General features: G+C 42.4%; 1 protein-coding gene across 2 annotated transcripts; it reads right to left on the reverse strand.

Annotated features, from left to right (window-relative positions):
- Positions 1-13623: 13623 nt before the first annotated feature.
- gtpbp8 (GTP binding protein 8) lies at positions 13624-37140 on the reverse strand. 2 transcript variants are annotated; one of them, XM_034110520.1, is made up of 8 exons: positions 37092-37140; positions 36098-36294; positions 34948-35101; positions 32873-32971; positions 30420-30550; positions 29370-29469; positions 23634-23752; positions 13624-13792 (listed from the first exon to the last, which is right to left on the reverse strand). In XM_034110520.1, exons 2-8 carry the CDS (start codon positions 36265-36267, stop codon positions 13702-13704), a joined length of 864 nt encoding a protein of 287 aa, XP_033966411.1. In that variant the 5' UTR covers positions 36268-36294; positions 37092-37140; the 3' UTR covers positions 13624-13701. The 2 variants fall into 2 exon arrangements, with proteins under 2 accessions (XP_033966411.1, XP_033966412.1); XM_034110521.2 differs by lacking the exon at positions 37092-37140 and adding an exon at positions 36996-37076.
- Positions 37141-72089: the final 34949 nt, after the last annotated feature.

Here is a 72089-nt window from a genome sequence, read left to right on the forward strand (position 1 = left end):
TATATTGTTTTTAGAAATGAAACTGTCTATGCCACTATGTATTTGGAAAATAAAATAGTTAGAGCATTAGGAATCTGTCACATTTTGCATACGCATTTCCAGTCTTACTGTGTTCAAAGAAGAAGACACAAAGAATGTGGTCTGAATGATTGACTGCAGGCCAACCAGGTGAAACTGTGCCAGACAACATTTGGTTCAATTAAGATGTTGCAAGCTGTAGTTAGTGGTACTGTTTAACTTGACACACCCTCATTTCAATGTAACACTTTTTACATTTGTTTTATAGAGAACCGCAGTGATGCGTCCTAAAACCCGGAAGTAAGTTAGCATTTTTAGCACTTCCGGTTCCTTCGTCAAAAAGAAATGCATTTTCTCCATAGGGTTTTGGAAAATAGCTCCAACTAAGGTCTGTGGTTGACACACATTTAAGAGATAAATCACGTTTTGTTCTACGACATTAAATACATCAGCAGTGACCCCACTGGTGATTTTTGAAGAGTTTACGTGTCTGAAAAACGATGGTTGTTACCGAGTGGCTGAATAGTAGTGATGGCAGTTTGACACTGAAGCTTCGAACGGAGCTTCAACCCTGGACTTCCTATTCCATAAAAGCAGTGCTTCGAAGCTTGCTTCAAATCATGTGACATATGACGTCAGAAGCAGCAACTGCTTCAAATCACGTGACATGTGACGTCCGAAGCAGCAACTGCTTCATTTCCAGAATGAATCACTTGACTGGTTCGCGGTCCATTCACGCGATTCAATGCACTGCCTCGTCTCGTTTCTGACAGGTGACAGGTTGAAACAGTTTCAAATTTGAGCGCTTCAACACTTTATGACCGCTCTAAACAATGCGCAATGTGTGGGTTGTTGTCGTAGTTTGCGTTGTTGCTGTTGAGTTGTTGTTGGTATTGCATTTGATATCATTATAGAGCAAGCCAGGAAGAAAGATTGGTCGTTCTGGCTCGGGAAACACTTAGAAACGTGGAGAAGTTGTGAACAAAAAGACAATTATCAGTAATATAAAAACAGTTCAATATTTAAAGGAATAGATAGCCCAGTGAGTACAGCCCGCGGCCCGAATGCGGCGATGTCCTCCGCGCAGCTGGTTCAAAGCCCGGAATGGGTGTATTTTATATATATATATTGCTCGCATAAAATCCCCGGGTTTTTTTGCTTTGTATGTCGGGGGCGGGAGATTCATGTGATTGGTTGTTGGTCGCATTGCTCGCAAAAAATCCCCAAGCTGTCAGACACGCCCAGCTCCAAGATTTTCAAGATTTTTGAAAAGCTGCTGTGTGGACGTACCGTGAGACATACAGTACATAGGCTAAAACAAAAACATTTAAAGATATAACCTTGCACTTTGTCTCGTGAACATTTTCACTATTTTGACATTTTTATAGATGAAAATTGAACTAAATAAATAAATAAATGGTAGATTAATCCATATTGAAAATAGGTGTCAGCTGCTACACTAATTATAATAGTTATATTTCTTAATTAATTAAGATAAGATATTACTGTATTGATCCCAATTTGGGAAATGTTTGTGTTGCAGCAGCATAACAAGAAAAACAAAATATAAGTTATTATATATAGCTACAAAAGTATGTGAGGGATGGAATATTAAATTGAATATAAATGTAAAATGTACATGTTACGTCCAAGAGAAGCTATGGAGCAGAGAGTTCTCTGCCAGCCAGAGGTGATTTGTTATTAGTTCAATATGTCAAACTGATTTCCCTGACTACAATCTTTAGTTACATGGTGAAACGTTATGCTGAGTACTAATTAGACTTATCATATAAGCCACACAGGTTTTAATAGGATGTATTCATTATCTTTACTTATGTTGCGGTCTTTTCAGCAGCGCCATCTCTAAAACGGCGATACAGTCACTACCCATCATTTACATTTCACCGTGACATGGACAAAAATGTAACGTCAGCTTACCTCATAGCACGAATCCAGACTCTCCTTTGGAAAACATTGGCCGGGAAACGATAAAACGAGCACATTTCATGCGAAGACCTGTGGCTGCAACCCGGAGCAAAGCAACGCTAGCTTTAGCTAAAGTTATCTAACGAAACGAACTGCCGAGTAAAATTGGAAAACACTGGTAATTAATTATTCTATAATTTGTAAAACTACGGTGTTAAAAATGACAATTTTAAAAATACTGATTCTAATGGTCAGATATAGATATAAAGATACTAAAGATAGGCAGGCAGGGTCGGCTCTAGAACAAATCGAATGGGGGGGCAATCATTTACAAAGGGGGGGCACACATTGCCGTCAACAACCAACACACAAACACCAACGCAACTTCAAAAAACATGCTGTAAAGTCTATTGTCTTTCACACACATTGCAGGGTGTAGTGCTGTGTAGCGCACCTATGACTTGTGCCAGTGGCGGTTCTAGACCAATTTGACTGGGGGGGCCACTGGGGGGCCAGTTATTTTCTGAGGGGGGCACAATAAATGCAGGACGAAAAAGAGAACTAGACAGTATGAAGTAATTGCGCATAAGAAAACAATGCAATACAGTTATTGGTATTTGTTTCAGTACACTTATTTATTTCAGATAGATCTTATAGTTATTATTGTTAGCTTCAGCTTAAGTTATAGTGCAATGTTTGCACTAACACCATATTTATATAAAAATAAAGGCAATGAACAGTTACATCTCTACTTTACATAAGGGTCTCTGCACAATCTCACATTACAGCAACACAATTCTGCGGTTTTTGGCAAACCGAGAACCAGAAAATATACATTAAAAAAAAAAATAAAAAAAAATTCATTGTTAGGGGGGCCACAGGGGGGTCAGAGGTCAGTGTTAGGGGGGCACTGGCCCACCCTAGAACCGCCCCTGACTTGTGCAAACATGAACGGTTGTGGCACGACCACCAAAACAGAAACATAAGGACATAGGCCACCATATAAAAAGGGTGCAAATGTATTTAGTATCCTATCCATGTGAACATGTTTTAGGTGGGTGTGGACCTAACTTCCTCTAGGAGGGTCTGGGGGCATGCTCCCCCGGGAAGATTATTTAAAAAATATTGAAGTTAAATGCATCAATCTGGTGCCCTTTGAGAGCAACATTAGGAGATCTATGGATAGTCTACATCTCTCAGCATCCATATGAAACAGAACTGTACACAGATTTACTTTTTCTTTATGGATATTTTACTAATCACTCCCCTTTTAAACTGTATTCTTGTGTTACTGTCCTATAGTATTTCATACCCGTTTTTTATTTATTCTCTTATTCTTTAATAACTATAATGATCATATAAAGGTATTCCTCGCAAATACTTGTTTACATAAATGGTGACCAAACCGTTTGAGACCCACTGAGATAAGTTAACTTACACTAAAGTGAACTATCTAAACACTGAGAGAGTCCTTACCTCACTGAGCTGACGTTATAAGATCCTCTCAGTCTGACAGGAGAGGACTCTCCTCCACCACTCACAAAATGCGCTCGTGCCACACACACAGAGAGCCGAGCTTGAATGAAACACATAGACCCAGAAGTAGGCTACTTGTACTGTACTGTATATCATATTATTTTCGATGGCTTTACTGTATAATCAGTGTAACAGATGAACAGATTGCCACTGGGCTTTCATCTAAACACACAGCCACGTAATGATAACAAAACAAAAGTCTAGGGTCATTGGTCAAGCAACACACCAATCAGAGAGCAGCAGTGAGCACACCTCAGGCTGTGTTTTATATTTGTATTCTTTATTTCTGACGTATTTCACACCAAAAAACCTTTAGTGGAAACGTTTTCACTTATATGATTAAAAAAAAAACGGCAAAGTGGCAAGGCTTGCCCACCCTGCGTTGGGGGGGGACAGTGATTCATTTGGGGGGGCATGGCCCGCGAATGACCCCCCATGACGCCGACCCTGTAGGCAGGTACTTGCTTTCAAGCAGAACCCAGCAGAACACAGGGGGAAACAAACTTAGCGGGAGTGTTTACGTGTTAGGCGTAATGACGTACAACGGCCTTGACAATTTCTGTAGTCCTATTCAGTAGTGATGGCAAAATGAAGCTTTGAATGAAGCATCGAACCACTTGGACAATTGTGTCGGAAATAGGTTCATTTCTCGAAGCTTCAGTTACAGCGACCTCTCCTGGCGAAGTGCAAGGCTGCAGTGGGTTTAACGTATCTTTGCCTTGAAAAATATTCGATACACACACACACTAAGACTGAATATCATGTTCTATTTGCAATTAAAGATTGATAATTGTGTGTATTGGGTTATTGAGAAGAGACTAGAGAGTGCTGGACATTTTTTTGGGAGGAGAGGGCCTTTTATCAGTTATTAAAGTTGAAAAGCAATGATTAAAATTAGGGCTGTCAGTCGATTAAAATATTTAATCGCGATTAATCGCATGATTGTCCATAGTTAATCGCGATTAATCGCAAATTAATCGCACATTTTTGATCTGTTCTAAATGTACCTTAGAGGAATATTTTTCAAATTTTTAATACTCTTATCAACATATGAGTAGACAAATATGCTTTATGCCAATGTTTATTATCATTTGAACAATGACAAATATTCTAATGAATATTAAACACAACAACCTCTGAACATTACAAATATTCGCCTCAATTCAACCTGGAACCTCTCATACAATAATACAATACAAATGGTGTGTGTGTTTGTGTGTGTGTGTGATGGATCGTTGGAGCTATGTGCAACTCAAGGCATATGCTCGAACGGGAGCTGCCTGGACGCTGCAATCATGTTGCGCACTATCCGCGCTGAGTGTGCTGACTTCTTCTACAATGTCCCGCTGTCTGGCTTCCTGCATAAAGTCAAGTGCTCTGCGCAGTTGTGGCGAAATGTCGCTCCTCTGTTTTCATTTAAACAGCTCCTTATATCCGTTAGCGCAGCTAGCTAGCACCAGATGCTAACAACAACAATTCACGTAAGGTCTCTCTCTCGCTCGCTCGGGCCACACATACACACACCCTCCTCCGGTCCTTCCGATGGCCAGTCGGTGCCTGCCGGTGAGCGTGGAAGTGTGGTCTGCTGCAAGCGGGCAGCAGGAGCGGGGCTGTCAGCATCAGCTTGTAGATGGTATTTTAAACTCGATGCGCTCTGAAACTACGGGGCGGCCGAGGAAAAAAAATACACATGTGTTAATCGCGTTAAAATAATTAGTGGCGTTAATTTTTTATTAACGCGTTAACTTGACAGCCCTAAAAAATATATTAAAACAACAAATAAACCCAAATTATAGCTCTCAGGCCATCCAGTGATAAGGCAATGAAGAAGAAGGAGTGGGCCTGTTCACACTGCCTTTTTTACATCAAACCCTATGGGAAATTGCCAAAAGGCGGGCACTTTTAAAAAGCTGAATGGGCGCTCTGTGATTCCTCTTTTTGGTTTGTTTTTTTGCTTTTGTGGGTGGGGGGGCAATAGTGGGGAAGGCAAAGGTTCCATCACAGCACATTTGAAACATTTAACCTCAAAACAATATACAACGTAAGTAAAAGTAGCCTGATAATAATAATACTAGCTGAATAATTATTCATAGTTAAAAACTACTATTTTTGCAATATATATGAGATCTAAGCAGTTTATTCACATTACATCTCAAATCTGAATATGGCATCAGATTGCCCATGTAGGAGAACTTACAAAAGCACATTTAATTCAAGTTTGTACCTTGTTTAGTGAAAAAGATATACTTAAAATAGATTTCAGGCTGGTGGTGTGCCATGTTGGATTTCTCAATTTCGAGGCATTTTGGGACATTTTTGAGCTTCATATACAGCTGAGCTGGATTCAGCACCCCTTAATACCCCTAGAAATGTTGTATGGCATAAATAAACACAAAATGCCTTCGGGGTTCTGATTTTGTGAAAATTGACCCTGTCTATAGTGTGTTCTATAGGTTTTAGTGCATGTCAATGGTCTGCAGAGGCTACACTCCCTGTGTTCCCTCCAGAGGGAGTTTCTCTCCCACTCACTCCCCCCCTGCCTGTAACATATAGACATCAAAACACTCACGCTTTTATTGGCTAGCGCTCCAACACATTGTACGTGATAGGCTAAGGGGCAGGACATATCTAAGCTGTTGACCAATCACAACAGAGCTGGCCAGCTGACCAATCAGAGCAGACTGGGCTCTGGTTTGAGACAGAGGGTGAAAAGAGGTGCTGCAGCACAGGCAGTATGAGAAAAATAAAGAGCTTTTTGAACATTAAAGCATGGAGACAGGTCCCAGTAGAGACACTACATACTGATATACACCTGAACATCAGCAGGAGAGTACTCTTTAAAGTAGAGACACTACATACTGATATACACCTGAACATCAGCAGAAGAGGACTCTTTAAAGTAGAGACACTACATACTGATATACACCTGAACACCAATAACTTTTCAATAAATTCTTTATTAACATTTTTGAGGTCCTTTTAGGTTGGCAGTAAACATACGGCTCTCCAAGGTTAGGACAAACGTTTTATTTTGATACAATGTGACCAACCGAGCACAGTGTGAAGAGAGCGAGGCCACAGAGCACACACTTTCTACATCATACAAAGATATATATGTATATAAATTATAGACAAACTCCCCATAAAACGCACGGTATTTCTCTATCTAATAAAAACAGAACATAAGACTTTAATCTAAGTAACAGCATGAGGTCAGTTTCTGTGTCAGAGTTTTGGTTTTTACAATATTGATTTATCGTAAGATAAAATGTACAACCACTTTTTAAATCAGAAAATGAGGCTCATTGAGACAGACCGGATAATAATAAAATGATTAGCTTAAACAAACGTAACATGCAATGTTAGCCTAAGCCACAATGCTCTACTACGGCTTACCTTTCATGTGGCTCGTCAGTGCAAACTCTCCCATCGAGAACAACTGCATTTCTTTTTGGCAACCTTTGCATGGTTTTAGGGTTTTAGCCTTGGCTTGTATTTTTCTTCGGATAGTCAACGCTCGTTAAAACAGCAACCTCCTGGCATACTGTCATCTCTATCACTCTCATCAGAATGCCCAGTTCAGAAAAAAAAAACACTTGCAGGTCGCGCCCATAGCGCGGGAAGGCCGCAGAGGAGCTGTTTTATGTAGAAGCGAAGCAATTCTTTTCTTTTAATCTAAAAAGCGAACTATTCAGTCAGACAGCAATTTATTGTAAAAGTAAAGCATTTACATTTTCAAGCACTTTATCTTAATTTCAAGCACCATTCCCAAAATTCAAGCACTTTCCCAACCTTGAAAACACCACGTCAAATTTCAAGCATTTTGAAGGATTTCAAGCACCCGTACGAACCCTGTTTGAAGTAGAGACACTACATACTGATATACACTTGAACATCAGCAGGTGAGGACTCTTTAAAGTGGAGACACTACATACTGATATACACCTGAACATCAGCAAGAGAGGACTCTTTAAAGTAGAGACACTACATACTGATATACACTTGAACATCAGCAGGTGAGGACTCTTTAAAGTGGAGACACTACATACTGATATACACCTGAACATCAGCAGGAGAGGACTCTTTAAAGTGGAGACACTACACACTGATATGAACCTGCACATAAGCAGGAGAGGACTCTTTAAAGTAGAGACACTACATACTGATATACACCTGAACATCAGCAGGAGAGGACTCTTTAAAGTGGAGACACTACATACTGATATACACCTGAACATCAGCAGGAGAGGACTCTTTAAAGTAGAGACACTACATACTGATATGAACCTGAACATCAGCAGGAGAGGACTCTTTAAAGTAGAGACACTACATACTGATATGAACCTGGAAATGAGCAGAATAGGACACCATTAATCTGCCAACATTAAAAACTAAACATCCTTTAGGAATAATAATATCCATCCATCCATCCATCTTCTCCCGCTTATCCGTGGTCGGGTCTCGGGGGTAGCAGTTCCAGCAGAGAGCCCCAAACTTTCTTTTCCCTGGCGACATCAACCAGCTCTGACTGTGGGGTCCCAAGGCGCTCCCAGGCCAGCGAAGAGATATAATCCCTCCACCTGGTCCTAAGTCTACCCCTTGGTCTCTTCCCAGCTGGACGTGCCTGGAACACCTCCCTAGGGAGGCGCCCAGGTGGCATCCTTACTAGATGCCCAAACCACCTCAACTGGCTCCTTTCGACCCGAAGGAGGAGCGGCTCAACTCCGAGTCCCTCCCTGATGACCGAACTTCTCACCTTATCTCTAAGGGAGACACCAGCCACCCTGCAGAGAAAACCCATCTCGGCCGCTTGTATCCGCGATCTCGTTCTTTCGGTCATGACCCATCCTTCATGACCATAGGTGAGGGTAGGAACGAAAATGGCCCGGTAGACAGAGAGCTTTGCCTTCTGGCTCAGCTCCCTTTTCGTCACAACGGTGCGGTAAAGCGACTGCAGTACCGCTCCCGCTGCTCCGATTCTCCGGCCCATCTCACTCTCCATTGTTCCCTCACTCGGGAACAAGACCCCGAGATACTGGAACTCCTTCACTTGGGGTAAGGACTCATTCCCTACTTGGAGTGGACAGTCCATCGGTTTCCTGCTGAGAACCATGTATATTACAAACAGGATTGGTGACAAAGCGCAGCCCTGGCAGAGGCCAACCCTCACCGGAAATGGGTCCGACTTACTGCCGAGGACCCGGACACAGCTCTCGCTTTGGGAGTACAGAGATTGGATGGCCCTGAGTAGAGACCCCCTCACCCCATACTCCCGCAGCACCTCCCACAGTAACTCCCTGGGAACTCGGTCATACGCCTTCTCCAAGTCCAGAAAACACATGTAGACCGGATAAGCGTACTCCCAGGCCCCCTCCAGGATCCTTGCGAGAGTAAAAAGCTGATCCGTCGTTCCACGACCAGGACGGAATCCGCATTGTTCCTCCTCAATCTGAGGTTCGACAATCGGCATGACCCTCCTTTCGAGTACCTTAGAGTAAACTTTCCCGGGGAGGCTGAGTAGTGTGATGCCTCTGTAATTGGCACACACCCTCTGATCCTCCTTTTTAAAAAGGGGAACCACCACCCCGGTCTGCCACTCCTTCGGTACTGTTTCCGACTTCCACGCAACGTTGATGAAACGTGTCAACCATGACAGTCCCTCAACACCCAGAGCCTTCAGCATTTCCGGGCGGATCTCATCCACCCCCGGGGCTTTGCCACTGTGGAGTTGTTTGACGACCTCAGTGACCTCCCCCCGGGAGATTGGTGTTGATCCCCCGTCATACTCCAGCTCTGCCTCTAACATAGAGGGCGGAGTTGTCGGGTTCAGGAGTTCCTCAAAGTGTTCCTTCCAACGCCCCAACACTCCATCAGTTGAGGTCAACAACGTCCCATCCTTACTGTACACAGCTTGGATGGTTCCCTGCTTCCCCCTCCTGAGGTGTCGGACAGTTTTCCAGAACAACTTTGGTGCCGCCCGAAAGTCTTTCTCCATGTCTTCTCCGAACTTCTCCCACACCCGCTGCTTTGCCTCTGCCACGGATGAGGCTACTGCCCTTCGGGCCTGTCGGTACCTTGCAACTGCCTCGGGAGTCCCCCGGGATAACAAATCCCTGAAGGCCTCCTTCTTCAGTCGGACGGCGTCCCTGACCACCGGTGTCCACCAGGAGGTTCGAGGGTTACCGCCCCTTGAGGCACCTAGGACCTTGAGACCACAGCTCCCCGCCGCGGCTTCGGCAATAGAGGCTTTGAACACCGACCACTCTGGTTCAATGTCCCCAACCTCCACAGGAATGCCTGAAAAGCTCCGCCGGAGGTGTGAGTTGAAGGCCTCCTGAACTTGGGCCTCCTCCAGACGTTCCCAGTTCACCCGAACTACACGTTTGGGCTTACCAGGTCTATCCAGAGGCTTCCCCCGCCACTCGACCCAACTCACCACCAGATGGTGATCAGTTGACAACTCCGCCCCTCTCTTTACCCGAGTGTCCAAAACATACGGCCTCAGGTCCGATGATACGATAACGAAATCGATCATGGACCTTCTGCCTAGGGTGCTCTGGTACCACGTACACTTATGAGCATCCTTATGTTTGAACATGGTGTTTGTTATGGCCAATCCATGACTAGCACAGAAGTCCAGTAACAAACCACCACTCCGGTTCAGATCAGGGGGGCCGTTCCTCCCAATCACGCCCCTCCAAGTGTCTCCATCATTGCCCACATGTGCGTTGAAGTCTCCCAGCAAGATTAAAGAGTCCCCTTCAGGAGCCCCATACAGGACTCTTTCCAGGGTCTCCAAGAAGGCCGTATACTCTGAACTGCTGTTGGGTGCATAAGCACACACAACAGTCAGAGTTTTCCCCCCCATAACCCGCAGGCGGAGGGAGGCGACCCTCTCGTCCACTGGGGTAAACTCCAACAACGAAGCACCTAACCGGGGACTTGTGAGTATCCCCACACCCGCCCGGCGCCTCACACCTTGAGCAACTACGGAGAACAATAATATATATATATAATAATATATGACATACATTTATTTGGGATAGGGACAATTATTCAGAATCTTTTTGGAAAAGGTTGACGTCAAAGGTGTAACGTTGGTGGATGAGGCTCTGCTAACAGATAACACACTAAAGAGTAAGATGGTTACCTGCGGTAGAGGATCCATCATGCTGTTTGTTTCGGCCATGCTTATCTAAGACATCATGAAAACTGTGCAGAAAAAGAAATGTTTCTGTTTACGTAAAAGCCACATTTGTTAAAATAAGTTGCCGCAAAATGTAATTCAAAGATTTAAAGATTCAAATGCTTTAATGTCATATGCGCAATACAGTGTGGTTTTACTGATGAACATCTAAAGTCTCGGGATCCTCAAATAATGCCACATATTCAGAATGGGAAGACATATATTTATTATAAGAAAGAACAACCAAAAAGAAATACTCTGCTTTAAATAGTAAAGTAATGGGGATCTGGGTAATACACTGAATATAAACATTTCAATTGCACTACTCATATTTCCAAAACTTTGATATTATGCGATTTTCCAGATTTCATTTTTTATTTATATTTTGTATTCCTTATTTGTTATGATAATTATTGTATTGATATTTTAAATATATTTTTCATGGCCATATGTTGGGAAGGGTTGTCATGGCAGAGGATGTCGTGAACAAAGCAATAAAGAATGGCATTTATAGTTCAAACCATGCCCACAATCTTATCAGTGTGTCACATTTATCTTACAGTAATATCTCCAAATCACACCCTTCAACTGATTTCAAAGGAGAACCCAAGTCATCCCTTTAAAAGCGTTGTGAGGTGATTCGTACATCTCTCATCAAGTGTGAATGTGTGTGTGGAGTGTTGTTCTACGTCTACATCCTCACGGTGTGGAATGAGGAAGGATCAGAAAAACTTCTAGGTGCACTTCAGAGGAAGTCTTATCACGTCTTTATCTGCCTTTATCTCCTTCTCTCCATCTGACATGTGTCCTTGGTGCAGCACGCAGTAAATGTTAAGTATCCTTTTGTGTGTGAAGCTCCGTGTCACGTTAAGGCCATTATCTCAGGAGATCTGAGAGCAGATAACAATCTAATCAGATGATCTGCTCCACCGTTAAAGAAGGAAATAAAGGTTGGATAAAAAAATGAAGGAGGATAAGATGAAGTTCAGATTGTGACCTTGTCCCTATAACAACGTGATGACTGCATGTCTGCTGATGTGCTGTCCATTGAACTCTGCAGACTGGATCCATCATATTCAAACTAGCTTTAGCTGCTCAGCAGAATTCTTTAAAGCTGTCTGCAAACAAGGGAAAGAGTTATTTAAAAAACAACAGTTGTTTGAGAGGTTGCATATTGAGCTGTTGTGAAACATACATTTGTATGTTTGTCAAGTGCATAATAAAGTGATTAACAACAGGTGAAGAGAAGAACTGTGGAACAAAGACATTTGGATTATACTTTCCTAAATCCGGGCACCAATATAAAGTGGGTTCGAAATTATACATGGCCTCAACTGTCTGTAATTATTGTCAGCTCCATCATTAAACAACCCATTAGTGTTCAACTAGGGAGTCATATTTGGTGCTTCGTAGAAAAAAGACGTGGAAATATGCAAGTTATTTTAACCCTTTGATACTCAAAAATGACCCATGTATGCAAGTGTGATAGAAATGATAAATCAAAACATACTAAAATAATAATTTATATTATCGGTGATTTGGACCAAACAATACATTTAATATTTGAAATCTTTATTTGTCACTTCTTCACACTCACAAATAAACATATATCATCCAAAGGACAACAGTGACATTTCACTGTTTCTGTAGCGTAACTATTGTCCTGTGGTGAATGTATACAATGATTGAATACAAATAAAATAAAACTGATTGCGCACATTTCCACGTCAGTACCTCACAAGTCTGTGCCCTCACACACAGAGCTGCTTCACTTGGAACACCAGCTGCTGGCTTTTCGGTCCTCGCCAGCTGGGCAGATCTTGCAGCTCTGTCTTTGCCCTTGTCCCTCCTGTCTGGTGTCCTCCTGTGGCTGGGTGGTGTGTGCACTCTTGTTAGCCCACATCTTTCCACTGCCCCTGTGATGTGCTCTTGGAGGTGCGGCGTGCCCTCCATGCGCCTCTTCATATGTGGCATGCCCAGCTCATTGATGAAAAGCCGCTGTGCATTGGTCACCCCCCCCCCCCCCCATGTCATCAGGGTGTTGTGCAGTAAAGATGGAGTAGGCATTGAGGGTGGCAACATCAGGACATTGTGCCAGAGCAGCATGGGCCACCTCCCTGTTCTCCGCCTGCACGTGTCAGTGCCAACGATCTGATCCATTGTGTCCACTCCTGACTTGAACAGAAAGTTATCTTTCTGAACAACAGTTATCCCGGAAACTTTGAGAAGACAATAATGATAACAGTATAATAAAAAAAAACACAGAGCAAAGCAAAGCAAGGCCTTGTCATTAACATGAGTTGTTTCCGGAATTAGCTTGGATGATTAACAAAGTGTATTTATACAATTCATGCTCCTCTTAACTGCTGCAGGTTTAAAGACCGTGTGAAACAGGTGTAATATACTTAGTTTGAAGGCTGTGTTAGTTATTATATATTCAGTGCTACTTATCGCACCGCTAGTCTACATAATGTGGGGAATGATTCAGTCAACACTCGGTTGCTGCCAAGCCTTCCTCTCAGTGAGTCAGTCAGGTTACTAATTACCCAGCCATCCATCCAACCAACCATTTAACAGTTATTGTTTAAGATGTCCACTCAGCACACCAAGAAATCTAGATTGTGTAGAAGGCTATGAGGAAATTAGCCTAAACTTCTCACTTGATGTATTACCTCAGTAAACATTTTCCTGATGAGTTAAGGGTATGCTTGGGGCGGGACTTGTGATTGACAGGTCACATCCACAGTGTGGTCCGGTTTGGGTGTTGTCTTATATTACTCCAGGTTCATCTCTTATTCATTAATCCCTGGTCTCTTAAAAGCAGTTATCATCATCATCATCATCATCATCATCATCATCATCATCATCATCATCATCATCATCATCATCATCATCATCATCATCATCATCATGTTCCTGGATCAGGGCCACTTTAGTACAACAAGGTGCTGGACTAGTGAATGTTTTACATTTTATTAGGATATGAAAACAACAGTTAGGCGAGTCCCAGCTCCAGCCAGTCTGCTGGCCTCAGGTCAGCTGAGAGAGGTGTCTGTCAAACTGATGCTCCCCGTGACATGAGCGATGAAGCAGCGCAGCAGGTAGATCCCGCAGAAGTTCAGGGAGCTGTTGCAAAGACAGAGAGAGACTTCTGAATTATGGATGATTACAAAGAGACAGCACATCCTCAGTTATTACTGCAAACAGCTCAATTGATTAACTAAGTTGATCTCTGTCAAAATGATGGATGGATGTTTTTGTTACATATGCTTTTTCCTCTTCTCCTGGAGCCGTTTTACCGATCGTCTTGTTCATCTGGTGAAAGGACAAACAACACAAGGCAGCCCGTCACGGTTCCCTGTGTTCCTGATCTACAGGGATCAACACAGTCGTCTATCCTGCAGTGGAAGCTGGTCAACATGGATGTAAACATTTCTGGATTTTAACTAGTTTAAAAATTTGCTTTGCAAATGTTTTGTGGAACATGACAATTCGAAAGAGCCGTTAACAATAATGTAAGACTGAGTGACAAAACAAACAAATATAGAACCAATTGAGAATAAAAAACAATAATATTTTTTTCAAAAAGAGAAAGACAGACAATGCCGAGAGTATATGTGGAACGAGATTTAGAGGAACCTACCATCTTAACACGTGAGCATGAAATTAATAAATTCACAACCGTCCATAAAACATTCCTAAAACCCACTATGTAACCAACACACTCTCACTCCCTGAACGTCCAGGAGCGACGCTTGGTCAGGGTGACCGTGGCGTGCAGCTGGGACGCGCCGAGGCTCCTTCAGCTTCATAACCGGACGCAAAGAGCTTTCAACTGATTGCAATGTATTCCCATCGGCGGCGGTATTTGGCGCTCATGGAAGCACTGCATCCGTTTATGTCGGCAGATCTTAAAGGCAATATGAGCGTCCACTCCCATTGGATAACGGAGAATTGTACACCGGGAAGTAAGTATTCTCCTTACTGTCGATTGATCTGACAGTGATATCTCCACTACTCATCAACTCAAAAACACCAGATTACCTTTGTTAATTAAACGACATTGATAGGTTTAAATTGTGTGCAATGCTTTTGTGTGTTTCCCCTTCAATTCTGAGAAACAACTTGTTTTCTCTGAAATGTGGAACGCCAAAGAGACTACACTACCCACAATCCCCAGCTATTGTTGTGACGACGCCTGTGCGCTTTGACAAACCTTGTGATTAGTCAACAAGCTCTGTGATTGGATGAAACATAAATTCATACAAAAAAAGTCCAACCCTGTCTCCTAAATATCAGGTTCCCACAGAACTAAACTGCATTCTCAATTACGTTTAGCTAGAAACGTATTTTCTCCCACGCTACGTTTGTTATGAACGTATCTTAAATACGTTTATTTTCTACATATCTTTGCCATTTATTGTCTTGCCTATAATAATGATAATAGTCATTTATAAATATCATTTTAGAGCACACATTTGAATTCGAGAATCGGGCTCGATATATGGTTAAAGTGGACCTATCATGCTATATTTGAAACATATATTGTAGGGCCATACCTATATCAAGTATATAAATATTTTTTTTTTTTCAAAATACCAAACAGATCCTGTATTTTAGCCATGCCTCATTTCGCTCCATTTGCTCTTTCCAGCCATGTTTTTGCAGGGGGCTGATTCTGTGAGCTGCAGCTGACCACGCCCCCCTGCAGGAGAGGGGAGTTGGTAGTTCCTTTGGCATTAGGGCAGGGATATCTAGATACTTTCCAAGGTTTGACATAATGAATTGTGCTACTTTTAAAGCAAGCAACGATGTTTTCAAATCTGTAATCAAAAAGCTCCTCAAAAACACTATCGAAGCAGTTCCTGCCGTTGCTACATTAGTTCAAACAGTAAAAACGGACTATTTTTCTTAGCGGATGCAAGTCAATTTAAATCAAAACAACTATTTTTTAAATCAATAAAATCATTTTCTAAATCCATAAAAGCATTTCAATTAATATTGGGAGTCATGTCGTTACTTTGTCGAGAATGTGGCCATGTAATAAGCGGGATAATGTGCACATTGCATAATGTGCCTTCATGCCGATCTAGATCCCTCCGCTTCGCGTCGGGCTCCTGATCAGCCTGTCGGTGTTCTTTTCCCCATAATGACCACGTTGCTGCACATTATCCCTTACATATGATTATATAGAGTCATTATTCATTTGTTCTAAAGCAGGAGGCGCACACGCTTGCCTCGGGGAGGGAGAAAAAGAGCCACAGCGGAGAATAAACAGAAGGGCAACCATGGAAACCATGCGCGGGAAGTCTTCTTCGCTGCTTTTGTGGCAGACTACAGCGCCACTTACAGGCCTGGCATATGTACTACAGCGTCTCCAGCGCTTTCGAGCGGCAATGGCCGGCCGTGGCCCAACCTCTCATTCCCCTGATAGGTGGAGAATTGACCAATAGCTGTAGCGCCACCGTCCTGACGTCAGGACAGTGTTCAAATCTGGATCAGTCTGTATCAGATCCGTTGCAGCCCCTTTTTTAGAAATTCGGGTATGGAGGAAAATAGAGAAGGTTGTGTTTTCTGACACTTGGTGAGTTCCCTGGAACACCGGGGACACATATTCATGTATAAAAGACGTACAAAAGTGCATTTTGCATGATAGGTCTCCTTTAAATAAAAATCAGTAGGCGAGGCTGTAATTTCGCCAGCTGTTACTCTCATGAGCGAGGCAGAAAATAATAGTTTTAACATGCCAACAAGCTGCTGTGTCGTTTATTGCACCTCAAACATTAAAACAAATGCAGAGTTACGTGTTTCTGTACTTCCTCTAAGAAGAAGATCTCTGTGGCTTCAGGCTTGATCGCCGTTCAAATGACAGCGTTGGTTTCCCCAAAAGTGGGCGGGGCTGTAAAGTGACGTAGATGTTACTCTCATCTATTATTCAAAACCATTCTATTTATTCTAACGTAAATTACATGCCAGTGTTTTATCTTTTTATTAGTTATACGTTTATACTTTATTTGCTATGAGTTATATCTGAAGCAAGTTATGTTTCTGAAGATGTGTAGTCAATTCCACCCTTCAATGTAGCATAAATGTGAACTCTCATTACAGGAACGATACCGGAAACAGGCGTAGGAAAGATCCTCAGCTCGCTGATCGGATGTTTTAGCCACAATGCACGTTTTTAAAGATATTACTGATTTTCTTTGAATATACGAATGTAAATACTGAGTTGAGAGAATAGTCAGGGGATTTGGGTGATGGGAGACACATCTATGGAATCACAATTTCAATAGCTTACCATTAAATGACAGATATACCTTTCTGTCTGTGATGTTTTACAAATCAGATATTAATGTGTAGAAGTAAAACATGAGAAATAGTATAGCAATATCCTGTAAAATTATGTAAAAACATGAATAAAACTGAATATCTTCAGATGTCATACATACATAAGTGTCCTACACTAATAATACAAAGTTATTATTAGTATGCTGTGTGTACCTTGTGTGCACCGCCTAGTGGTTAAAGCACGTCATTGAATTATTTTTGTTGAATAATGTTATTTTTGTTGAATAATGTTATTTGATGAAATAAATATTAAGAGTACATACTTTCATAGGGGGGAAGTAGAAGGTCTGTGATAGAAATATAGAATATAAAAAAATCAAGAAGATACTGTAAGTGATCTCTACAATAAAACAGTTTAGTGCTGGATGTACAAAGATATTAATATGAGGAGCTGCAAAACAGACAAACTAATTAACCTTTATTTACACATTAAAGAATACTTTAATAGGTTAATGTCTTCTTTTAAATAAGAAAAAAGCTTTGGGGGTATCTATCTACAGATAAATATTAAGCCTGACAAAGTACTAATACAGGGGTGCCCAAACTTTTTTGAACCGAGAGCTACTTTTAAAGTTGCCAGTCTGCCGAGATCTACCAGTCCAAATAGAGAGGCGTAGCCATTACTGACAGCCTACTACCAGGTAAATACACACTTCTACTTGTATAAAACTGACCTTTGTACGATTAATACTTCATAAAATACTGCAGATCCTTTATTTTACCTCTTTATAATCTACACACATACAAGTAATTACCCTCTTAAAGAGCCTGTGACACGAGTTTCCCCCATCATTCAAACCCATCAATTTGAGTAAATATTGTCCCCTTGAAAACCGTTACTGAACTGATTTTGGATATTTGTACTTTGATAATGTTGACCATATTCTGGATCTTCTCGGGGATTCTTCAAATCCCGCCAAATTATGTGTGACGTCATTGCGGGCCAAGAGCTCCAGCTGCACCGTTCCGGATCCCAGCATCTGCATGTAAACGCACGATGGCACACACAGCAGCAAGCTCAGACAGCGATGATGACAGTTTAATTTTGAACGTGTCAGAGCTCATATGAGGCTGAAGGATCGGTTTATGTTTTATCTGTCAGAAGTTTAGGAATTAGTTGCGTCAATATGGGCGATAATACGGTCATGTAGCCAGTGGTGGACTGGGACTAAAAATCATCCGGGACTCTCGACCGGCCCACTTTGGTACCGCTAGTAAATTGCAACGGGGGGAGTGGGGGATGTGCTAGTGATTTATCCGACCGGCCCTCTTCGGTACCGGCCCATCGGGATTCGTCACGATGGCCAGTCCGCCACTGCACCCAGCCCAGCCCACGTAAACTGTCAACGGGGAAACTGTTTCCCCGGGAAACGGTGGACCTAGTGTCCCGATCGGAGTGGGAATAATAATAATAATAATAATAATCATAATACGTGCATTTTGTCCATTAATTTCCCCAACATTGTGGTAAAAAAACCACACGTTTAATCCATGTTGGTGTACTACAACTACAAAAAGCATCGGTTTGTTTTCTCATCAGGAAATGCAGACCGGCTCAAACAAACGGTTTTTAATCATCATCCTCACGATCATTTAATGTATCATATGTTCGCCGAATTGACATGAAAACACTAATAAATGTAGTTTCATCCACTTGAGTTTACAACTACAAAAATAATCGATTTGTTTTTATATCACATCTGACGGGAGGAAATTCAGCAGCTCTCACTACCGATTTTAATCCTAATTTAATCATCATCTTCACCACGATCATTTATGTTTATGTTCGCCGAATTGACATGAACGCACTGACAAATATGAATATACTGTAGTCAACTTCATTACAATGTTATTAACTGTCCTAAACTCAGTAATTCACCATTTCTACGCATGACAACACACTTTATCCGTGTTTGGCTCTCTCGCCGCACAGTGAAGCATTCCCGCATTGATGTCACTTCCGGCTTCCCCCAAAACTTCAAAATGAGTCGAAGGATATTCCCCTCGATGTTCGAAATTATTGATACTTATGGAAATGGTATTGCACCTTCTTTTTTAAACTGACGGTTCGAGATTACTAGTAGCCCAATATTTCATTGCACAACAGTTGTTGGGAGGCTGTCACAGGCTTTTTAAGCCCCACGGACCCGGTTCCGGGGCCGAAATCGCGTCATTTGCAGGAAACAACGTGTAAGGAACCTTAATATTTAATAAACTATGAATATTTTATATCCATATAACGGAAAATACTCATTTAACTGATCTTTTTCATTTAAAAAAAAACAAAACACACAATGCTAACAGTGAGCCTCTGAATTAGACCGAGCGAAAAATGCTAACCTATTACTGCACTGAAAATCACTCCTAGCTCCCATATTACTTATCCTAGCTGCACATCCAACACATCGTTTATGATCGAAAAGACACAGAAACTAACGGTGCCCACCTCAACACTGAAAGATACATCAAAACATGTGGCGCTAGGTAGCCTACAACGCTAACATGGCTTACCTTGGTTTTGTCTGGTCAAAACTGGTCTTCAATGGCATAAAACGATAACAACGATGCTGTAGTTAATCCATAGGTTAATATCCAATGTGTCTGTGTCCCCTTTGAAATGTTCTGATAATCTATAAGCAATAAAACTGCAATTCCGTTTTAAAATATCAGAGCAAGCCATTCCTACGCTCTGTAGGAAGATTGAATGAACAAAGACGAACCTTTTTTTTTTAAACATGAGTGTGTGCGGGACGATTTCCCTTGGATTCTATTGGCTCTAACGGTCAGAACGAGATGTCACATGTCAAAATCGAACAAGGGGGTCCAGAGATAAGGAAAATCCACCCAAATGGCCCCAGAAGAGTTTTTTTTTGCTAAATCTGTCTAAAAAGGTAAAATATCACTTGTTTTGCATCAATCTTAATACAGGGTACTTATTATATGTTGTACTTTGGATTCCTAAAGCTTTTAGTCTACTAACCCATCATCCAAGGTTAGTTTTCACTATAAGTACAACATATCTTTTGGACGGACACTATAATTTACAATTTTTTACCATGTTCAATCTGAATTTTGTTTAAAATAAAAAACATCTATATTGATTCTGACTATTCTATATCCAACTCACAGGTTTGTCATTACTTTGAGAAAAAAGATTATTAATTTAATCCTTTTAGAAGGGAAGATATGGTCATTTGTTCTGGGAATGTCATTTTCGAGCCTGAAACCTGAAAAACAGGCTTGGGGCTTAAGAGGTTTAACTAAAGTTACACAACAGTGTTGTTGATACAGAGTTGGAGTTTATTCACACGTCACATACTACAGTGGGTAATCTTTTCAAGAAACATTGAACAGTGCTGCCACATATGATACAGGAAAAAAAGAAAAGATTCTGAACCCTTTCTTTGCCATTAAAATTAGGTTTACTAATAAGACAACTCAGATCTGAAGCTACACAGGAATCTGCTGCCAAAGTGCAATAAAAAAGATTAATAGAATCAAACCCTTTTTTTGTTGCATTTTAGTAGAGTATAAAAAGAAATGCCTTTTAAAATAGGATGCAAGCAACACTAGTTTCTTAACCTGAATTGATAATAGACTATAATCAATTTAAGTTTGCATTCTTATACCATTTTGTACAATAATTATAATGAATACGTTCAAACAAACTAAAACTTACAGCTGATTAATAACGGTATCTAACTTGAGTTTTTATTATATCAAAAACCTGTTGAAATGCTTCTGTTATTTTTACTGTCCCCCAAAAGCGCGTCGCAGCCTCCAGGAAAGCTTCTTTCACAACTTCACCGTCTTTGAAAGACTTCATGTGTTTTGCAAGAACGTGACTGACACGATAAGATGATATGGCAGCAGCCTTGCTCTTGTTGTTGAGCCTGGTGAAAATGGACTGCTGTGCATTTAGCTGTCCTCTCAGGCCCCTCCCCTTCTCGTAGCGTTTGTGCACCGTTTTGAAATGCCGCTCCTAAATTACCCTTCTTCGATAAAGCCAAGCTCGCATTGCAGATGAGACAGATGGACTTTGAATTGGAATAGATACAAAAATAATCATCCTCCCACTCGGAGTGAAAATTATATATTTTGGGCTTTTTTGCTTCTTCCATAATTGTGGTCTTGTGTGTGTGCGGACTGTCACTCCTGTTCTCACGGACAACGTCAGCGAAATAGTGCCCACTGCCCACCAGCCACGCCCCCACACATGGGGTCACGCCGCCCAATCACAAAGCTTTGGTGCGTTCAAGTGCATTATTCTGGCACGGGAAGATTATGTTATAGGACATTAACGATAAAACAGAATATTGTTGTTCTATATTTAGACACATCTCGCGATCGACTGGGAATCTCCTCTCTCCTCTTGCTTTCCAGTAATGTTAACTATGTTGAAGCACTTATTTTAACTGATATTATACACATTAATTATACTCTTATGTATGTAGATAGTATAAGAAATGTGCAGAATATGACAGTTTAATGGTGGAGGTACACACATATTGATAGATGTCTTGTAATGCACTGTTGAGGAACCTGTGACCCAAGTTTTTCATTCATTGCATAACTACACCGTAGTTGTGTATGATATGTCAATCAAATCTTGAAACCTTGAAAGGGATGTGCAAAATAGCCATAATTTACAGTCTTTAATTAACTATTAGTAGAGAATAACGATTAATGAATATACTTTATAGAGATCTGCAGATACATGTTTAGTCTTCTCAAGCACCAACTACCAAATATCTCTCCTGATTGTTGGCACTGGACAATCACCTTTCCTGAATTTTCCTGAGGTGTAACTAAAGTCTGATTTAAGGGTTGTTTATATTTCACATAATTAATCAGAATCTGCAAAGTAACTCAAATAAATGCAGTGGAGTAAAAATACCAGGTTAACCTCTGAATTGTAGTGGAGTAGAATTACAAAGTAACAATTAGCTGTCATGTGGGTATATATTAATGCTGCCCATTATGGATACAAGCGATTTTCACCCATTTAGTAATTACGTGTTCTAAAGGTTTTAAATGTGTACACACCAATGTGTTTCCTATCGCCTAAACCTCCAGGGCTGTACACAGTTTAATACTGTCAACTTCTAATTTTGAGAAAAACGAAAACATCTTTTAAAACTACAATTCCCAGTAGAGACGTGCCATAGAGAACATGTTGCGAACCACAATAGCCAGCATGTGTAGTTCTGGGGGGGCGTTCGAGTCCATTTTTGGATAGTCTGCCGTGGTTTCGTTCCATTTCAAAGAGCTTGACGCCTGGCGTAACCTTGGCGCACTGCCACTCCAACATCCAATCCCAGAGCTTGAAGATTAATCACGGGGTTTGTCGCAAAGCGGACAGGCGTTGTCACAACAATAGCTGGGGATTGTGGGTAGTGTAGTCTCTTTGGCACTCCACATTTCAGAGAAAACAAGTTGTTTCTCAGAATTGAAGGAGAAAAACACAAAAGCCAGTGCATGACATTAAGGATTTTGGGAGATCGCCCTGTGGGCCATCTAAGCTAATTTACAGATCCGCGAAGCACACGTCAGAGTTCCGGTTAGCCGGCAAATCTAAATCTCTTCGGTCAAAATAAGAAACAAGAAGAGTATGTGACAGACAAGAATAGTCAATTCTAATGTCTAACACTTAATGTGGAGAAAGAGATGTCCTGTATGGGTTGATTGTGCGTTGATCTGTTGGTAATGCCTCAGGGTTCCGGTGGGCATGTAAACAAATGCATAATGCTGCGCTATACTTTGTGGCCTCATCCAGTTGCATAGCGACACTTATTGTGTAGTTGTCTTTTAATAAGCAGGTAGTCATATCATTAGCTAGAACTAGCTGGATCTGATCGATATGGACATAAACGCGAGTGAAGTCTAATCTGACGGGAGAGAGAGATCAGCTGCTGCTGACGAGTCGAGACTCGACACGCAGCTCTGCATAACCACATGCAGCGGTGAGCGGACAAAACACACACTTCAGGTTAGAATATCACACGTAGCTATTTTAATTACCTCTCAAACTACCTAAACTAGTTATAGATATGTTTAGTTTTACTGTCGGGTCACTCATTACTGGATCCGCGAGCTGCATGATACTGGCATAATAGATTGCCCGATCGGGCAACCAGCAGGTGAGGCTTCATTGCCCGAGCTAAATACTAGATGGCCTGACCCTGACCAAGCGTCGCTCCTGGACGTTTAGGGAGTGAGAGTGTTTTGATGTAACACTTGCACTTCTTTTGGCTAGCACTCATTGTACATCATAGGCTAAGGGGCGAAACATCTTCGAAAAATATCTAAACAGTTGAACAATCACTACAGAGCCACCCAGCTAGCCAATCAGAGCAGACTGGGCTCTGGTTTCAGACAGAGGGTGAAAAGAGGTGCTGCAGCACAGGCAGTATGAGAAAGATAAAGAGCTTTTTGAACATTAAAGCATGGAGACATGTCCCAGTAGAGGCACAATACTAATGTTTTTGCACGCACAGAGGGAGAAGATGCACATGGCTTTAATACCCACACACATAACTTGTTTGAGCTTTGTTTATGAACTAACATATCACATCTCAGCAGCCTGAATGTAAAGTAGAGAACAAGCAGAATGACTGACCTGATGAGCAGTGGCTGGGGGAAGCAGCTCGTGGTGTTCCTTCTGACAGTATCCTGCAGACTCATCAGGTTCCTCAGCAGAGTTCCATTTCCAGGTTTGTCAATCTTAGTCAGCACCATCTGCACAGCGACATGTGACGCGTTACAATTCTACCCTCCAAAGAATAGAGCTCAGACTTAAAGGAACACAGCTCTGTCCGCACACAGATACTAATAACAGAATCAGAATCAAAGTTTGTTTTGATCCCAGGGAAAATTGGGTTTCCTAAACAGTTGCTTCATTTTAGAATGAATCAACTAACAGATCAATAACATGTTGATACAAACGTAAGAAGTTGAAGTAAAAAAAACAAAATATTAAATGAAATAGTTATATATCAACTTAAGAAGTTGATTCAAGAAAGATGTAAAAATAAAAAATGTAAAATTAAATAAAAACAATAGTTATAGATAAACAAGAAGTTAAAGTAAAAATAGTAAAAGTGTAGACATGTATACAGTAGGGATGGGAATTTGAAAGCAAATGTATATTCGAATATTCGACCCCCAAAAAAACCGAAATGTAAATATCCTATACAAAAAAAAAACATTTTTACAAAAAATTAAAAAAAACATTTTGAATTTTGAAAAATAAATAAATACATGCTCAAATAAGTATAGAAGGTTTAGAAACCAAGTCGAATTTGTCAAATGTATTGAACTGGTGATCACAGTTTGAACAGTTGACAGCTATAGGCCTAACGGTACGTCCACACAGCAGCTTCAGAAGAAACTTTCACCGCTTCCAACGCTTCTCTGCCCATTGACTTTGAATGGGGATGACGTCACTTTGCCTCGCTTTTCCCCGAACTGCATTGTGGGGGAGCGAAGCGAAGATTTCCAGGATGTCCAGGATCTCCAGGATTCAAAAGTTGAGCAATGTTCAACATTTGAAGCTGAGCTGGAAGCGTCAGCCAATCAAACACGTTTATGCAAATCTGACAGTAGAAGCGCTAGCCAATCAAACCGGGTGTAAGCAGGGAGAACCAGACCGCAGTTCATTTCCTCATATTCCAAACGAGAAATTACGGTAGCAAATCACCCGGTTCTTTACGACCAGACTATTAACGGGATACAAACCGGAGGAACCAGCATGGAGGGAGGTGGCAGAGACAGTGGGTGAAACTGGTAGGTTTTCGCCTGTTTGGGGAGTTTATATATATATATATATATATATATATATATTGCTCGCATAAAATCCCCGGGCTTTTTTGCTTTGTATGTCGGGGGCGGGAGATTCATGTGATTGGTTGTTGGTCGCGTTGCTCGCAAAAAATCCCCAAGCTGTCAGACACGCCCAGCTCCAAGATTTTCAAGATTTTTGAAAAGCTGCTGTGTGGACGTACCGTGAAGCTTTCATGCTTAAAACATAACTTGGTTTTTAAGAAAGAGGGATCAAACACGAACAACATAACGGGTTAGGGTAACGTAACAGAGATCAACAACCTGTAACAGGGCCTATGCACAGAATGCAGCTATTCAATACTCAGAATGCAGCTATTCAATACTCAGAATGCAGCTATTCAATACTCAGAATGCAGCTATTCAATACTCAGAATGCAGCTATTCAATACTCAGAATGCAGCTATTCAATACTCAGAATGCAGCTATTCAATACTCAGAATGCAGCTATTCAATACTCATTCTTGTATAAGAATATGAGCATGTCTCCATGCTCAGGGGAGAGGGTCAATAGGCCAGCTGTAGAGAAGACCCTCTCAGCTGGAATCTGGGCATAAGAAGAGGGTTGAGTCTGCGTGATCTGCGTGTAGGGAGGGGCAGCAGCCATGTCATTGGCTACAACTAGCTAGATCTGATGGATTTGGACATAAACGCGAGTGAAGTATAACCGGACGCGAGAGAGAGATCAGCACCTGCAGCTCTGCCCGCTGTGAGGGACCGGTGAGCGGAGCAAAACACACCTTTAGACCTGACTCACTTAGCTATCGCACTGTCGTATACATAATAATAATAATTCCATTTGATTATATGTAAAAATAATATCAATAAAAATATTCTCATATTCGAATACCTGACTCATTTAAAATATTCTATGAATCGTTCCCATCCCTAGTAAACAGTTGTTATCTGTAATAACAGATACTAATGTCTAAATGCACAGACTGAGTTATTTAGCTTGAGTCATCCCCCATAGACTGACTATAGTATTACTTTGCATCTATTCCATTCTATTGAACGCTGAGAATTACTGACCAGATTTAAACTGATCCATTTCAACTCGTCATGTGGTACCTCGTAATGTAACGAGCTGCTGTTAATTATGCTCTGCACCGTATCCATGCCGTAGCCACAGGAGAGCAGAGCGACAGCTCTCTCTGTTCACAGCAGCTGACACAGCCTTAATAATGGGCCAAGTGTTTAACAACCAGAGGGCATGAATAACTGACTGCAGAGAGCGGGGGGGGGGGGGGGGACAGCAGTTTTAAATAGCAGTTTTAAATAGCTGAGTGAGAGCGCTCAGCATTAACTCACAGTGAACATAATGATAAGGGTCTGTAAGAGACACGAGTCAAACGTGAAGGGGGGGGGCTGGTTAGCATCAAAGGGAGAGTTCAGCTAGTATGACTGGTTGAATGAACGACTTAAGTCAGTGTATCTACTACAGTAGAAACAGACAGGAGCACAATGCTAATCAAACAAGAAGAACGGTGCGAAGACAAAGGAAGAAACAACTTAATGAAACCACTGCATAAAGGAACCGCTGCAAGAAGCTCACAACACAATGGAAACGGGGACACTAAAAAGTGACGCACGCGGCTGGGACCGGAGCAATGGGTGACGTTCAGGCATCATAAAGTTGGCCAACTGCCTGTCACCGACCATGTGTTATGGGTTTATGTAAACGATGTGGTCACATGAGTCCCTCCTATTTCATTGCAGAATGTTTTGGGGCCGTGTTCAACGAGAGCGCATGCCATGTGACGCGGTGCACACCCACGGTCTCTTTTCAGAGCACAACCGTGTTATGCGCGGCCGCTACGAGCACTTCAGGTAGAAAAGCAACACTTCAGGAAAGAGCTTGCGACGTCACTGTATGCTTTGGAGGAGAAGCTTGCTGTTGGCTCACAGCAAAGACCGACAACGTGTTTCCTTCAGCAGAGCTGTCAGTGCTGTGCCTTTGTCTCAGTACACGCATCGCTCTGCGGGTTTCTGACTGAGCGCTGAAGCTCTTTTGAACAAAGTGTGAGAGCAAGCATCTTCAGGTTGTGCTTATGGGGAAAAACACAATGTCAAACAAATAGTGAATAGCTCAACGAGATAATAAAAAGGAACTATGCTAGTCGGTCGTAGAACAGCGGTGATCGGTTGCCGAGATATATGAAGGATAGAAAGCTCTCCCCACGCCACGAAAACAAAAAGAAAGGAATTACCCAGCGTCCCCGAAAAGTCTTTTGGCGTCTGTGTAGTCGTGCATGCTGAGCCGTGGCTGTTGCTGTGCTCCTGCTGCCTGACGCGCACCTTACTACTTCCCTGATGAGCCAGAGGACTCATTTGTCCCCTTTGAAATGTTCTGATAATCTATAAGCAATAAAACTGCAATTCCGTTATCTGCTGTCCGCTCTGTGCTCCGTGCGCTCTGGGTCCTGCAATACCATCCATCAATAGCAATACTAGCCTTTTTAGGGCTGTTTTCGACAGATGAGCGTGTGTATGCCAGTTTAATTAGTTGAGCTATAGAACACCCTCAATTCTCTATTGTGCGTCATAATAATAGCTACCATTTAGTTTGGACGCGATTGCGTTAATTAATAAGGTCACACTGTGTCACATGTGTGAGCTAGTAATCTGGTAGTGCTGCAATATGTACCTCTCTCTCGGCAGCTGAAGCAACTCGTTTGGTGGCTCGAACTTCACGTTTGTTGACACTGTCATTGTCTTGCGCGGCCGACGTGCTGGGACGGTCGGTGTTCCCGACTGCATACGTTGAGAAATCGAATATTGTGGGAACAGATCCTGGCTTCAAATCCAATGTTTTGTATTGAACCAGGCATCCAGACTGGACTTTGAGCAGCTTCTCATCCTTTAGTGGCAGCCTATGGAAATGTACTTCTTCCTTCTTTGTATAAAATCCATTTGTGCAGCCTGGGGCAATACAATAAACTCCTGACGACGACCGTTTTCTTGTAATGTAAACTACTGGTGCATTGCACGCCATGTTGTTTGTTATTGAGCTTTGGCCCAGGAAGCCGTACCCAATCAGTGACGTCACTGGAAAAGTCCCGGAGCAATGGAAGCGCCCATGGTCATTAGGCACGTATTTCAAAAAGTAAATTCGCGTATCTCGATCGTTTACATTGGAAATAGACTAGATAAATACATTTCCTAATGGGAATATTGTCGCATGGAAAGCAGTTTGAAAAGTGTTTCCATTTCCCTTTAAACTGGGGGTTTTCTCCGGAAGTGTTTCCTTGTCCGATGTGAGGGTCTAAGGACAGAGGGTCTAAGGACAGAGGGTCTAAGGACAGAGGGAGTCGTATTGTCATATTCTGTATAAACTCCACTGTCCACTGAGACAAATGTAGAATGTGCGATATTGGGCCATATCAATACACTTTGATTGATTGATTGATTGATTGATTGATTGATTGATTGATTGATTGATTGATTGATTGATTGATTGACTGATTGAACACGGAGCCTTAGAGTGCTGCCACAAGCTTACCGTACTTTTCGGACTATAAAGCGCACCTGCATATAAGCAGCTAAATTGTCCGTCTGTCTTGCTCTTTGGCGCGCTACCTGTCTCACTCTTTTCCGGCCTCCAGCTTTTCCTGCTGGAGCCGGCCGCTTAGAGGTGGCGGGCGCGGACCGGTCATAGAGCCCATAGTGTTAAAGGTGGTTAATTTGACCTGTAAAAGCCATAGATTTAGGAGGTTCCCTAGTGGCCGTTAGCTGTACAAAAAAAATGGGGAAAAAAGGTCGCGGCTTATAGTCCGAAAAGTACGGTACATTCAGTCCGTTTTCATCCCACAGTTTGGGGCAGACGTAAATGCAGTGATGGTCTTCCAAACCAAACCTAGTGCCGTTTGCATAGAGAACCGAGTTTGATCCAAATGCAGAAGGTGAGCTAAACGCTGTTGTCCGTCAGCAGTATTAGAATATTAGATCAGCACATTACAGCCTGGAGCTGCTCAAAGCCTCCGTGCACGCTCTCCGTGGGACTACGCTAGATGGTTCCCGTGTTTACATTCAAACCAGCTCTCACACACAACATGCCACACACACAACCGCCATCAGGCAAGAGTCTGTGAATAAGTGTGTGTCACAGTGATGCAAGTGCTTCATGGCAGCAACGAGGGATTATTGTCCCTATTGATTTATCCATCAACCGTCCAATGGTTGGCATGGTGAAAACTGCTCACCATACGTTCTCAAAGTGATCTGTTCAAATGTGTCGTTTCCGGTTCACACACGTTGCATATCGCTGTTATTGTCTTTTTCGGACACCTTGAAAAACTGCCAGACCGGTGAAGCCATTGTGGCGAGCTTCTTTTGCCGCGCACAGAGAAAGGTTTCATGTCACCTGATCGGCCTTTATAGAGAGCACCGATCACACTAAGATAATGACCGGCGGCCGATCGATCGGAGCATCCGTACAGAACATTCACAGTTGAGAAGTTAGAGCTAGAGATATTGGGCTCTTCCCCCCCCCCCAAGTTGTGTGTGTGTGTCCTACCACGTATGGACGTCTGATCTCCTCACACATCTCCATGGCGATCAGGTCGGCCGGCTGCAGACCAACGCTACCATCGACCAGCAGGAAGGTCCTCACCAGACTGAGGAGACAGAGATAGGACAAAGAGCAGGAAGTGACTGATCAGTTCTTATTACGGTCCTTTAAGGTTATTAAAATAAGAACATTCAAATCTCCAGATTGGTTAGGACACTAGAGAAGTACTCCGTTCCCTTTGGATAAAGTATCATTCGTTTTCTTAATATACAGGGTCTTAAGTGGTCTGCTCAGCATTGCTACAGAAACTGTAATCCAGATGTGAGAGCTGCATTATTACAGCGCCACCTTGTGGAGCAGGTCAGTCCACAGATGGAGCAATCCGAAGAAAACGGAGATCTTTGAAAGCTATGGTAGCAGGCCTGATATTCCAGACATCGCTCTGCCAGTCGTGGGAACACAGAAACAGGCCTCATGAGCGTGACATCTATCTGCATACAGATTTCTCCCAACAGGGTTGAGCAAAATACAATTGGAAAAGTGCAGAAATGTAACTTAAGTGTATTTCCCTCTGTACTGTAATTTAGTACAACTTTGCTACTTCATTCTTCTTCTCCATAAGTACATAAGTGTTGTATTTCTTACTGTATCTATCCGACAGCATACATTTACAAATGGGTATTTAAGATATTACAACATTTTCTATTATTATGTGAAAAAAAGGTAACTGCCTAACCTTTTGACAATGCATCATAATAGCTGCATGACACAAATAAATAGCTAATTGCATAATAATAATAACAATAACAACAACAATACCTTAGTTCTGCAGATGGAAATGAGCTTTTAGTTTTAATCTGGCATATAGCACATTTTCTCTCTTTGAGATTAATGTCATTTTATGTATAATCCCTGATCAATAAAGACATAATAATTAACTATTTTTGTAATGTGTTAAATACCCATTTATAAATTAATGCCGTCAGATAAATATAGTAAGTAATACATAATATAACACATGTACCCCTGAGAAGTATGAATGAGGTGTATTCTTACTTCTCTCTGGTGAAAAGGTACGGCTCCACCATATCCACAAAGTCTTTGGGCGATCGGTGTCCGTACCCCGGCATGTCCACGATGGTGAACGCTCTGCCCACCTGGAAGAAGTTCATCTTCTTAGTGTGACCCTGAGGAGGAGAGAGAGAGAGAGAGAGAGAGAGAGAGAGAGAGACAACGCTCAGGAGACGGCAAGGAAACACAACTTTAAACTAGACATTGCATTTAGCTGACGCTTTTATCCAAAGCGACTTACTAGTGCGTTCGACCAACAAGATACAAACTTGAAGAAAACAGAATCATAAAGTACATCAGGTTTCATAGAGCTAAAACATTTCAAGTGCTACTCAACTGGCTTCATTAGATAAGCCAGTCCTTTGTTAGTATATAAGTCCGGAAGGTGTGTAAGCTTTCTGCTGTCCTGATGTCAATGGGAGATCATTCCACCATTTTGGAGCCAGGATAGCAAACCCACGTGTTTTTGCTGATGGGAACTTGGGTCCCCTTCGCAGCGAGGGTGCAGCGAGTCGTTTGGTTGATGCAGAGCGGAGTGCACGTGCTGGGGTGTACGGTTTAACCATGTCCTGGATGTAGGAAGGGCCAGATCCATTCGCAGCATGATACGCAAGTACCAGTGTCTTGAAGTGGATTCTAGCAGTTACCGGAAGCCAGTGGAGGGAGCGGAGGAGCGGAGTGGTGTGGGAACATTTAGGAAGGTTGAAGACCAGACGAGCCGCTGCATTCTGGATGAGCTGCAGAGGTTGGATGGCACATGCAGGCCCGCCTTAACCTGCCATCAGGCCCTGGGGCTGATGGGTTTTGTAGGCCCCCTATTTAAACAACAAATGAAAGTCATCTATATCCTCGGCAGGCTCTGTGATCGCACTTCTCCACTCTGCTCTACGCGCGCCTGGTCCTCTCCTCCAGATGAGTGACGTATCGGGCCTCCCTCATGTATTTGTCCGGTTGCCGTTGGCTCCCCTCCACGTAGCAAGTCCTCGTCGTCCTCTCCATCTCCTCCAACAGATAATGTCCCTCCTGTCTGTTTTTCCTCTCCCGCTACTCCATCGCTATCAGAACCAGACGGCCTACTTGGCTCCGAGGCCCCGCGGCCGCTCGGTACAGAACTCATCTGTCCTTCTCTTCATCCTGGCCTACAGGTTTTAAATAACCTGTAGGCTTCAGCATGTTTTGTAATAGCTGCTTGTCTCCAAACTCCTTTTCCCTCAACAATTTCCTTTTCCGAACTTTTTCTTCTCAAACTTTTTCTCCTAAACAACCTTCACCTGTCACTCAATCACATCTCATTCTGATTGGCTGTTAAGTGGTGCCCACTGACTGTTTCGGAGTCATCTCTGGAATCCATCGATCTGATTGATTAGCGGAGCAAATGATCAAAATACTACAGAGGGAAGATATTTTCGTTTGGATTACTGGTCTGGGGGAAGCTCACGTGTGTGTGTGTTTGTGTATTTTTGCGTTTGTGTGTATTGTGTTTGTTTCCCGGGGAAAAGACTCACGAGAAACACCGGCTGTTGTTATGCCTGCTGTGACGTCAAGTTACTCCGTTCTCCGCTTGTAATTATGCCGAAGCTTCAACGTTGTATTTATCATCTGAATTTGCCGAAACAAGTTTAATATTCTGAAAGCCAAGACTTTGTTTATTTGAAACCAGATGAAAACAAACTGTAACGGACCCTGCCGTGTTATCTATGATTACTATACTTACATTCATAATGTCAGCCGGAGGGAGGGGGAGTGAGTGGCGAGTGAGAGCTGTCATCTTCCCTTTACAAGCTTCAAAAATGTATTTATTGTGTGATTTTGGAAATAAAATGTCATATTCTGAAAGCCAAGACTTTGTTTATTTAAATGTTTTTTAAAAACATCCGAAATAAAAACTTTGTTTTTTTATTACATTTTTTTTTTAAACGTTTGTATTGGCTCATGATAGGCCCCTGATCTCCGTAGGCCCCTGGGCTTCAGCCCATGTCGGCCCGTGCATTAAGGCGGCCCTGGGCACATGCAGGTATCATGAGAAACCAAAGAGAGCAATTACACACTTTAAGCACACTGGTGATGTGTGTGAGCCGTGAGGCGCTGGATTTAGTGTACTGCAATGTTCCATCTGATGAGCAGTGTGTCACTGTTATTAATATGACTATTTCTAAGAGTCCCAAAGGCATTTCCAATAATGCAAACATTTTAGGTTAAGAAATAAAGAAGCATACAATTGGTCAAATGAAATCAGACACAAGGAAACAAATGTATGTTAGTAATTTAAATTAAAACAAAGATATACAAGTAAACACTGACCAAATAACTAAACAATACTTTTGAACTGTTTAGGTAGTGAGGTTCCCCACACAGGTGACCCTTCATGTATAACAGAGCCTTACATTATCAACAGAATAATAAAGGAAAGAAACACACGGTGCATTGTGGGTACTCACAGGGGTTTTGGACACTCGGACCTCCACCTCCGGAGTGAGGGAGAACAGAGCTCTGATGAGAGAGGACTTGCCCACGTTGCTCCTGCCGATGAAACACACCTGGAGATAAACACAAGCTGCTTTATTATGAGATAGTGTTACATTACACTGTGATAATGATAGTGGAGGCGTGTGGTGCAGTGGGCAGTGCGTTGGTGTTGGGATCAGGGGAGCACAGGTTCAAACCCCACTGCAGTCAGCATGTCGTTGTGCTCCTGTGGGGATCGCCCACAGTGTTGAGTACGTGAGTCTCTTTGGATAAAAGCGTCTAACAAGTGACATGTGATGTAATAGTGACTCAATGACATGCAGGCTATTGGAGGAACGGATGACATGTGACAGGATTAGGTCATCAGGATACAAACAATGTTAACTGTATTCCATTACAGGAACATACAACATCTGATTACCGTTTCATTTCCATAAATCAGGGCCTTCTAGCAGGATTACATTGTTCGTCAACACTAAAAAGAGCACATGGTGTGTGTTGTAAAGGATCAGCTGTTCTCTGAGAGCCGTTCTGTTCTGTAGGATAATACTTTAAGTGTGAGTCTAAACGCCTACTGCCCGAGTCTGCGTTATGGTTTTCACTTCCTTTGCTCTAAACCAAACGTGGTCTCCTGTGGACCTTTAAACGGTCACATGGGGTCGGCCGAAAATAACCATCGGGCCTTTTTTTTTTTTACGGAGGATAAGTGGCAGAGAAGTGCCCTATATGTTCATAACAAAGTGTGTGTGAGCTTAACTGTGTGTATTAAACTAAAACGGAGCATTTTCTGTCAGCTCAGATTTGATTTTAAACTGTAATATGTGCTCATGTGTTTCAGTGTTGGTGTCTCGCTGCTGCCTGAATCTGCCTCATGGAAGGCAGGGTTTCCCGTCAATCCAAATCTCTGAGCGACAGACAGCAGACAATTAACCCCCCTAGCTTATCCAATAATCACTGTTGGGCCACTGTGGCAACATCAGACCAATCACTTTGAAAAATAACGCTTTTGATCAGGTAGGTTTGATGTAAAGGGCTTTTATTGTGAAAGGTAACAACAGGAGTTTGCAGTTCCGGCTCATCACTCTCTCAGACAGACCGATGGATGCAGGGAGCTCACATACATCATCGGTGACAGAGCGGAGAGGGGGGGGGGGGGTGACTGAGCCCCCGCTGTCCTGTGCTCACACACCGAGTGTCCACGTTCGAGCTGAGGAGGGACAATGTGAACCAGCGTGGTTGTCCCCAACAGTCCTTTTGTGTCTGTCTGTCGGCAGGATGGCTTACATTGTTGTAGCGGATACACATATTGTGTTTCACTCTGTGCTGCGTTCAAGGGTCATAAGAACATCCAGAATGGAGCTCCCCTGACATGTACGACTCACCTGGACGCGCCCTGAATTCAGAAACACACGTGGTCATAGCAATAAAACAAAACACATCTGTGTGGTTCCCGCATTAGGATACGAAGCCAAGGAGCACAACGTGTGAAACGTGACTCCCAAGCTCGGCGAGGTCTGTGCTCTCAGAGACGTATGAAGGGTTTAACGCTAGAGTTCGGGCGCTTTTTACAACACTCGTTCATCACAGAATAGCTGCACCTGTGTCTGAGGTGCCGATGACATGGACTAATGCCGTTTGAGGAATGCAAATCTGAAAGTGACACAACATCTGCTCATGGTGGACACCGAGAGCACAAGAGGGTAATCCGACTATCAATTCATCAACTTCATGATGTAAGAAAATGTCCTTGCACGTGCAATCAATTTGAATATTTTTGTAATTGTATTTACAGTTTAACTTTATCAGATGAAGGGGAGATTTACATTCTTCACTGCCTGGCTTCTTCAAAGAACAATGTGTTGCACACCGCCACAGCACCATGAATGATTGAAATGGTAGCGGACACAAACTCTCTTCGTGTCCCTTTAACAAGACGCTGCATGTGAACAACACAAGGGTTGTTGGGAGGACAGGAAGGAACCAGGAAGTCTGTGGGAGAACACTGCACAGCTGGGGGGATACTGGTGAGAGGGGGCTGCCCACTGACCTCGGGGGGCTTCAGGACGGGAACATGGTCCAACCGCTCTGCAGAGATGCAGTAATGGATCTTATGAGACGGCGAGGAGAGGAAGAGACTTTCTGCTTTCCCCATGTCCTCCACGCTGGGATGGAAGTGCTGGAACTGAGAGCGGTCCACCGACCTGAAAGGGGCATTCCATTTCACTTTGTACAAATCACATTCAGGGGAGATGAAGGGAAACATGGAGAGAATCATCTCGTCAAACATCCCAGACGCAGTCGTTCAAAGTAACAAAGTACATTTACTCGGGTATTGACCGTTGGTACTTTTGACATATTTGTACCTTACTTATTTCCATGGTATGCTGCTTTTTTCTTCTACTCCACTACATTTACTTTAACACAGTGACGTTGGACGTATGACAACATGGTACAATGCAGTACTACTAGTCTGCACGGTATTTTCAGTACCTACATTTGGTCCACATTGAGAAAACTGCAATACTAAAATGCTGTTACTTACATGTGTAAAGACAGGATGATGCAATAACAATAATATACTGTAAAAGATCCCTTCGGGTAAACATGTACTTTTGATACTTTACGAACATTTAGCTGATAATTCTTCTGTATTTGATGTTATTATCAAATTGTGCAGAATGAGTCCTTTCACTTCCTGCTTGGAAGCGCTGCACTCGAGCCTCTGCTATAATGAAGAGACAAAGGTAAGGAGTGCACTCTACGTATGTTGATGCTAATGCTTTTCAAAGGTTTGAATGTGCGATGCACATAAGCTACAGTGTAGACATGGCAATTCAATTCTTCTGACCCGAGCTCCTCCAACGATGCAACATATATAATAAAATACAATATAAAAGAATAGTGCAAGAAGTCTATATACACGTAAATAGAATATGATATATACAAGAAAAGAATGTTAAATTAAATATTGTACAGTAAGACGAAATTCGATAAGGTTTATTACGGTGATAACTATTTAGATGATGACAAACAGATGAATGTTTATCACTCACTTTTGTACTTTTACTTATGTAACATCTTGAAATCTGGACTTTTACTTCTAGTGGAGTATTTTAAGACCATAGTATTTGTACTTTTACTTAAGTAATGGAGTACTTCTTGCAACACTGTCCGGATGTGGACAGAAAATACAGTACCTGTCCAGGTAAGGCTCCATCTGACTGAAGGGGTAAAGTAAGCTTTGGACTTTCTTTGGGCGAAGCATCCTGACATTCTGGAGTGAAGCCAGTTTATGGAGCCTCTGCCGGGGGACAGAGCACAGCTGTGTCCCAGGAAGAAGCCCCCGGGACGGGAGGAGACAGATCATGGTCCCTGCGGTCAGACCTGCCAGCAGCTGAGGAGGGACAAGGTGTTAGTGAAGCCTCGTTAAAGTAACCAAGTAGATTTACTCAAGTACTGTACTTGAGTAAATGGTGTGCTTTTACGCCTACATGTATTTAATACATTTAGTTACTTCACAGATGAATGATGTGAAATATAATCAAGTGTTGAATCAGACTTTAGTTCCACCTGGAGTAAATCCACCAGCTACCCTGCAGTCTCCAAAGCCATTCAGACGAGCTGCACCTTCACCAGCTTTGAGAACACTTTCATGATCAATCATTATAAAACATATCATAGATATTATTCTGAAATGGACCAATCTGCACAACGACTACTTTTACTGTCGCTACTTTCACTATATTTTGATGATAATACTTTTGTACTTTTACTTGAGTAACATTGTATTGCAGGACTCTTACTTGTAACTGAGTATTCCTACACTCTGGTACTACTTATTTTTACTTACAAGATCTGAGTACTTATTTAGCTTTATTATGTATTATACTGATCTATAATACCTCCTACAGCATTATACGAAATACATATCTGCATTTCTGCATTTGAATTACATGTTAAATTTATTTTAATCCCACGCATTTATAAACAGTGTTACATGAAAGTATTCCGGTATGATTAGCATGCTAGCAAAACATCACCGTTCCATGTAACTGTGAGGTGTAGCACGTCACGGGGGTTAATGCCTCCACTTACCTGAGGGTCAGTATTAACATCACTAACACACTAACAATGAAGGCAGGTTTTGCTGCAACTGAGCGTTATTTAATGTAAAAAGATGACTGACTTTACCCTTTGTTTTCCTCCATGTTGTGTGCAGCGCTTAACTGAGTTCGGCTGGAACAACCGTACTTGAGTAAAGGTTCCGCTGATTCGTTTTTTTAATTTAATAAAGTATTTTGTTATTTATTGACTTATTTATTTGATTTTACAACTGAAATAAATTAAAATGAAGATTTTTTTTTAAATAAAAACAAAAAACTTGACAGAAAAAATACAATATATTATTGTTTTTATTATGATATATTAATATTGTTGTAAATATAAAACAGGATCAGAATTCCTTTATTCGCCGAGGGGAAATGTACATTGGTACAGCAAAGTATAGATAGAGACAACAAATAATACAACATTATTAGATAAAAGGCATGCACATAATATTTAAAATAACAATTTTAGTGAACTTTTTTACAAAATAACAGATTCAGGTAGATAAGTATACACAGTAGTATTTGTAATTAACAATAGTATTACAATGACTGTAGGAATTCAACTTTCTCTTCTTGCTTTTACTGCTCGGAAAGGCTTTCTTCAAGCCTTTGCTGTCATGAAAAACTCACACATTTAATAAAGAAACAAACCAAGGTAAAGAACAAGTGCACTTTTTAAATGTTCACCCCAAAAACCCTATTTTGTAAATGAGTGACAGCTCAATAAGACACAAACAATGATGAATGATGAATGAAAGGGATGTTTTCACTGCAGACATGTCAATACCCAAACGTGTGAGACACTGGGAACTAACAGGCGGAGGAACGAGACCCTGAGGAGGATAACACAATGTCAATGTGAAGACTCTATCCCCAGGCTTTTCTAATATTACATCGGGGCATAATTAATGAGCATGATCCTGTTTTAGCTTCAGCTCCATCCTTCACATTGATGCATGGCTGCTGAACCATGCAGCAACATTCCTGCTCTAAGGGGAAACGTGCAGTTCCAACTGTCACACACATCCTCCATCACCCTCTTGCTGGAGATTATTGAGGATTATAATACTGACATTCATGTAGAAAGCTCCAAAGAAATGTCTTCATAAATGTGGTGTTAGGAGGTGTCAGTGATAAGGTGACTCCAGGCCTCGCTCCCACTCTGCATTCTTCCAGTCTCAGGAGGAAACAGAGTGTCATCAATAGTCACGTCCAAGTGGCTCTCAGATTTCACGGTTCAGAGTGTTAGCCTTCTTCCCACAGGAGTTATTCTCCACATGTTCCCGTGTGGGGGACCAGAACAGTTCTGATATTCATCCGGCTTTGATTCATAGTTTGAAAAGCCATTTGTATTTGAATGGTGGCACTCTTTGGGGGGCTCAAGTGTAGGCAGTGGTGTCATGTAGTGAAGTATATACTCAAGTACGATTTTGGGGTACTTTTACTTATTTTTGTATGCTACTTTAAACTTCTACTCCACTACAATTTGGCCGCCAAATACTGTACTTTTTACACTACAACCTTTTGACAAAATGAGTTACTAACTTCACAGATTCAGGTTTAGCTAAAACAAAAATATAAATGAACTAATAAATAAACTATGACATATAATTATAGGTTACGATATCCTGATGAAACGTTGGCAAATGTGTTGTGTGTGTGTTATGTGAACTTTCAAAAGCAATAATACTAAGTTGAACCATCTATGATGTATTCTACATCAATGGGACATGTTGGTACTTACATTCTTTGTTTGGTTCTAATACTTTTGTACTTTTACTTAAGCGAGAAGTATTTGAAATGCAGGACTTGTAACAGAGTATGTTTACACTGTAGTATTGCTACTTTTACTTTATTAAGTTACATTACATGTCACATGTTAGACGCTTTTACCAAAGCGACTTACATACTCAATACTGTGGGCGATCCCCACAGGAGCACTTTGGGGTGAAGCGTCTCAGGGACACAACGACATGCTGTGGGGTTTGAACCTGTGACCCCTGATCCCAACACCAACACACAACCCACTGCACCACACGCCTCCATAGGTACCTACTTACTTCATACAACATTGCATGTATAAGCACGTCTACATAAATCCAGCTGTCCCGCAGTTGGACTCTTCCCCCCCACATGGTGGCAGTGCAGACTCGTGAAGGATATGAGATGTTAAATACCACCTCCACCACCTTGTGCCAGTCCTCCCTCTCGGCTCCATCTGGCTTTTATGACCTGATGTGATTCACAGTATGTTCGCCAGACAAATTCATTTCCAGATATCCGATTACAGCTCTCATATTCTCCCTGTCCGTTTGCAATGGAGTCTTTTATTCTCACACGCCACATGGCGACGCCTGCGCCTTTTTAATTCATCACCCATTTAAGAGAATATAGATTTCATATGAATCAAGTGCTTCATTTAACGAGTAAAATTAAATATGCAATTGATTTATACTCCCCGTGTCTGTCCTTCCTTCTGGTCCCTTTATTGCATGTGTGTCTTGTGCATCGTTAAATGAGCGTTACACATGTGTTCGGCTGTTAATGAATTAGCTCAGACTGAAAATGGGAATAAAAGAAAGAGCAGTGTGCTCCTAAGATCACTTAGCTAATTAAAGGCTGGTCGCTGCATTACTTTAACGTTTCATTATTAGACCTCTGACAGTCATCTATTGGGCTTTGAGCACAACAGAACCCTGAACCTTTAACATCTTTAAAAGCACACCTCCCCGGTTTAAGAGGCACTTCTGTGGGAAACAAGACAGTGAGGGATGTATGGCAGCAGAAGGGACAGATACATGATGGAAGGAGCAACAAGGGTGACATGGGTGGGGGACTGAGTGGGGGTGGGGGGCGGCCATGGGTGCTCCCATGATTCCATCTCCATCCTTCACCGCGAGCTCAGAAGATCAAATGCCAGACCAATCAATCGTCCTCAAAGCAGACATCTATAGTGCAGCCCATGATGGCATTTACCCCCAGGGAGCATATCAATACAATAAAAGAAGATATCATACAAAATTGATCGTCCCCAAACACACCCACACCATCAGGCCGGCCATCACCATCAGTGTGTGTTCCCTGGCTGCCCATTGGCTGTCTGTCCCTGTCTCCTGTTTGTCTGTTTCAATTCTTTCATAGAGCTTGATTGATGTACAATAGACATGTTTACAGGGTTACAAGGCAGCATAGCAGCCTCTGAAGCCCCCTACCCACCGGACAGAAACCCACCCACCCACCCACTAACATCAGGCTTTTGTCTCCAGTGTGAAAAGTGACAATCTGCATTCTTTCCCGGGACAAAAGCCTCTGCATCGGCCTCGGTATTTATCAGCTCCAGCTCCGATCAGCAGGGATGCAACACAACACAAGGGTTGACATGTTACTTTGGGATTTGGACATTTTTGATATAATGTATTAATGTACAAAACATATGATCACCAGACTCCATCAACACAAAGGCATTTGACCTCACTCATCTCGTTAAACGCAATACATTCAAAATCACTGTTGGAAAGTAAGTGAGTAGGCGACTGTAAGTACACATTTGAGGTACTTTATTCGAGTATTTTCATTTTATTACTTTATTCTTCTACTGTATTACATTTTGGAAGCCATATTTTACTTTTGACTGTACTAAATGTATTTTCAATTTATTTACATACTTGATAAACTCAGATATTTGACACACAATACTTAGGAACAACTACACTAAAAAAACTATAAATTAATCCAACCAAAATTATATTTAAGTAACTCAAACAATGAGTGACAGAAAATATTTTAGAATTAAGACAATTTGTGTTAAAAAATATGTACAGTGCCAGCTATGTGAATATTTGCTGCTTTTGCTTTAAAATAGTTTTCTTCCGCAATGGGCAGTTTTACTCCAAAGTACATTTTCCTAATCATGTTTATTAACTTTAATTTAAGTACAATTCTCAAAGCAGTACTTTTACATGAAATGTAGTATTTGACGGTGTGGTTTTTAGTAAAGAATTTCAATAATTTTCCTCCAGAAACAAGATATGTTCAAAGTCATTACAAGTGTCTTTGTTTTACCTTTGCTCCAACAATCACCAACTACTCTACTGGCAGTTACCAAATACATGACTATCATGTGCAGATGTCGGTAGGAAAATAGGTGTTTTTTTTACATTGTAGCTCAAGGGAAAGAGTCCAGCTGCACTGCGACCATCCACCCACACACACACCCACACACACCCACACACACACTGTAATCTGACACTGACTTATCACACAGTTTGACCTGAGTGACCCTTTCAGGCCCAGAGAACCATTAATTTACATGTTAACTAGCGAGGACTGCCCCCCCCGCCCGGCCTATACCTCCCACCACGCTGTGACAGGGGCAACGTGGGACGTGCGCCTGCAGAATAGCAAAGTCTACTACTTACGCTTTTGTTGGTCCAGGAGGATGAAGTACAGAGAAGTGTATCAAGTGGAGAGGTCACACCATCAATACCTCGTACAAACACACAGCTGTCACACACACTCGCCTCGGGCAGGAAGACAAGTAGAGATTAACACGGCTGTATTTGTTCAGGGCGCCCATCTGGCCAGACGCCCTCCTTCCACCGCGCTCTGTGTGGAGAGGTGGATGATGCTGGAGCTCTCGTCCTGCAGCGTCTCCCTCTCTGTGTCTCTGTTAGATGAATACAACTATCAGAGCAACAGCTGATTGGGGGCAAAGACCCCTTTCCAAAAGAGGCAATTCACACATATTGTAAAATACATTTCTGCTTCCACTACCTATTTTTAAATCTGCACAGCTCTCCTTGAATATAGTATTTGTCATATTTGATTATATTTGACTACTCAGTCACTCACAAAATCATATTTTGTGTCAATATGGTCATTATTTTTAATTTGTCACAATAGTCTTCGAATAGTATTTTAAAATAGCTTTTATAATCGTGGTATTTTGCATGTATTCTTCTTTCTGTGTCTCTGTATGCACCATTTATGTCAAAGCAAATTCCTCTTCTGTGTAAAACGACTTGGTAAGTTGAACAAAATAATATTAAGTTTAGATCAAAGATATTAGGTTCAACTTAATGTCATTGCTTTCACCTTACCTAATACAGGTATGTGAATTCTGTTAGCATAACACATGTCATTAGTCAACATGGGGCAGGACGAAAGAGACAAAGACAGTGTTCAACATTTAACATTGTTAGTTTTATATAAAGTCATCGCGCACAAACCCAAAAGGACCAAGCGCTCAGTCATTGGTGGGGTTTTTGTTTGGTAATAGAATGCGTCTGTTAAGTTATTCAATCCATTATGAAAAACAAAAGCTTTCCAGTTCACCTCGGCTAAGTACTCTGTATTGTCATTATACACTCCTCTTTTAAGGGGGGCAAACGGGGGTCAAAACCCATTGTTACAGGTACACTGGCCACCACTGCACCCCCCACAAGCACCCATGCACAGCACAGCAATAACATTCCCCAAAGATGTGCGAAGACGCAAAGAGTGGAGCTGTGTGCTGACTCTGCAACATGTAAGAAGAATCGCCATGACTATCAATCAAAAGAGCTGCAGTGTCCTATTTAGATCATAGCGGGCTGCGTCTTTCCTCGTCCTTCTGCGAGTCTCTCTCAGCATCTCCCGTGGATACAGCGTCAATATGTGGGCAGGTGGTGTTTGGAGGATATTGGAGCACTGAGCGCTCAGGGATATCGATGTAGCTTTAGCATCGATACCTCGAGGAGAGGAGGTGAGTGAGGAGGAGTGACCTTGAGCCAGGAAGTAATCCTCCTGGCAAATAAAGAGCCGGGGAGGAAGTGCAGAGAAACTAAACACGGGGGGGGGGGTCAACAAAACACAATGGGGGGCTCAACACACATCAGGAGTTTGGAGTATTTGATATTTAAAGCTATTTCTTCTTTGTTCCTCTTGGCGTGGACTTAGAAGCAGTATTCATGTTCAATGGGAAAACACATGACTATCTGGAATTCGAGATACCTGTGAATCATCTATGCAGAGAAGATGGAGCCAGCATCCTCAGGGTTGCAGGCGGATCACAGAGAACCCAGCGCGAACAGCTCCCACCTCTCAGCAGGCAGGTGGAGAAGACGGTGCCACACACACACAGCACCACACAGTCTCCAGTGGACACTTCAGGTGTAGCACAGGATCATTCTTTACATTACGTGCAGAATCCTCATTGGAAACAACCCCCAAATGAAAAAGCCTACGTTTGCGAAGTGTCTGATGAAAACGTGACTGAGAAGAGTTACTGTGCTGAACGTTATTATCGGTCTGTACCTGTGGAACAATGCCTCCATTACATGTGCACAGTGCACACAGGACGTGTTGAACAGTGTCATGGGCCTTCAGGCTCCAAGCAGCTTCATGGAGTATAATCCATTGGCTCACCAGTACCAGTACCAGTACCAGTACCTGCATGCTACATGGACTTATAATACATGTTAGCAGCGACCGGCAGCTCCAGAGGTCACTGTCAGTCGGTCGGTCCTCAAAACGATTCTCCTCAGGAGGCTGACATTAGACACGGAGGTTAGGTAGACACTTTATTTCAGTGTGTGTGTGTGTGTGTGTGTGTGTGTGTGTGTCTGTGCATGTGTGTTCATGTCTATTGGCAAACAGGAGTAGTTGCAGTGGGAGTGGCCAATAAGAAAAAGGCATACTACTTCTTCACATATATTCAAACCAGGGACAAAGTAATGAAGCGATGGTCAACTGATTGTCAGGGTCACGATGTGCAGCCGTCTTCAGGAGCGTTTGGATTCCATCCGACCCCCTGCAGTCACACACGTTGTGTATCTCTGGACCAGAACCGTGACCGTGTGCAGGGCTCCTCTTGCCTCTTGTGTTGGGTGAATGCTGTTTGTGTAAAAGCGCTTTGAGTTGCAGAGCCTGGATGACGCGATCAGTCATTTATATATGACATAACCGATGTTTGGCCGAGCCGTGGTGGAGGGCTGCTCTGCATTCCCTGGTGGTCACTTGGAGGTTTGTTGCAATCAGGTTGGAAAATAACTGGTGTGTACAGAGTTGCCCGACCTCGTGTGTGGGTATATCTGAAGGCAGGGGGAACAGGGGTGAGCAAATCAAACCTTTCAGAGTGAGTCACCATCATAACTGTCTTTCTTTGTTAATAATTGTATTGTTAAATTCCTGCCACATCGTATCGTCTTGTTTCATTCAACACAGGTGGAGGGGAAATGTATCTAACTGATGTGTACATGCTTCAACAATAAGTCACACCTGAAACAACTATCCTTCTCTTCCTGGGTCATATGGAAATGCAAGACCAATTAAAAAGACCAATAAAAGACCAATTAAAGACCGCGGGACACTGTAGCCTCTCTGCTGCTGCGAGCTTTGCCTCTGCGCTGACGGGCCTGACTGCATGACATCGTGATCTGGTTTATCCATCTGATGAATCATCCAGGTGGAAATGAGGAGTGAAAGCAGCCCTGGGACCCCTCAGCGGCTTCTCAACAGGTTAGCAGGTGGACAAAGTGTTAAGTTAAGTACTAATAGCACATCTTCACATTAAGAAGCTGGAACTGTGAAATATCTTTGAAGCAAACACTTGAAATAACATTGCTGCCACTTTCTTTTCTGTTAACCCTCACACAGTTTTAGGTACTCACATCATTATAATGTCGGATGGTTCAATCCATACCAAATAATAATATGTCCAGTTATTCCTGAGTTTGATCTAAATCTGAATTGATAGCAGTAGTGAACAAATCTGTAAAACAAATGCAGTAAAACGTACAAAATTGGCCTCCAAAGTGTAGTAGAGTAGAAGTTTAAAGTAGCATCAAATCAAACACGTAGGTAAAGTACCTCAAATGTGTACTTAAGCACTGTAAATGTACTTAGTAGCTTTAAACCACCGTCTTTTAGACCTTAAGAATTGCTTATGTCATGTTTCAGGAGTTAGACCGCTCCCTTTACTTAAGACCATTACACTGCCAGCATCTCACCCTCTCCCCTGTACAGGTTCTTTCTCTGGTACACACACACACACACACACACACACACACACACACACACACACACACACACACACACACACACACACACACACACACACACACACACACACACACACACACACACACACACACACACACACACACACTCCTCCACCCGGCTCGTTGCGTCTCCCGTCTTTCTCTCTTTCATTCCACAGAGATGATTTATTTTGCTTCTCCCCTCTCCTCCTCCTCCAGCCCTCAGCGCCCCCGGGGTCAGCGCTGAGCTCCATCACTCTGTCTGGATTCTTAATCCCCACACTGGAGACGCCCGTGCCAATACAGGAGAATAACAGATTAAAAAACACAGCCCGAGCTCCGAGTGTCTCCCCTTTCTCTCCCTCTGCCTCTGCCTCCCTCTGTCCTCGCTGTAGATAAGTGGAGAAATAAACTTGGGGAAGCTAAGCCGGAGTGGAGAGGCGAGTCATGGAGCCAGGGATGACAGAGAAGCTTCCAGTGCCGAGTTAATGAAGGTGATGCAGCAAAGCAAGGCCCTCTGCAGAGTTATAACACCGGAGCCTTGGGAGGTGACACCACCGCAGGCGGGGGGTTCCACTCGGCTGCAATTGTCTAAGGAAGATACATGGATGACCCCAGACACAAATATAAGTAGCAGAACATTAAAAATAATGAAACCTGAGGCTCCATTTTCACATAAGCACAAAGAATGGCTCTTTCACCTATAGGAGGTCGCTGCTGAAGGGGGGAGGGCGGGGCGATAATGGAGACAGAAAGATCAAGGGCTTTTATTATAAAGAATCTATAAATAAGAACAATGAAAGAAAAAGAAAGGGTTAGAATCTAGAGGTCAAATTCACAAAAACTCGGCATGCCTTTCCACTGATCCGAGACCAGTTCCGCTATGATGTCATGCTGGTGTTTGCATGACTTCACAACCAGACACTGACCTGAGAGCAGCATCTTTGACCAAGTCCTGTCCCTGTTGTGTGAGAGCTGGTGGAGGGGGGGGGGGGGTAATGGCTGTCAGTTTCACACTGCTCTCCTCATACAGGCGGATCCAGGAGGAGGCTGAGAGGGAGGGAAGTGCACGTGCACGGACCTGTGCACGAGGGTCAGTGCATGCAGGTCTGCATAACCTTGAGCATGCGTGTCTGATTATTATTGACCATGAGACTCCGAATTGAGTTGCATCGTTTTTCTTGAGCACACAAAAGTTTAAAAGCACATGTGTTTAATGCCTTCCACATTTCCATTGTTCTTTCAGAGTATCAATTTGAAAGAAGAGGCTCAGATTAGCTTCCACCAGCACGTTGAGCTCTGGGTGTATCAAGGGACAAGACCTTTTACACATGGTCCTTTGAAGCAGTAGAGATGTGGAATCACGTGAGATGTGTAATGTTGGATACTCTGTAAACAGGGGCTCCTATCATTTTGCTACTTTATTATTTGACATAAGCCATCTGTTCAAAGTCACCTTATTATACAGCTACACTGAATTCTTAATTAAGTTGCAGGTAAATATAGTTGCTCCGGTATTACATTTGCAGTTTTAATCATGTGGAAAACATCGTAAGTCAAAACAACAAAGCAAGACCACAACACAATGACTTGGTTTGATTTAGAAACAGGTTCATGGTGTTTGGGTTCAGATTAGAATGTTCATAATTCAAGCAATGGAAAACACATCAATCCAAATGTGTCAACATGAACTTTCAGAGTCAAACAGGACTTGAGATGGAACTGTACAAACGTAATCCTGGGCTAAATACCTTTCCCTAAAAACACAATTTACAAAGCAGTGTTGTTGTATAGTAACTTGATGTATTCCTAACAGCCATGGAGTACTGTCACACTGTCCCCTTGCCTTCTCACGGCCTCCCTAGCATCGAGAAGTTAGAAATGCTAAAAGTAAGTTTTCCCTTTTTTTTATGAATACATTTGAACACAGAATGGTTATGTTTTCAAAAGGACATTTGCACGACTTTGTTTGTTTGTAGCCTTTATTTAACCAGGTGAAGCCCCTTGAGATCAAAAGATCTCTTTTTGAAGGGTGACCTGCTGCATTTACACATGTAACATAACAACAACAGAACAACAATAAGGATGACATACAACATAATGTACACCAGCGACGTGCAGTCAGGGGAGGCAGAGCCTCACCTGTCATACTCCAATGTACGGAAAAACAACTAAAGACAAACTAAATAGTAATAATAATAAAATGTCTCCACTCCACTCCAATCGCTTTTTATAGTCAAAATCAGCAAATTGGCCGAGCTCCGCAACAACTACAGGTAGCGATGAGGAGTGAGGCAGGGACGAGCTCTGCCTCTCGTAAGCCCACAGTAACTGACTGGAGCGTGGGCACTAATGGAGCGCGGGCACTTATTTTGTGAGCGCGCTCAAGCCAGTTACTGTGGGGTGAGGTAGGTGAGGCACAGATGAGCTCTGCCTCCCGTAAGCCCACAGAAACTGTCTGGAAAGCGGCCCTAAGCGCATGCCTGCACCATCTCACTGTATGTCACCAATGTAATGTTTGTAGATCCCTTTATTACATTTATCCTCGCTATCCATAGTCTCTAAATAACTTATTTCACGTCTATGATATAAGGCTCGCTGGTCTCATCATACAACGGCAATGAAAAAAGCACCAGGGGAGGCAGCCATAACCTCTGCCGCACTGAAGGGGGCGCACGTGAGCCCACAGGTTCTTGTTGCTACTGTTATTCTACGCAGACGCAAACAACAAGCTAGACTTTTGAAACTAGAGGAAGATAAGGAGGACTTTTACAACAAAGTAAGATATTGTTGTCCAGAAGGAGAGCATGGACTTCATCTTCAAGTCAAGGTAAGACCCCCATTGTAATGAAAATGGGATCTTACTAAGAAAGAACAATCCAATATTTAGATTTTGGGTATCCTTTTGTTGAACGATCTGTTTAAAATGAATCGAAGCATCAGACTAAAAAAGCTTTTGAAAATAACCGAATATTTCGATTAAGGTCAAAATATAATATTTGTAAATCTGACTCTGAAAGAGTCAGTGCCTCACCAGCCATGAACCTCACCGGTGAGGGGTGAGGAGGGCGTGTGGTGTCCTCTAAATCACCATCACCATTTCTCGTCCTCCCTCCATCTCTGTCCCACTCGCTCTGTGTCTCCAGTACGCATGCTGTTGGCTCTTTGTGACTCGCTGGACTCTGACAGCACAGCCTGCACTCATAATGTGTTTATTGGACACGGCTAACCCCCCCCCCCCCAAGCCCCCCAAGCCTCCCAGGCCCTTGAGCCCCGTCTGTGTGGTGCCGATGGCAGGTGGGGGCCCCGGCTGGAGGGTGTGTGCATTGGGACGATCCATGGTTTGTGTTTGGACAGTGAGTTAAACAGAGCAAGGAGAGTCTCTATGCATGGGGGGGGGGGGTTAGCATGAGAGGTGAGTTAAGAGAGGGAGGTGAGGGGAGTGAGGGAAGGTAAACGGAACAAGATGAACGCCTCATTCAGATTCCAGTAAAATATTAGCTTTTATTAGTTCATCACTCCGGATGACATTTGAGCCAACGTCTAAATACAGGAAGTGCATGGTTCTGTAATATGTATTTATTATTAAACTATCAAGGCACTACATCAAAGAACACATGTTGACTCCTCGTGGTCTCATATTGGCTTCATTATGTTGTCTTCTGGTTCACATGAGGCCATGTGATATGCGGCTAGCAAAGTACCCTCATGTTCTTCTGTCACACAAATACTACACTGCACGTGCCGACAAAACAACCAGAACTGTAGCTAGCTATAGCTTGAAGTGTACATCGCGTTGGCCTTCATTTTGAGCCGCTACGAGACAACCTATACAAAAATGTTACATTCATTAAAAACAAGTTGTCTCTCTGGATGGAAGAACTGAAACGAGTGCATCTCATACAACTGTCGCAGTAGAGAGGAATAGTGTCTCTCATACACACAGGATGGGTTTACACTCACTGACTAGTGTATGTTATGTTAGCACCACCTGATGTGATAAATAGATCTCCTCTAAATTAGGCTACATGTCTTACTCATGCTAGCAAGTCTGTGAGGTTGTATGCTAATTGTAAAGAGAAGAGGAAAGAAACACTGTAGCATGAATTACAATTAGGTATGTTTGATGTTGATCCTTATCAGCTGTGGAGAAGCTAACATGCTCCCAGTTACATGTTAACATGCTATTATTATATGCAGGTAATGTTTATAATGTTTACATCTCACATTAGCATTAGCATGCTAAGGTTTCCCTAAATGCACATCATACTAAACCGGCTAATGCGGATCTGTTTGAAGGTATTTTAACAAACCAACAAGGGTACGTTTTGACCAGTAGGGGACACTGGAAGCAAGGACGTCGGACCACCAAAATATTACATTCCATCTTGTGAAGCAAGTCTGGACCGAATCTTCCTGAAATCAGTTCAAGACGTTTCACTTTTAACCCAACATAGTAACCAGCTGCCAGTGCTTGGAACCATAGTCTATCTGTACCTAATATGTGGCGACTGAGAGACCAAACCTTCCTCATTGAAATGACCTTGCCATACAACAAAAACGCATTCCAAATGACATGTTTTCTCCATTGCAGTTTTAAACATGTAAAGGATTCAAACTACTTGGTAAGATTCAGTAACACACTCGGGTAAAAGAAAGATAAATGCTACATAACTCTGAAAAGTCAACTCTGACAGTGGTCTCCTGATCAGATGTCTAATGTGTGTCTGACACATCCATCAACCTCATCTTCCTGACTTGCGTGGACTTTGATTAAAAAGGTGTGAACATTCCAACACACTTGTAAGGAGACCAGGCTGAGAGGACAGGAGAGACAGAAAGAAAAGGAGAGAGATATGAGACAGAGAAAAAAAACACATAAGAAAGCTGGTTCATGAATAATCAACAAACACCACAGTCTTTGCACACGGTCTCTTTTCGTGTGGACATGTGTGTCCCTCTGAGTGGACTCTTTCTCCTGCAGACGACACCACGCTGCCCACTGTCTTGTTAGAGCGGTGATGGATTGAGCGGGTCTGGCAGTCCTGGGCCCCCTGCTCGGTTCATTTGTTATACATTTATAGTTCATAATCCATCTGCTCACACCTCGACACGTTCCACATCATTTGTCATCCTCCTTTTGTATCAGGGGGTCATTTTTCTATTGGGCTCTGATAGATTGTTTAGTGTCTGCTGTCTGTAATTGGCCCAGATAGTGGGAAGACTCACATGTGTTTATCATTAGAGTCTGTGTGGGGATCTCTTCGTCATCACTCACAACGGATGCCCAAACTTCAATTATGTATCTAAATTGAGCCATTAACTGAACCTGTTGGAGGGGTGCTTCATAACATGACTTTTCATTACACATTTCACATGATGGCAATTAAGGACACTTTATTTATATTCTTTGGATTTTTTCCTCCCGCATTTACAAGCACACACAGAAAAAAGACAACACACACACAGAAAAAAAATACTATATCTCTTTGGATCAACTTAATTACACTCTTAAAGAAATGCAACAGGCCTTTAACTGTATCTGGGATCCTTTTATGCATTTCCCCCCAAAATTGGATATGTCTAAAGAACTGAACAGAGAGGAATGTTAACCTTTTATTTTAATGCATTCATTGATTTGCTTATTTTATGTTAGTGTTATTTTTTTTCTTATATATTTAGATTTGTGTACTTCAAGATTCAGGATATTTTATTGTCATATTATTTTATATATTTACATGTTTAATTTTCAGTACTTATTTGCTTTAATTTTTCTCATGTCAGTTTATGTCTTGGTAGTCACTTATCTATTTTAGCAGTGATGTCATGTACTGTTTAGTTATCTTTAGTTTTTAGTCATTGTTTTTTGGATTCTTTGTTTTTCTAAATGTATTGTTCATAGTGTGGCCAGCAGATGGCAGTAGAGGACCACGCATGAGGCGCAGTGTCTGAGTCATTCAGAGTTTACCATCTGTTGCTCTGCAAGAGTTCCCTGGAGATGCCAGACAGGGGAGGCAGACCTAAAGCTTGTTACTCATCTCAGCTTTTATTATTTCGTATTTATCTCCACAGTTCATAGCCCTGTTTTAACGGTCACTCTTTTAAATTACAATTTAAATTGCAGTGCCTGAGGGTGGCTGAGGTTTGCATGCATTTCCAACATTTTGGTCAAGAGAATAAGGAGGCAAATAAAATCCACTTAAAAAAAAAACCTCCACCAAGAATAATTGATTTTAATGATGGCTTAGCAGTAGTTACACATACAAAAGCCAAATCACATGTGTATTAGTTGCATTCAAGCCAACACAGACCCATCTGCCTGCCACTGGCTTTTGGGATGCTGCTGGAGCAAAAGCAGCTTAGTCTCCACCTGAAGAAAAGAAAACATACAACATACAGGACAAGGTTTAACGACACTGTTCATATTTTCCAATGGAGTTTTCTGACCTCAATTTACTGCCAAAAATGGTTTGCACAGATCTGGGATTAATGTTGACCTATTTCCTGAAGAGAGATTCTTGAGATTCGTCAGCTGAGCTTCTTCACTTACGCCTGACCCACAAGCGATTGGAATATAAGCCCATCTATTATTATATGTATATCTTAGTTGTAGCAGATCAGTTACTGTCTAATTTCTGTAACAAGGCTTTATGGATAAGTCAACATGTCTGTATTCAGTTGCAGGTAATGTGATCGATACGTTCACTGATACAAATACAAAACTCTTGGATTTCACTATAATAAATAAGTTGAGGCTTCAAAAAGTTTAGTAGGACATTTAGTCTGATGAAACAGATGATTCTGTCAGAAGATTATTTCATTCAGATTTAAATCTCTTTGTGCCCCTAATACGTGGCTTGGCAACTGGAAGGTCACCAGTTCAAGTCCCGGAAAGTCCAAGTGCTACCGAGGTGTCCCTGAGCAAGGCACCGTTCCCTACACTGCTCCCCGGGCGTGTTCATAATGGCAGCCCACTGCTCCTAACACTAGGATGGGTCAAATGCAGAGAAACCGTTTCGTTACATAGAACCTGTACTACGTAACGACAATAAAAGTGCAATAAATAAATAAATAATAATAATCCACATCATACGTTATATTCAGCAGTGATTAGCAAATATTCCGAATGTAAGTATTTTCACTTGGAATACCCTAACAGTCAATTTCTTTTCATGATATTTTTAATATCATGAAAATAAATGGACTGTTACAAAGATCAGACATAATGAGTTTGAATTCAGTCCTCAACATTGTGCTTGACACGCCGCTTGTTAACCTGCAGGCTGGTGGAGGGTATTACAAGCAGATCGCAGGTTCATAATCCAAAAGAGGTGCTCAAAAAATAACAATTTTACAGTGAGAGCTCTTTTAGTGTCAGACAAGAAACCATCCATCCCTGAGTGTGTGTTGCAATCTGTATGGAGGGCTGATCTCTGTCAGTGTGTGAGGGAGTGAAGGTGACAGAGGAACAGAGGGAGAGCATCCTCGAAGCAAAGTGAGGGAGGTGTATTGAAAGGAGAAGCTGCTGGAAGAAGGTTTGATCTCTCTCCCCCTGCCACTGGGGGGGGCTTTCTTTGGTGCAGCTGAGGCCGGGAGGCCCCGGTTGCCTGTTCCCCTTCTTTGTCCTCATGGCTCCAGAGGACGTGGGGCTCCGGGAGGTGACCAGGATCCTTTTGGCCCTGTTCACGGCTAGCCATGTTGGAATAAATGTGTCCTGTAGCTCTAAGCATTATCACCTGAGCCCTGTGCTGGCATACTGATCTGCCGCTCCATGCCACACAGGCAGGGGAGACGAGAGTGGAGGAAGGGGAGGGTGAACTGACTCTTATCCCTTTAACTACCAGCGCCACCATTTGGTAGAGCACATTTTGTGTCTTGATATCTTGCCGAAAAATAAATAAAAAAGTTGAACTCAACCTGATTCAGCCAGCTCTACCATTTGGTTGATATGTTATGCACAAAACAACCTCTAGATGTCACTGTGGTTCGAACAGAAAGCCCTTCAGCTAGCTTCCACTGAGGAAGTTGGCATGCTAAAAATCACTCGTGAAGAAATCACTCTTTTTGGTAAACTTTTGTAAGGTAACCATATCATTTAGACATAGTTTAGCGTCAGAGCACTTACTGAACATAATTAGATAACTTGATGCACAAAAAAAGTTTTAACAAGGGTGTAATTTTTTTTTTTAAAATATGCTCACCAATCGGTCGAATTGGCCTTTTATGGTAAACTAGCAATATGACTTCTTCAGACTTTCAGAGATGTTTTCCAAAAAAACTTTTTGTGGTTATTTGTGTCCCATTTGATAACAAAAATGCAAACAAATAATTTGTCCATAGCTTTTGTCTTGGTCTGGTAGTTAAAGGGTTAAAGTGCAGGAAGTGAGAAGATGAATGCTAATTATCTGTGGGTTAGGTACGGAGTCAAGGCAGGACATGTTGAGCATAAAGACTAGAGGCTCGCCCACAGCTGTCCAAAGTGGAAGGAAAAGGCTTTCTATCTAATTTGATCTTGTTTCTTTTGAACTCTCCATCATTTGTGGAGTAAGGCAGCAATACATGCCGGAATAATTACAACTATTGAGTATGTAGTCACTGTAGATTTGCCAAATGTAGGCTACAACACGTCCTTATACCTAAACGACAGCATATGGTGTTGCCAACGACCTCCCAAAACAACATATGAGTGTTGGAAAATAGGCTGCAGCGACAGAAGCCTTTTGGGTGTATTTTAATGCATTTAAGACATTCATGTTCCCCGGAGGATTTTAAGTTTGTTTCTAACCTCAAAACTGATGACACTCCAATCAGCCTCAACTGTCCAACATGTTGAACTAAGCAGGAGGACGGCTCAATGTTATCATCAGATATAAGCATCGTCCTTTAAGCACCTTGTTCACACGCTAACATGCTAGGCTGTTATTGACTCCCAACTCTGCAAAAGAAAACTCTACGTAGGCCTACTGGATTCCTTTAGAAAGGAAAGTAATAGTTTCTGTGAGTACGGCTCGTTCCTATAACGGACTCAGGTCATGTGACAACAGGTGGCCTTTACAGGAGAAAATCATGTATTTCTTCTGCTCGGTTGTGAATGTTTTTCATGTTTTTCCAGCATTCTCCCTGCCAATAACTATGAGCCCTTCCCTGTTATGAATAGTGGACACTTCAAACATACTATATCTACTGCTCTCAACCAGTATTTAATGGTAACCACAGCAACACTACTTGTGCCTTCTGCTACATTACCAGTTATCCTTATTATGCCTTTCAGCAATCTGAAGAAAACATGCCTAGCTTTGCTTTGAGACGGAAAGAGCATCACTGCCTGCCTGTAACGGAAAGGCATTTCTTCTGGCTGCACTGTACTTTGGTTAATCCAAACTATTCTGACACGCAGACATGAGTACGTCTGGCTTTACAATGTTGAAAAGAAGTCCCTGCTCCTTGATTAGGAACAGGGAAATCAAGGAGCTGACACTTACAGTCAACGACAATCTGTAGTATCACTCTGACTGTTAACTGTAGAAAACCAAAAGAAGGCTTTGGGTATTGATATTTCGTTAATGGCTGACAGAAGTGTATTCTTGCACTCAAACCTGCTACTAAAGCTGTTAAACAACAAGATAAGACACTGGGACTAAAAGTCTCCCCTGGATAAATACAATGTGAAACAGGATTGCCTCTGACCCAGTAGGCAGAAACATCGCCAAGCTAAAGGCAGCCATAATGTCTTTGGTTCATAAAGACCTCAGTTATGAGAGTGAAATGGATTTCCCTCTAGCTTTATTGAACATAACAGTGCTGTTTCTGTCACTCCTCTGTGGCAAAGCTGCTTTATTTATTCTGCTCTCATAAATAGACCGGTTTCATCTTCACCACACAGGGTGTTATTCCCTATGTTATTTCATTACCCCACATTTTTGTCCTCTTACTTATACTTAATAGGGTTAGCCGATTGGCAAGTGGGGGAGGCCAACAAAAGCGTGAAGGAAGAAGACAGATAGAGAGGGAGCCAAAGGTGGAGGGAGAGACTGACAGAGACAGATGTGCATGGGTGAAAGAGAGAGGCTGGAGCTGGAGAAATGAAAGAGTGATTGGGTAAATGAAAGGGACTCTGAGGTTGTGGGTGTCTGTCCTGGATGAGGATGAGAGCACTCCACAGCCGCTAAGATGTGCTGCTAGCTTTGGCTGGTTCCCTCTGCCTGTTTTGGCTCACCGCTGCCCTTCTCCTCTCTAAAAAGAAAGCACCGGCTAACGTCAGCGCGGCCACACTCCTCATAGTCCAGAACAACTTCTGGCTCTCAGGAATGCTTACTCATCCCCTTTTGGCACCGAGCATATCCCAGAAAGCCTCTAACCCCCTCCACCTCTCACAAGCTTCGGTGGAAAAACACTTTCTCATGGGTAGAAGTCGTTTCTCAAAGACATCGAACTCGTGCCAAGAACTTATTTGTCATATTTTCTTTTCCCTCCTCATTTCACCATGACTGATTCTGCCGGAGGGTGATTATGAAATTGGTGTGGAAAGTATGGCTGTGAGAGATAAAGCTGAATTAGAGCACTAATTAAGAGTGAAGGGTTGTTCTAAGGACATGCAAAGACATAGAATTATCTCTGTTAGACTCAGAAACAGGAGGCATTACCAAGCTTTTGTTTGACTGATACCCTTATAAGACCTGCACTTTGGACAAAACTAATTCTCAGGTCGATCCATTTCCAAGAAAACCAATTTGGGTGGGGTCAAAAGCATGGTGGGTGGCATCTTATATACCCTTTTCAGAAAGGGTCTTTCTTTTTGACTTTTTTAAATGGGCAATGACAAACATATTTTTGGGGAAATTCATTGATAGCTATTGTATACATTACAACCATATTACACATTAATATACCCCTCTTACACCCAGGTTACACTATCATTACACCCACTGTTTTAAGACAAATATTACACCCATGTAACAACAATATTATACCCATATTACACCATAATTATCACTGTTATTACAGTCATTTAACACTGTTATTACACATCTAATACACCATCACCTAGATTCCAAATGATACATTACACCAGTGGCGAACCGTCAGGGCCTTCAAGGTATTCAGAGAATACCCTGGAACACTCAGATAAAACAAACAAAAAATCGATTTAATTATATAAATAAAATGTAATAAAATGAATAAATGAGAATCGTATCTGTGTTGATCTGTAATATTACAGTGTTACGTTGATTTGTTTGTCCTTCTCGGACCATGCACTTCGCATTTCAGTGGTTTTGTGTTAGAAAAGAAAGCAACCAATCAGATCTTGTTCTGGGTCTCTGGGTAGAATATCCTTCAACCAAGGTATTCTACATCCTTGATAGAATAGAGTGGCGAAGTCCATGGGACCTTATTTCGGAAAAATAATGTATTGAAGTCAATGGAGAGAGAAAACTTATCTTTCGATCTCGTTTGAATTGTGCCATGAATTACACATATGATGTTTGCCAATCTTAAAAAATTATTTCCATTTAAAAAAAGTCACAGTTTGTCGTAAAACTGTTGAATTATAATAAGACTATGAAAAATACGCAACTAGAAAGACTACAAATCCCAGAGTCGCGTAAGTGATGTCACAATTGTTTTCCTCCACTAAGAGATAGCTAAGATCAGCGCCATATAGATATAATCTATCTATATGGCGCTGGCTAAGATAAGATAACTTTAACAAGATGCCTGTGTGCTTAGTACCAGGTTGTTATCATACCAGCAATGGGTCTTGCTCGTTCTTTCGCTTCCCGTCTTATGAAAGGATAAGGAGTGGCTGGATCAAGTTAGCTACCTAGCTAGTAGCTAGCACGTTAGTTAGCATTACAGCCTTGTCATTTTTATTAGCCTTACTATGAAGTAACATTAAGTAACCCAAAATGTTAAATAGTAAGAGTAGTAGTCATATTTCGTGAACCCTTTGAAGAGTACTGTCACACCGGTGTGATCATTCGATAATACACCATTTAAGCCCGGGGGAGAAATGCTAACGCTAGCATCAGCGATCGCCGATCTTTTCTACTTCACGCTATCTGCACAAATGGTTGACATTAAACATTAAAAAAACCAGGCAGTTCAGAGAGAATCAAAGGAAGGCAGGCAGGCAGCTTTGCATGACATTCTTCTGGACGTGTTTCATTGTGGTGATAGTGAGGGTAGTCAATCCTTTTGTTGACAAGACAGTAGTGACGGCCATCTTGGTGACGTGTGTTGTTGTGAGAGTCTGCGAGACCAGGGGCCTATACTACGAACCTGGTTCAACCTAACCTGGATATGTTTGAGTTAGCCGGTTGGCCTAATCCAAAACATACGCGCTCTCGCTAAACTGTACTACGACGCTGGTTATCAAGTGGATCGCTCAAGCCAGCCGTGTCCTATCTAGTTAGGTGCGCGTTCACATGAAAGGGGTGGTATTTGGAGCATTCGACCAATCACAAACATGGAGAAGCATACTGACAGCGCAGCGTCATACTTCCTGAATGAAAAGTGAACTTTAATACTAGTCAAAAATGAAGAAGTTAAACTTTAAACATCCATGACTTAAACACTTGATCCAGGATCAAAGCCACATAGCTGAACCTGCAAGGTGAATACAGCTGGAAAAAGAAAAAGTGTTTGAATGCGTACATTAACAGGTTTATGATATCACTGCCCGTCTAAAACACGATCTGACTTCAATTACATTTGTCTCGAGTGTTTCGTCAACTTATGTGTTGCTTAAAATAATACTTCTGCATACAGTATGTGACACTGTGAGTGTTGCACGGCCAGATACGGCTCAGCTGACTCAGATAAGGAGATATATGATACATTATGAAGTGATATGCCGCGGACTGTACTTAATGTACTCTGATCCGGTTACTTATGTTGTGGCCGATATTTAAGTAAGCTTTCTTAACGCTAATGTTATAATAGTCAGATTGCTCTGAAGATGGGGGTGATATTCTATTAATGTTCACGTTCACACAGTCGGTGATTTTTGCCGGCCGTCTTTCCTGCGACGGCAGTTTTTCTGTATTTCCTTTCTCCTGTAATATGACTTGATCGCTTTAAACTCCGCACACTGAGCTCTGATTGGTCAGCAGGCGGTGCTTTCACTGAGTTGAGCTCTTAGCCTGCAACCTAACCTGGTCCCGACCAGGTTAGCTGCTTAGCATATATTACCATGGAGATCTAGCCTGCTAAAAAGAGAACCAGTTTCGGATGACCGGAAAGCCGGAGTTTTCCCTGAATTTAGCCGGCTAAGCGAAAATCCTGCTTCGCAGTATACCCCCCAGAGATGTAGTTCATTAAGCGTTTCACACAAACAAATGTGTTACTTCACAGTTTTACGACACATTTAAAAAAATTTGATTTGCAAAATTATCTTTTAAATGGACAAACATCATATGTGTAATTCGTGGCACAATTCAAACGGGATCGAAAGATAATCTTTCTCTCTCCATTGACTTCAATACATATTTTTTCCGAACTAAGGTCCCATGGAGGTCCACCGGAAGGGGAGGGACTTCGCCACTCTATGCCCTGGCCGTTGCACTGAATGAGAGCGTACGTTTGGACTGACAGTTTGATCAATCAATCATATATTGATTTGTAGCCAATGGGCGTGTTCTTCCAGAGTTCCCCTCGGTTTCAGGGTATTCTAGAAGGCCCGCTAGTTAACTGGCTCGAGATAGAGGACCTAGATGAATGCGACGAAGCAATTAATGCCGTTTTATTGTTTTTAACGTTGAAATGAAAAGTGCAACAGGTGAAGATGAAGTTGTTGCGGAATTGTTGTGAGTACCCTTTTCAAGACGACAATTCAGTGAAAAGACGGACATTATAATGCCGCGGCGGCGGGGGGTGTGTGTGTCTACAGAAGGTCCAGTTGTGATAGACACGGTTCGCCACTGCAACCCATATTATTATTATGATTCACCAATATTAAATTGTACATTGTACACCCATGTTACATCAATATTACACCGTAATTACACTGTAAATCATCCGTTTTACACATGGACACATCATCCAAATGTATGTTCCCTCCATGATACAGTAACCATTTAAGGGTTTAACAAAAGCAAGTTTTGTTCAGATGACACCACAGTCACTTGCGAATTATTGTTATTTATTAACATTGCAGTACACCCAGATCCCGGACCCCCCCTACCGACTAGCTCCAGATTATCTTTGGTGAATTAACTAGGGAACAGGGAGGGACTACTTTTCCTGTAAAACAATGCACATTGGCAGTCAATAAACAGGAGGGCGTGGACACACAGAAGCCTCCGGTTCCATTGTAGCCATGTGTGACACCATGTGAACAAGAATCAAAACCCCTTCTGTCATTCACCAATTTCCCAGCGGTCTGCCGTTGCCATGACTTCCTACCCCCCAACAGTAGGACTTTCTCTTTTGTTCCTCACAACTACAATCTCACTCTGGTCCAAGACTTTATGGCATGCTGTGATTGGCCATTTCTCATTCAGTAAATACACCCTGTGATTATATTCTCACAAGAGCGACTCGAAGCAAAAACCCTTCTATGGTCTTCACTTCCACCGGCTTGAATCATTACCGGTTCTGACAAGCAATGGTGTCTGGTGCGCTGAAAGTTGTTTACACAGCAATTATGGAACTTTATGCTACAGCTCAAGGCTTCGCTGAGTCCCTGTTGGCTAAATGTTAGCCATCGTGCTGTGAGGCACAGCCACTCATGAGTGAATGACAGCTTATTGACAGCTTCATTAAGACCACAGATGGCAGGAGAAGTGAAGAGGAGCTAGAACAAATGTAATACTGGCGTAATGTGAGCGAGGCCGCAGGACCTTTTCACAGCTTGTGGGTCTGGCCCGTGTCCAGGCAGCCTGTCCGAGCAACCCATCCACTCTGTCCCAAATCCGGCTTCAGCTGAGATCATAGAGCCCCTGCAGGTGAGATCCAATGTCACGTTGGTAACTTCTATGCTGCTGGCGGGTGACGTCCAACTGCTCCCCCCACAGAAGAGGAGGGGGTGGCATGTTATCAGTTAGACTGAGTATCTCACCAACTCTGTGCAGCAAAGATAATCAGTCTTGTACTAGCTGTAAAACATGTTCTGACAAATGAATGGCAACATGGATCCAACCGCAAGTGTTTATCCAGCTTTCATGCTGCGTCTGGTTATATTTTGACATGTGCTTTTACAGGAATAGCTCTGTCATTCAGTCATTAACTATTGATTCATATGTTTTCAAAGCTCCAGTGAGGTTCTTAGGAATAGCTAACCATAGGATATGGACTAAATCGATAAATATGGAACCTAATGAGGTCACCGTGGGGAGGGCAGGGCGGCCACTTGGCAACAACATCACTATGGGGTGAACTGTTGGATATATACATAGAGTATTTATTAGCTGGAAAATGATATCCGTGTTACACACAGATTCATGAGGGGCTTGGGAAAAAACTGAGCCAAATGACATTGAAATGAGTGAATGTTATGTTGTGTAACCAGAATGTCTGTATGAAGTAAAATACCCTGGAATCAATTGTCCTGTTCGACAAACATTAAGTACATTCCATGAAACTTTATTTTACCATCTGTACGGCATAATTAAAAAAACATGTTTTCTGATATTTTACCTAAGCACAAGGTCCACTAATGGAGAGGTGTCCTCTTTATTTGTGCATGTAAATAGGAACAGTTTGTCCATGGGTGTTTTTTTCTGGCCTGTGTGTTCAATTGTAAAATAACGGCAGAGTGAAGAACTGCATTTTTCCTTGGTGATCTTAAATCAAGTTAATTTGTTAACTGAGGTTCAGGAGCAAGCCATGTCTCAATCCCATCTCTAATCCCTGCTAAGGCTAAAGCAGGCCACCGTTGTCTCCATTCTCTCAGCCCACTCACCCTCTCCCTTCCCACCTCATACTTAGCCAAACCCCTTGATCCCTCCATCCATCGACCCCCTTCATCGATTCATCCCTACATCCACTTATCCCTCGCTCTCTCATCCCTTCATCCTCACCCACATCCCTACATCCATTCATCCTGTCATCCCTTTGTTCACCAATCCCTTCACCCCTCCCTTCCCTTATCCCTACATCCCCTCATCCTCTCTAGCTGTCTCCTCGTCCATTCATATTCAATGTGTATATACTTGACTCATAGGAACCATCTGGGGGGGCCATAATCAGCATGAGCTGGATCATGCCAGAGACAGAACCCCCACTCTGAGTCTCCCTCTGTCCGGACCACAGCACGTCCTCCCAGACCGGACCAAGAGATGTCATTCTTCAACATCATTTCATCGGCGCCTTCGTATCAATGCATTGTTGCTTCTTTCATTACATCTACACATATCCACTGTTATGGCATTGCACTGACTGGTGAATCTTACATTCAGATCTTAAATGCATGGCTAGGACCCTTTTGCATCCCATGAACCAAACAATGAAGTTAACGTTAGCTGGCAAGATATTCCCAGCTGATGAAAACATGTTTTAACACTCTTAACAATTTCAGTCGGTTAAATTGATAGTCATCGACCCTGTGCTTCTAGTTTTTGTCGGGGGGGATATGCCTCGAACTGTGGATATAATAATGAAGTGGAGCCAGAGGGACATGCAGTCAGACAAATGGTACTTTTACCTGTCCCTATGTCAAATTAACATGAAACCATGGAGCATTGAGACATTGTTGCTCCGGTGGAGTGCTGAACAAAACACTCAGCTCTTAAAGAGGTGAGATAAAAGAAAACCCTGAACACAAGTGAACGCTGCGCAGAATACACACACACACTTCTGCCAAATGCCTGTCGCGCACCATACATTGCTGGCCTTTGCAGGCACCTTCACACACACACACACACACACACACACACACACACACACACACACACACACACACACACACACACACACACACACACACACACACACACACACACACACACACACACACACAGGCAAAGGAGGGGAGGATGTCACACAGAACAAGATGAAACAACTCGTAGTGCAGCAGTCAGAATAAGAGAGAGTGGTCCGGCTCTATGTGGCCCCTGAACTAAAATGAGTTTGACTCCTCTGGTGTAGACTACTTTCTCACCACCTTCAAAGCATATGGGGAAGACTGATAACTGATCCACATGAATAAGTCATGTTAACAAGGGGACATGACCAGATAGGCTAATGACGTGTCCTGTAGCTGCAGCATGGACCAAGGTACTATCAAAGTTATAAAATACTGGCGAGTGCAGATTATTCTCACATTGTTTACGCTCATTAACCTTATATTTTCCGATTACCCCCCCCCCCCCCCCAGAGTCATTGGGTGTGTATTAGTCCATTTGAATACTCATTTTTCATAACTGTGTGTGCTGGGCAGTATTTGTGTCTTATGTGTGTCTGGGGAGATGGGGTGAGCCTGGCATCGGCCGGGCTGAAGGCTTGTCTCATAAAGCTGACCGCAGAGAGCCCACAGCTGGACTGGCCTTGAGTCGACACCAGGCCGACACCATTAGTGGTTGAAATGGGCCGTAGTGTGCATATCCAACTGTGCAGGCTAACCACTCTCTATTATATTGTAGAGTTTCACCTACAGTACATACGTGGAGCCTCCCTTTAGAAATGGGGTGAAATAAAAGACAAACAAGAAAAACAAAGTTCAGTTAAAGCATTTCCACAATTGTGTTTCCAGATGGTTTCACCTCCGAAAAACATGTTTTAGGGCATGTTGATTTCTACCTGCAAAGGAGACTTAGTTTTTGTATTTATGTTAAATGCCATTGTAGTCAAACATTGAGAAGTGTCCTTTCCTGAGGAGATACATCCCCAGCCTAATGATAGCCTTGCTGCACAGAGGAAGAATGAAATGGAGTAATGGAAAATGCATACAAAGTGATCCAAGGCCGGTGCCATCTCACTAAAACACGAGACCTTTCACTTGGAACAGATGTAGAATTTCAACCAATTCTGTGTCTATAACACACTTGATATGCTGTGACTTAGTATGCATGACACAAATCTGCAGCATTCACATAAATGCGTAGCATCCTGGGTGTCCTTGTGCATTTCCTGATGCATTTCCTCATTTCACAGTCGACCCACCACACCGTCCTTCGTACACCCTCGGACACAGACTATCATCCTCCTCCTCCTCTTCCTCCTCCTCCCCCCCCCACCCGTATACCTGCAGGACCTGAGCTCATTGTTTTTCGCCCTGCTGATTAACCTCTCACCGCCCCAGGGAATGTTTCACATTGGGCTCGGTATGAATACGGGCAGTGCCGGCACCAAAACATGGCCAGCTTTTTCTAATGAGTTCCAGCCGCTTAGGGCTCTGGGCGAGGCGGCCCGCTGTGATTGGCTCGTGCTCAGCAGGACAGGGTGGCTGTGAAATGGGATGAAAGCAGAGTCTAGCTGAGGGACCACTGAGCCCATCCCATAACAAGCAGCAATGAGAGAGGGAGGTTGTTTCTGACTGGTGGAATATTAAGCGAACTTTGATTTCATGATTTAATAATAATTACTGTACCATGACAGATGTACTGGAGATATCCATTTACAGCTACCTATGGGCCACCAGTACCAATGCCACTCAAATCTATTCAAAACACATCGATGAGCCAAGCTGTTGCACTGGGTGGAAGTAGTTTCAAACAAATACACCAGTTGTATGTTTGAGTAACTCTTTCTAGAATCTAGTGGCCAGACATTTATTTTTCAGGCTTACATATTGTAAACAATTACATTTCCATGTCTTTTTGGATGATAAAGCAGGTATAGGTATTTATGATTTTAAGAAACAGAGAGGCCGTGCCTTTGAAGGAGCCTTCTGGAATCTAGTAAGATTATTAAGTCAGCAATCCAAGCCATTCAGACAGATTGTGAATATAGGTATATTTTATTGGACATCACTTTAAAGCATGCAACATATGTTCTGTTAGGAAGGACAAACAGAATAATGAACCTGAAATTAGCATAATCACGTCAAGAGAGTTTTCAAGGGTCACAGATCAATTGATAATAGGAACCTTCATAGGAGTGCGTGAGCTCGGAGTGGAGTACCACAGACAGCATCAGTAAAGTATTGAGTATGTCTGCAGTCTTTTCAGTGTAGTTGTGCACTAAGAAAAATAACTGCGATAGAATATTACAAGCATTATCCTATCCTATTGCACAAAATATGTAGGTAGTATGCCAAGAATAGCGCTGTAGAATAGACTTCTAAGTACACAACACACTGGTAACACCTGCAGTGGTTATAGTAATGTACCTTAGAGCAGCATGGTGAACAGGGTCTGACATGTGTACATATTGAGTGTCTCCATTATCAAAACCAATATGAGGAGAGGATTCCTCTTACTAACACGTTTTTTTAAATGTATGCTGGGGATAGAGGGACTAATGGACATACTCTAAGTGCCCTGAAGTGGGAAAACAGGGAAGGTTTGATTTTCGCAGCGGGGGGTGCTGCGGGAATGTCTGCGTGCGCATCTCTCCCAGATGAGCTGAACAGTTTTTTTGCACGATTTGAGAGCAGCCAGGCTGTGGAGGCACAGAAGGACCAGGAGCCCTGCCCTTTTGTTTTAAACAGGGCAGATGTGTGCAAATCCTTTAAAAGGGTTAACCCACACAAGGCTCCTGGACCTGATGGCATCCCTGGCAGTGTTCCTAGGGTGTGTGCAGTTCAGCTGGCAGAGGTGTTCACAGACATCTTCTACAGGTCCCTGCTGCAGTCTGTAGTCCCCACATGCTTCAAACACTCCACCATCGTTCCTGTCCCCAAAAAAACAATATTCACCAGCCTCAATGACTACCGCCCAGTAGCACTCACCTCCATCATCATGAAGTGCTTTGAGCGGTTAGTCAAAACCTTCATCACCTCCTTCCTCCCTGACTCTCTGGACCCCCTGCAGTTTGCCTACAGAGCTAACAGGTCTACAGACGACGCCATAGCCCCCCCCTCCACACTGCCCTCTCACACCTGGACCAGAGGAACACATGTGTGACAATGCTGTTCATTGATTACAGTTAGGCTTTCAATACCATTGTGCCCTCCAAGCTGGCCATCAAGCTCAGAGACCTCGGGCTCAACAGCGCCCTCTGTGACTGGATCCTGAACTTCCTGACGGGCAGACCCCAGGCAGTGCGGGCGGGTGGGAAACATCACATCCTCCACCCTGATCCTCAACACCGGAGCCCCTCAAGGCTGCGTGCTCAGCCCTCTACTCTACTCCCTGTTCACTCACGACTGCGTGGCCACACACAGCTCCAACACCATCGTGGAGTTTGCTGACGACACAAACGTCATCGGCCAGATCAAAGACGGCGACGAGGCGCCGTACAGAGAGGAGGTCGGAAAACTGATATCTTGGTGCCAGGATAACAACCTCAATCTCAACGTCAACAAAACCAAGGAGCTGATTGTGGATTACAGGAAGCAGCAGGGAGAGGGACACGCCCCCATCGCCATCAATGGGACTACGGTGGAGAGAGTCAGCAGCTTCAGGTTCCTCTGGGTCCACATCACTGAGGACCTGACGTGGACTCATCACACCACCACCATCACCACAACAGCTTGACAGTGGTTCTTCTTCCTCTGCCGACTGAGGAGGTACAAAATGGACTCCAGTATACTCTGCAACTTCTACAGGTGCACCATAGAGAGGATCCTGACTGGCTGCATCACGGCCTGGTACGGCAGCTGCACCGCCCTCAATCGCCCTCAATCGCCCTTAATCGTAAGGCTTTAGGTGGTGAAAACGGCACAGAACATCACCAGGACGGAGCTGCCATCCATGGAAAACCTTTACTCCCAGCGGCTCAGGAAGAAGGCTCTCAGGATTATAAAAGACCCCATCACCCCAGCCACAAACTGTTCTGTCTGCTGCCGTCTGGCAGGCGGTACCGCAGCATCCGGACTAAAACCACCAGACTCAGAGACAGTTTCATCCCACAGGCCATAAGACTGTTAAACACCTGAACTGTTGAAACAACATCCACAATATTCATCTGGCTGCTACACTATTTCACTATTTTCTTCTTGTATTTACTATTTACTATTTACTTGCACTATATTTTTCTGTTTATCTGTGTTTTGTGTTGCACTGTTGGAGAAGCCTGTGACACAATATTTTCATCGACATACTACACTGTAACTATGTTCGTTTGACAAATAAAGAACCTTGAACCTTTTTTTTTTTTTTTCTTCTTCTTGTTTTTCTAACCCTCATGTTGCATACCAAATCCCTGATGATAATGTTTGTTATTTTTTATATTAATTAGCTGTATTATCCTGTATTATCATTGGTGTATTGGGGTTGTGCAGCATTATACAGTGACAAAGGCCACCTTTATAACACCATATCAAATATGCTTTAAGACTGGCAGTGAAGCTTGAGTTTGATGTCTTGCTATTTTTCTGTAATTCTTTAACCCACGTCAGTCTACCAACTGCACCTCTGTGTGATTCTAAGAAATAATGCCAGGTTAAGGAGTGTGTGGGTGACAATGTGAGCTGCCATGACTCTAAACAAAGAAGTCTGCACTTCATATCCTTTGTTTTATGTTGATGTCTTCGTCTGCTGTTTCTTTCCTCTCTAAAGTGGCTAAGTTATGTTAAACAAAATCAATACATTCCTACAATGACTGAAGGCACAAGGCCTGTCGAACTTTGACATGTTGACATTAATAAGGACATTAACATACATTTAAGCACATCACAGATGTTTCTGCAGCTGATTCAGAGGGACTGGTAAGTCCCAGATACAGATATGTATATGTAGCCTATGCCTGTTGAAAAAAATAACAACGAACACATGGTATTCTATTCTCTTATTTGTCTTTTGCAACAGAAACGACAACCCCATTACCTACAGTCAGCATCGAGATTTGGGACACGAAAGCCTACTGTATGCATGGGTCTTTTCTGGTCCAAACGACAATATGAAGAGCTCTAATGCAGCAGTATCACCCATTAATGTCAGACACACGTACACTCTCATTGGGAGCAATTAAAGTTCAGCATCTTGCCCAAGGACACTGGCATATGGGCAGCAGGAACAAACCACTCCGATTGGTACACGACACAACCGTTCTACCTCCTGAACGTCAGCCCTCCCATCACATGCTGGATGACTTTGCACATAATAATGTTCCATTGGTTAGGGGAGCCAGACTGAGCCTAAACCCACCGTGATCAATGAAGCTGGCGGGAACACGGTAATGGTGTTCCATAGGACACCCGGCAAGGTAAAAGGCTTGATGGTGTGTTGGAGGTGAGCTGGTGTAGCCTGTTGACAGCTCACTGTGACTGTGCTTGTATTATACCGCCCTGTAATATTGCTTTTTATTAACATTTGGCACTTGTGAAGGAAGGTAGGAATTTTTCTTCGGACTTTCCTTTATTTCATTTAAGTTTTCTAATATCAATTGACATATAGGCAAGTATATACTATGCATTTAAATACATTTACTTGGTGCCAGTGCTCAAAGCACCTCCAAAGTATGTGTTATATTGAGGAGGTGGAGTCTCAAATGTCATTGTTAAAAAAAAATATATGATCTAATGTTGGCCAATTAACTTACATACTAACAGTTCTGTGCAGATATGGTTTGTTTTAAAGGTACAATTGATTTAGGTCGTGACGATTTTCTTTTTCTGTTTAACCTGTTCACTCTCATTGCAGAGTCCTGATCTGATTGGCCAGTTTGAACTGTGGAAGTGGCTGTCATGCTATAAATGTGACTGGAAAGAGAGGGGATGGAGTTTTCCCTTTGGTTGGTGAAAGAGCAGCACCAGGCCTGTTGTGAAAAGGCAGATGATTATTTTTGTAAAATAATGTTTTTTTTGTTGAAGGCTACAAATATAATCGCTAGTAAAGTAAACCCGCTCTCCAAGGGTGATGTTTATCACCTGTACCTCACATGACAACACATTAGGGATGTGCATCTCCATCACTGAGGCCGATGCGATGCGCATCTCGATACGTTGCCAACGATACGATACATTAACGATACATTTGAAACACCAGGCGATGCGATACGATACGATTCACCCCTGTTGCGATACAGTTCGATACGATTTGATTCAACATTATGCAATTCGGGGCGATACGATGCGATTCAACATGATGCAAAAATAATGATACTTCAATATGGTACGACAGAGGATTTTTGTTTTATTCCTCATATGCAGCAAATCATAAATTAACAAAAAAGTGCTTTACATATTTGGTTCTCTCTACTAGTGCATCCCATCATGCTGTTTCTTTTTTACCTTTTCACAAGTGTAGTTCTGTTCTCTGTCTCCAGAGTACAGTTCAATGTTATAACACGTCATAGTTAAACTATTTAAGGATGCATTGCCTATGATTAACAATGTGCTAATAACAGCTACCACAGAGCAATGCCCATACAGCTGCCAGCCTGATGTGCTTAACACTCATCCATAGGCTGACTCACCAGAGAGCAGAAAGCAGTGGGTTCTATATGAACAATAAAGAATACAAATAACCTTTCACAAACAAGTATTTCATAACTGCTTACAGTAAGGAAGACATTTAAACTATTGTTGGCCGTCACAGGCTGCTGTAAACTAAACACACCTCTCTGACAGAACGCCTCACTGAGTGATTTAACTCATAGTCTAACTTTCAGGTTTCTCTTTTCAGCCGCAGACCCCATGTCGCCTCTTTATGTGCGTCGCTAAGTTCCTCGTACTACTTGTGTACTTTAAAGCGGCACGGCATCGTTTCCAATTTGCGAGCTATTTTTCAACTTGACCGTTTGATTTGTGGGTATTTTTCGGTGCGCTGTGTTTCTCTTTCTCCTCGGCCCCGTCTCAGGTCGACTGTTTTCATTTCCTCGCTCCTCGGTCTCACCGGAAGTTGATTTGTCTGCGCCATCTTGAGTATCGTCCCATGGCTCTTATTTTTGCCGGAGGACCGAGGATCGAGGAGCGAGGAGCGATAATGGAGGAGCGATAACCGAGTAACCACCAGACCATCCTCCGATGAAATCCTCAGATACTCGCCCCGCCCCCTTACTGTGTATCGCTCACTGATTGGACGAGGCAGTGCATGCACTGATCTGATGCTTCTTGACGTGAGAGCCGTTTCCCAGCGGAGTGAAGAAAACACATGAACCTCACGGGACTCACTCCTCAGTTTAAACCGTGTTTTCTTTCAATTCATGTTTCATTTAGTTACAAATATGTGATATATCTGAACAACAAAGTGGTCAACAATCATTTTATTCATTTATTGGAAACATTTTCATGATCACTTTTTTCGTTTTACATTTTCATTTATTGTCATTTCCATTCGGTCAGTCATTAAGTGCTATTAAAATGTGAATGTGCTACATATCCACACAAAGAAACAAAGTGTGCAATCCAATGAATGTTAATCTAACTGGGTTTTGATCAGGGGCGTCGCCTGGGGTAGGCATCCGGGGCTTTAGCCCCGGATGTTTTTTCTTTAGCCCCGGACAAATTCTCCCTCACTAATATAATACATTAACCTACTTTACCTATAGGACGGACGGCAGATTTGTAAATTCCCATGTTCAGTGAATGCAACACAGAGGCAAGACGACGCCACCAGACCAATCAGAGAGTTGCATGGAAATAAACGTATTTTATTGGCTGACAGGTACGTACCTCCATAGATATATAAACACTAGATGGCTCATGGGAGATTTTCCAGCGTAGCTGACTGGCCGCCATCTTGCTACAGTCAACAGTTACTCTGATTCGCGTTATGGTAGCTGTTGTAAGGTGAGTGATCTGCACAAAAATACTCGCTGAAACTCGCTGAAATCTTGACTGATTTACAAACGGTTTGGTTTATTATAAACATGATTAGCATGGCTATGATACAGGATGCTTGGACATGTTGAAATTGCAGCTTTTCTTTGTGTATGTGGTTGTATTTATTAGCTGGCTAATAACAAGAGGCTGTCAGTAGACCTAGTATTACAAAGTTCACCCAGCAACTTTACACCAGTGGGAGAGGCAGAACTGCTCTTTCTTTTCAACATAACTTAAGTTACACATGATTTCTTCCAAGTGGTTTGGCTTGTTAAAAACATCTTGCATTATGATACAGGAATTTGCTGGCTTTGTGTTTACAGAAGTACCTGACTATGCCGGACTTTTGTGCAGCCTACGGATGCTCCAATCGCCGCTGTCTGCAAACAAGAACCCGTGGGATCACCACATATGTTTATGTTTGCTCAGTCTAATAAACCCATAACATGGTTGTGAAAGAATACCAAAGCTGAGGCTGGACGATGATTGATTGTTAGTGTGCCATGTGTCACTGTGTGTCTTATTGGTTTTGTGGTATACTGTATTTTATTTTATTGTGTGCAAGACACATTTAAAACAAATAACCTTGAACCTTGAAGCCCCATCTCTCCCCACCTGCTCCTGCTTCCTACATCCCCTCCACACCACACCAAGTTGTTCTTCTTAATAATAATAATAATACATTTATGTTGGGGGGCCGCCTTTCATAACACCCAAGGACACCTTACAGGGGCATAGGGGCAATATAGGGAACAATTTAAACAGTGGATTTTGTGATATATCAGCCGGGGTGAGTCAAGACAAACCACAAATGGACTACAGAAGGACATATGGTACAGTTTATATTATTCTTGGTCTTTTTTCAATAACATATTTCAAAGGTTCTGGATTTGTTTACAAATCTAGAAACTAAATACAAAACTAGGATGATATGAAGATCTCATGTCAAAAATAATTGTGATAAATTAGACAGAACTGGCCTGTCTGTGAGCACATTTTATGTTGGTTTGGTTCTTCTGATAAAGGTGTGAATATCTAAATAATATACCAACATATGCTATTGTCATTAGTTGTGTCCCTGTTCTTCAAGCTAAGGCATTGCTCAATTAACAACTCTTGGTTTACAGAGTGGTAACATGAGACCGATTTTTATATATAAAATATAAATGTATTTTAATTTTATAATTTATTTATAATTTATTTTAAATATTGACAATATAATAAAATAAATGGAAATATATACACCGGCAAATATTTAATATAAATACCTTGTGTGTGTGTATAGCTATTGCTTTATCTGATTAATATTATTTTCATATGAAAGTCCATGATTATAAGTATGCAGTATCATAACTACATCTTTGATGTTTATAAAAAACCAAACCGTTTGAAAATCGGTTGAAAATTGAGCAAGCTATGGTTATTTAAATAGTAAACCATAATGTTATGAATGAGAGCACTGCCTGTAGCAAGATGGCGGCCAAGTGGCAACGTCGGTCTCCATTGGCCAGCAGCGCGTGTGAGCCATCTAGTGTTTATATATATCTATGCGTACCTCTCCTCTGTGACAATGTTTAAACTTTAAACTGTCAGCCCCGGACGCGGAGATTCTGAAGATGGACATTAGACATTTCCTTAATAAAAAAGACGGCAATTCTCAAGTGGTGGCTCACACAACAACCCCAGAGCCACCACCTGAGCCAGGTGAACAAGGTATGTACCTGTCAGTAAACTTACAAGTTATGTCAACATGTAAGCAAAGCATAAATTATAGCTACGTTGACGTTACTTTGAATCGCGGGGGGTAAGCTAAACCGTTAGCAAGTAGCTATAGCTAGCCAGATATATTAAATAAACACTTTGTCATACAATCTAAATGTTGTGTTTTTTAGCGTTACTTGGTGATTTCAAAGAAAGCTCTCTGGGAAATGTTGACTTACTGTCTGTGTTCGACATGAAGCTAGAAGCTACCTTACAGTAGTAGTTGATCCTGAGTCCTGCCAGTTAAAGTGTTTCATAGTTAGCTTAGCTAAGCATCAACCTAGCACTGAAATATATATGGATGTTATGTGACGGTATTTCTGAGAAAAAGTCAGCTGAAATGGTGGCATAGTTGCCACTGCTTTACGTGTCGACAGCATGTTTGAACGTATTTCCACCAGTAAATGTGGCTGTCTGGCCACTGACGTTGCCATAACAACACCTGCATTTAAATGTGCAACCTCTTTTTGTGACAGATTTTGCATGAAATTATAAT

This window comes from Pseudochaenichthys georgianus, chromosome 21, assembly GCF_902827115.2.
Source record: "Pseudochaenichthys georgianus chromosome 21, fPseGeo1.2, whole genome shotgun sequence".
Taxonomy (NCBI): Eukaryota; Metazoa; Chordata; class Actinopteri; order Perciformes; family Channichthyidae; genus Pseudochaenichthys; species Pseudochaenichthys georgianus.

Bases quoted from the DNA above. Each gene is read 5' to 3' on its own strand.
- gtpbp8 (XM_034110520.1), bottom strand. From the start codon at position 36,267: ATGATCTGTCTCCTCCCGTCCCGGGGGCTTCTTCCTGGGACACAGCTG. The intron at 29,470-30,419 runs GTAAGAATACAC...CTGTCTCCTCAG, and splicing joins TACCTTTTCACCAGAGAGAA to TCTGGTGAGGACCTTCCTGC. The intron at 23,753-29,369 runs GTAGGACACACA...GTCGCTGTGCAG, and splicing joins AGATCAGACGTCCATACGTG to ATGGTGCTGACTAAGATTGA.